We start from the raw sequence: 52,989 nt of genomic DNA, 5'->3' as shown, positions 1-52,989 counted from the left end.
TCACATCTGGTGGAAATACAGCCTTTTATTACAACGGGGGCTAATGCTAGTAGCCATATACATATCTATGGCCATATATCTGTGGTGTTAGCCTGTGCTGAGTGACGTAATTTCCTCACTGTGCATCACTTCCAGATCAACCAGTTTAAAAATGGCCCTGAAACAGCTGAGATAATCTACCAGCATGCTGACAGCTCTAGACAGGAAAGCTAATGCTAGTCATGCTAATGCTAATGTTGGGAGAAACAGTAACAGAAATGACTGGAGAAGACAGTTTGGGATGCTGCTAATGCTAAAGACACTGCTAACGAGGCTCAGACGGAGCTTTGCAGCACCACAGCTGACAATCACGCTTCCTGTTTGAGGATTGAGAGACTCGACCCCGTGCTCCTCTGATGTGACGTCCACTTCCCCACCGGGCCACTCCGACCCCCCAGAGTCACAACCAGCTCCTCTCATGTTCATCTGCACAAATATCCAGGCCCCTGAACGCACCACAGGGTTTTGCTCAACAAGAATCCGTTTGACAGGTGGAGGTGTTGGGTTACTTTTTCCCATGGTGCCCCCTCCACACGAACCACCATCACCCCCAAACACCACCCCTCTCCACCCCTCACCCCCTCCCTCTGAGTAATCCCGCCGATCAGTCCGTTATCGTTGGAGATGCATTTGTTTTGTCTGCGTCGTCCTTGAAGGCACCACCTCACCAAGATTACTGCTTCTTCCCCAACTGTCACCACACACACACACACACACACACACACACACACACACACACACTGCTCTCCTTCTGTTATCTGTAGACCATCTGTGAAACCTTTCACCTTGTTTCCATCCAGAAACAGCTCGGTTAAACATCGAATCCTCTTCAAACAAACTGATTCACATCACGAAATTTAGAATTCTTGGTTCTTCTATAAGGACCCAGACCCCTCAGCTGGTCTGGGAATGATCTACAGAGTGTTCCTAGAACTAGAACCAAACTTTTAGTTCACATGCTCCTCTACTGGAACTGACCTCCACAACATCGAAGTCCTGCTCAAACTTCTATCTTGCACTGAGCTTTTTCATGATTTATATACTTTATTCCCTTTAATCACTCTAATTTTTCACTCTTCTAAATTAATTTTTGTTTCTCTGATTTTAATGTAATTTTTGTTTTTCTTTGGCCTGTGTGAAGCATTTATACATTTTTTCCTTGAACTGGATCATTATAACGGAAACTGTCAAGGTTTTTTTTTTTAAACTTGAATTCTTACACACATTTTGTTGTGTGTAAACCTGTTGCATTTGATAAAGTCAAACACTTTCCCTGCATCATGTATTTGTGAGGCATCAGGGAGCCTGTTTCCAGCTGGTGGTCAGGTCACATGTGGTGACGCCTTGGTGCCCATTTTTACTTTAATTCAATAATGTTTTGGAAAATGACAAGGCTATGTCATGTCAAAAAAATAAATAAATAATGACATAGTTTAAGAAAAGAAGAGAAAACACTGAAAACGATCCTTTACATAACTTCAACATGACAAACAAGAGGTTATTAGGACTTATCCAAAAAGTAAAGCAATTGGCAATCTAAAAAGATCAGAAGGACTGAATAAATTTCCATTAAAGTACATTTATCTCATCTAATTAAAACTTTGACCTCAGCCTTAGAGAGTGCATAAAAAAACTTAACAGCTTCCTCCCACTCTCCAGTAAGACACATGGAAACTGTTTTCTCTGTCTTCAGCTGTTCCAAAGTCACAGTCACAGTCTCACAATGATTGGTCAAAATTGGGGTAGAGTTTCAGGAAGTGGTTAAAGATGCAGGCCGCCACACTCTGCCCATCAGTACAGCAGGCCCTCATTACTTTAAGTTTAGAAAAGGATAAAGATCCTCTCCAGTGTAGTAACTATCGCCCCATTTCTCTGCTGTGTGCAGATGTAAAGCTTTTAGCCAAGGTATTAGCTAAGTGTTTAGAGATGGTCTTAACCAAAATAATTTCCACGGATCAAACAGGGTTTATTAAGAATAGACATTGTTTTTATAATGTCAGAAGGCTATTTAATATGTTATACTCACACTCATCTCTTGATATGATTGAGACGGTTATCTCAATGGATGCCGAAAAGTTGTTTGATCAAGATGAATGGTCCTAATTATTCTATACATTAGAGAAGTTTGGGTTTGGTGACTACATTATTTCCTGAATTAAGCTTTTATATTAATCTAGTTTGTGTACGTACAAATAATTACAAATAATGATTTTTCCAGTTACTTCCCCCTTAACCGTGGCACTCGGCAGGGTTGCCCCCTTTCCTGCTTTTATTCGCAATTGCAATTGAACCCCTAGCGATAGTCCTTCGAGCCAATCAAATATTTTCGATGTCAGGAGAGGGTAGTGAACACAGGCTGGCCTTATATGCTGATGACATATTATTATTCATCTCTGACCCTGACCATTCTATCTGTTAGCTTTACTGAAGAGATTTGGAAAGATTTCAGGATATAAGCTTAATTTTCATAAAAGCAAACTTTTACCTGTTGATATTTTGGCTTTATCCTAACCCATTTCAAAACTACAATTTAAGATGTCTCCAGAAAAAAATTAAATACCTTGGCATTTGTGTAACAAAGAATTTTTCAGATATCTTTAAATGCAATTTTCTTCCACTGTTACCTTCTTTAAATATGTGCAAGCTTGAACCTTTGTCTGTACCAATTTCCCTGGTTTTCCTGCTGCCCCTACAAATAATCTGATTGACATTCTTTAATCCTGTTCACAAGGGTCCAATATCTAAGTTGTATACTACCCTCTTTGAATACAAACCTTCAGCTGATGATAAACTACATTCTAGTGTCAGCTCTGAAACGTGTTCATACTTCCTTCATTTGTGCTGCCATTGAGTCCTACGATGTGTTTCCACCGGACGCGACGCAAATTTTTCGTGCGATGAGATTACATACAAAGTCAATGTAATGACGCAATTGCTGCTCAATCTTGAGCAGCAGGCGACGGGCGGCAACCGATGACGTGGCGGGCGGCCGCGCAAGCGTTTCCAGCGAAAAATTGGCGCGCCCGTCAACTTGCACTGCTACTCTCCACCGCTCGATGATCGCCGATCGCCGGCTGCCGTTTCATGGCTCGACGCTTGTCGCTCGAGTTGAAATAATTGAACTTTTCAAGTGAATTGGCGCCAGGACAGCCTATCAGCGTGGAGGTCGTCACGGAGGTGCTGACGTGGGCCATGTAGGGCTCCGACCACGCAGAACAGTTAGCGTGACGCCAAGGCAAGCGGCAAGTGGCGAGTGGCGAGCGGCAAGCAGCGTGCCCAATTTCATTTGTTCACCGCTTCAGGTGGAAACCGTGCGTCAGCCTGAAGTAGCACTGGAACCGGCCGTCGTCCAGGCGCAGCTCCTGCAGAAGATGGTGGAAGCCGGGTGCACACACACACACGTACACACTCCCATGTTCGACAGTGAAATGATTAGCGTACTCGTCACGGCGTCAGGTCTTCAGTGTAGCTTGATGACATGAGTGGAGTCAGGTGTGTTCCTGCTTGGTTGGAACGAAAACCTGCAGCCACTCGGCCCTTTCTGGCACGAGTTTGACACCTGTGACATAATGTATTGACTTCTCCCAGGGGGCAAGGAGCATTTCACTCAGTATGACAAAAAGTGCTTTTGGACAACATCGCCTACCCTTTAACAAATCTGGTTACCATTTACAGCCCATATTAGATCCCTCCAACGAGATGGTAACTCCAACTAGCACGTGGAACATATAGAATAGTAATTGTTGTTTTCTTTCTTTTTCTTTTTTTTCTTCCTCTTCCTTGGTGTAATTTATTGTACTTTATTATTATCATTATTATTTTTGTAATTTTTATGTACTTTTCTTTTTTTAAAGGTCTGGTTGCATATTTTGGCTCAGTTGTCACTTTTTGCCTCGCCTCTGTTTGGAAGAGGTTTGAGGCACAACAATTTGTTCTCAAATCAGGTGTTGTGCAATTGATACTTATAATGTGACCATTGTGTTCATTTGTGTTTATATGTGTTGAAATATTTACATGAAAATTTATTTTAAAAAAATCAAACAAAAAAAGATGCCAGCCTTGTTGGAATCGTTTGGATTTGTTGAAGTTGCGTCGATAGTTGCTATCGCAACATCGCAAAATCCCAGAGGGTCTGCAAAGGGAAATGAAGATCCGTCAATAAAAGAAGTCTGTCTCCACCTACTGTCTGAGCCGTGGAAGTGCAACTTGGAAATAAAAATGAACTTTTTTCAAGCACAGAACTTTAAATCTTACTTTCAGAGTGTCATGATCTGTGTGACGTTATGCAAATGTATGGCAGCCAGCCATCAGTCTGGCAGTGAGCGGATCGCTCGCTCGCTCGCCCCCCCCCCACACACACACACACACACACACAAACAACAAAAATTTTTCAAGGTACTTAAACTGACTTGATATTGTAGCTTTTTATGAATATTGGTGGATATATTTGTGTCACCAAATTGTTTAAAGTTTTAATGAGGAATTTTGATATTTTATAGTTTTCAGTTTATTAGAATGATTTAAATCCTAATAGAGGCTGGTAGATACGTACTGCCTGATGGCTGGAGCTTGGTGGATGGTGCTCAGTAGATGGTGCTTGGAGCCCAGTCAGTGGTAGCTGGATGCTATGAATGGTGGTTTGCAGATGGAGCTAAATGGAGGCTGTGTATGATGGTAGAGCTTGATGGGTGGAGTCTGGTGGCTGCAGGCTGGAGATGGAGGTTGATGGATGGAGACTGGTTTGTGGTGAACACACGATGATGGATGGTGGTTTGTAGATGCTGGGTGGTGGGTGGTAATCAGAGCTTGATCTACGAAGGATTGTGGATGGTGGCTAATTGGTTGTCGATGGAAACGTATGGTTGGAGCATGGTTGATGGAGGGTGGCTGTGGAAGTTGACAGATGGTGGATGGAGGCTGATGGAGTGAAGCTGATGGGTGAAGGATGATGGATGGAGGCTGATGGGTGGAGGCTGATGGATGGCAACTGGTAGATGGAGGTTGATGGATGGAAGTTGGTGGGTGGATGCTAGTGGTTGGAGGCTGGAGGCTGATGAATGGAGGCTGATGGGTGGGGGCTGATGGGTGTAGGATGATGGATGGAAACTGGTAGATGGAGGCTGATGGGTGGAGGCTGATGGGTGGAGGTTGGAGGGTGGTGCTGCTGCTGCGGCAGCAGACTGGCTGACTGTGACTGTGTTTGTGGAGGTGAGCGGAACAAAGGGGAGCGAGCGACGCCTCAAACAGCAGCTGTCACTCTGTTTGTGTTCACACTCACCAACAATCACAGGACATTAAAGGCCCTCAGCCCATAACGAGGCGTTTACAGACCCTCAACTCTGCAGGCCGCCATCGTCATCATTCTCAGTGGACCTCATTTAAACAGTTTCCACTTAAACACACTCATGAATTCATCCCCTGAAGCTCTGAGAAAACAAGGCTGTTTGATCCTGTCACCACGTTACCTTTGTTCTTCTCAAGAAGTGATGTGACGTTGAGGATTCGTTTCAAAACAATAAAAATCCAAAGAATCACACAAAGTATATGAATGAATGAATGAATGAATGAATGAATTTATTAGTCCCACAAGGGGAAAATTACAAGAGGCTACCAGTCATCCAGTTTAAAAACATGATAATACAGTGCAGACACAGTCAGAGCGATAAGCTTTGCAATTGCCCATGCATCAACATTTATTTGACTCAGACAATTGGACATCAGACAATAGGGATCTTTATCGATGAGGGCAGGAAAAACCTTCCCTCCGACTGTCGTGACCCCGACTCCTCAAAGAGCCTCCATCACAACAGATCAAGGTTTATTCAGGTTTAGTTTTTTTAATGAAAATGTTGTCTTGAGTTTCTCAACCAAGCAGCAGAGCAGGAAGATGAAGAGATTGATAGACCTGATGAGAAAACCTGATCTGGCGAATCTGCTTCAGCTGCTTCCACCTCCACAGCTCAGCCTGACACTGGTTCTTCTGAGAGTCCAGAATGAGAAGATTCTCTGTAGAACTGCATGAAAGCCAGGTGGGGTGCGACATGCTTCAGATAAAAGCTGTTGGAAGACCTCGGACTCGTGTTTTGGGCAGAAGGAGCAGCTGTGATTGGAGACTTGCAGACAGTTAGAGTTTGTTTGAATTTCTCTGTGAATCAGCGACTTGCAGCGACTCCCGTAACGTCTGAAACTGTAAAAAGAGGCTCAATCAGCCATTTGTCAGGAGACGTGTTGACATACGTCTGCATCGGCCCCCAGACGCCTCGGGCCGTCCACCCAACCTGTTCTTATTCAAATCCCAGCACAGCGGCGGCAGCCAATCAGAGGGGCCGGGGGGCGGGGTGGCAGGGCGGCGGGGGCTTTAAGTGTGTCTCAGGTGAGGAGCACAGCACACAGTCATGGAGCAGCAGACCCTGCACCCCCTCCTGCCGCCCCCCTTCCTCACCCATCAGGATGCTCCGTCTCTGGGCCTCGATCCATCAGACTTCAGCCTCTACGGCCCCCCGGAGCCTCCAGAGACCCTTTGGGCCCCAACAGCCAACCAAAGCCACTCCCTCTTCTGGACCAACAGTGCTGACCAGGGGCCCACATCTGGGGCCACAGGAGGACTCAGAGGGTTCCCTCCAGGAAACCCTCAAGAACCATCCTCAGAACTCCTTCCAGGTTTCTCTTCAGGCGTCCCTCAAGGATCCCTCTCAGGACTTCCTGAAGTTTTCCAATCAGGATTCCAACCAGGATTTCATCAAGAACTCCCTTCTGGTGTTCCTCAAGGACTCCCTCCAGGAAACCTTCAAGAACCCTCTTCAAGACTCTCTTCAGGTTCTGCTTCAGGACTCCTTCCTGGACTCCTGCCGATGTTTGGAGGTCTCTTCCCCCACCTCTACAACATCTCCAGTGGCTCCTGGTCCCCGCCCGATGAGGTCCTGAGCTTGATGCGCCCGCCCTACTCGTACTCGGCGCTCATCGCCATGGCGATCCAGAGCGCGCCCCAACAGCGGCTGACGCTCAATCAGATCTACCGCTACGTCTCCGACAACTTCCCCTTCTACAGCCGCAGCAAAGCCAGCTGGCAGAACTCCATCCGACACAACCTGTCGCTCAACACGTGCTTCAGGAAAGTTCCCCGGGACGAGGGCGACCCAGGTGAGGCCGTCGTACCCGAGCTCCACTCCTGGTCCTGACAGTCGTTGGAGGTCACAGTGGATTGGATGAGCAGCGGCGAGGTTCTCAGCAGATGATTTAATGTGTGTTTTCCCTCCTGCAGGTAAAGGGTGTTACTGGACTCTGGACCCAAACTGCGACAAAGAGTTTGACAACGGAAACTTCCGCCGTAAGAGGAAGAGGAAGTCTGACGCCTTGACTCCAGACAGGGAGTCCTCCTCCTCCGCCTCCTCCCCTTCATCCACCCCATCATCAGAGCCTAGCCCCAAACTTCCCAGCATGCACTGCAGCAGCAGCAATGATGGCGAGCTGCCTGCGATCGCCTCTGACCTGTGCAGCATCCTGAGCCACCTTCAGGACTCGTTCTTCCTCCCCGATGCTGCTCTTCAGGGCGGCTGCTCCTCGCCGGGTCTGCAGGTACCAGACAGCACCTCCCCCCCCGCCCCTCCCCAGGACTGCAGCGCGTCATTCTCGCCCAGCGCCGTGGTGCCACAGTGGGAACCCAGCAGGTCCTCTCCTCCTCCACATGTCCACCCCCCCAGTCAGCTGACCTCCCTTCACCCCGCCTCCCCCCCGGCCCTGGCCCCGGCTGGCCGTCCGCCCGGCTCGCCCTCCCTGTACGCCGAGCCTCAGCTGGAGTTCCAGGAGAAGCAGCGTCTGCAGGAACTCGACCAGACTCTGCTGTGGGGGGGCGTCAGTGAGGCTCTGTGTTCACACTGAGATGTCTGTGTGTGTGTGTGTGTGTGTGTGTGTGTGTCTGTGTGTGTGTGTGTGTGTGTGTGTGTGAGAGAGAAAGAGAGAGAGAGAGAGAGAGAGAGAGAGAGAGATTCTTATTTATCATTTCACATATTCTGAAATAAGCTGGTGATTTTATTTTGTAAATATGAGCTGAAAGTGTGGAACAATAAAAACTGTTGAAAACGAACTGATCAGGTTCCTACTTTTTTTTTCTCAATCAATTTTATCAAAGCTCTCGTTTGTCCCATTGTGCTTCAGAAATGCAATAACTCACTGTAATAAATGAGTAAAGTGGCTCCTTGAAGATTTCACAGAACTGATTCAATGAACAAAGAGCAAGATGGACAAAATGAACATGAACTAAAATGCAACAGATTATTTCAAGAGGGAGAAAAAACAGAAATAATGGCTGAAACAGCCAAAAGCATGACAAAAGGTGAAAACGCAAACAAGGCGAAAATGTTGAAACGCATCAAAATGGCCTTAACAGCAAAAATAAAAACACTACAGTTTGTCAATAGGATTAAAAGAGAAAACTTTGATAGGAAAAATGAAACAGCTGAAGTGTCTAAAACAGCTAAAATAGCTTCAACCAGGAATAGCAAGAACAGAATAGTTAATGTAGCAGGCCTAAGATGAGTAGGTTGGCTAAAGTGGTTAAAAAAAAATCAACAAAACAAACGAGAATCAGATAAAAATGTAATCAAATGTCTCAATTTAACAATCAAACATGTTTGGTGGCTTCATATGAAGGATTTCAGTTAAAAAGGCTCGTTTCATCATGAAGGCTGCAGAGCTGCTGTCTCTCTGTTTTCAGCTCACTATAAGCATGCACAAGACAGTTTCCATTTTTCCAAACTCCTGTTTACTGCAGAGAGGAGAACTAAAGCAACGTGTAGCCATCAGGATTAAAATGCTGCAGGTTACAGAAACTTTACATTAACATCAAAAACTCTGTTCACTTTTGAAACTTCTCCTCCAGGACTCTGGGAGGCGCGACACGCTGGAGGAGAACTCTGCTCTGATTGTCCATCATGAGCAGAACAGCTGTTTATTATGATCGTGGTGCTTTTCTGAAAAGATGCATTTTACTCTATTTTTACATCAACCTTAACTTCATAAAGTTCCACCTTCCTTTTCTGTAGCTCTCTGCAAAACATCAAAACGAGAAGTTAAATGCGGGGTTCAAAAAGTGTCTGACTTCTGGAAACATCCACCCAAAACGCCTCACTGTCCCATCGAACAGCAAGAACTGTGAAACAGCCGAAGGTTCATTATGAAATAATTCAACACAGAGAGGAGCTGTGGGTTGTGCGTCTGCCGAGTGAGTGTGTGTGTGTGTGTTTAGCTAAGTGTGCCGTGTGTTTACACCACACACACACATCACAGGCCGACTCTCAAAGCCTTCAGGATCTGATAGTTTTCATCAGACTGTTATTGACACAACAGGAGGAGGAGGAGGAGTGTGCCCTCTGTTTACCGCCACACGCCGCCTGATTGCAGCGTGTGGAGGCAGAGACTCCGCCCAACCCACCCCCACCCCCAACCCCACCCCTCTCTACCTAACCCACCCCCACCACCTACCACCCCACCACCCCCCGACCAACCGTGTCATTTGCATCTCAGACTGCTGCAAAGTGAGAGCTGACTGATCTCACACACACACACACACACACACGCTCAGTCTTGTATTTCTATCCTTGTGGGGACCGTCCATTGACTCCCATTCATGTCTAGCCCCTAACCCTGACCCTTACCCTAACCCTAACCCACACCACAACAAAGCCTAACCCTAAAGAAATGTTTTTGCACTTTTACTTTTTTCAGTAACAACAACATGGTCAAGAAAACACTGTTTCTCCTACTTAGGACCGGAAAAAGGTCCCCACAAGGCACGTCGTTCCACGTTTTGCTATCCTTGTGGGGACATTTGGCCCCGACAAGGATAGAAATACAAGAACGCACACACACACACGCGCACACACACACACACGCACGACGTGGTCCTATGTAAACTGCCACTGATGCACTGAGAATAAGGAGACTGGAGATCTGCTGTGTTGTTGGAACACGGTCTGAAACCATCGCAGAGATTTCGGGTTAGCCTAGCTCGCTTAGTAAAAGGCTCCTAACAGAGCGTCCGGGGAGTCCTGAGGCTCTGTGGTGGTGTATCTTGTCTTTTGAATGGTCGTCTGATGTTCTGTGAGTCTTCAGACGTTCTCTCGCGGGTTCTGAAGGCTCCTCCGGCAGACAGGTGGGGCGTGCCGATCGTTGGGGGTTAAACTGGATCCGATGTGGTGTCGCCGTAACGGCCGCGCCGGAGGCATAGGGGTCTGCCAGGATACCAGCATGACGATCCGACCGCCAGCTCACCTCCACCCGTCCGTTCAAATCAAGTTGTGACTCGACTCGTTGCAGGTGACAAACGTGAGACTGGAGCCCGGAGCGCACGCCACGCCGCCAGCTCCACAGTCTCACTCCAGAGGTTTCCTAATGGGGAAATGGAGCCACAAGCTGTGAAGGTACGGCTGCAGATATCTCAGGTGAATCACCAAACATCAACCGAACCACAGCTGCAAAGCACCAAACCCTCCTCCTCGACGGGACGTCTTCAAATCCACCTGAACCTCATCAGAAATCCAACAAGCCTTTCAAGAATCTGTCCTTCAAACCAAAAAGCCAAAAGAAATAAGACATAAAACTCCAGATCTAAACACTTTTTCCTTCATCTACACCACTTTATATCATAACTAAACAAATAATACCTCATGTAAACTAATTTCTAACAAATCCAAACCAGTTAAAAGTAATCTAGACCAGCTATGACTCAACTAACTAGCTCCAGTTAAAAGTACAGTTAACTAACATATCAGATTTAAACCAGTTTCTAGCTCCAGTAAACCACTTATAACACATGCAAGCTAGTTTATGACACATTGAAACATATGTTGAACTCAGTGGAAATAATTTGTAACTCATCCAAAGAAGTTATAATTAATCTAAATGAGTTATCATTTAGCCAAGCCAGTTACAACAGATGTAAACTATTTCATAATGGATATAAACCAGCTAGAATGCATCCAAACCAGTTTATAATTCCACTAACTCAATTATAACAAATGAAATCTAGTTTATGGCAGATCTAAACCCAAGTTTCCAACCCAACTAAACCAATTTAATCCAATATAAACCACTAAATAATGGATCCAAACCAGTTATTGGACAGGGTCTGTCCTGGACAGGTCTCCAGTCCATCAGAGACAGACGAACTCTCACATTCACACCCAGGCTTGATTTAGAGACACCCATTCGCCTCACATGCATGTTTATGGACTGCTGGACGAAACTCACCCTTGGGGAGAACATGCAAACTCCACACTGAGAGGTCCCGGACAGGACTTGAACCTAAGACCGTCTCATTGTGAGGCTTTATCATCCAGCCCCACTTTATTCATCCTAGAAGAAAAAGCTTTGCTGTCGCTCCACACAGAATAGAACAAGATCTTAAAGTAACAGAATATTGAATAAATCAAGTAAGTAATTATAAAAATCAATGAACGCACAAGGAAATATTGATATTTAGACCATGTGATGCATGACTCGCCCAAAAACCTTCATTAAGGTCTTACCTTTACTTATAAATAGAGACCATATCCGGATCCCTCTGGACAAAAAATCTCTTGAATTATTTCCTCCTGCTTCAAGACAAAGTTCAGGTTAGAAAATAGTTTAATCCTGGATTTATAATCTAAAAGTGGAGATTTAAACAGAATTCATCTAGGGGCTTCTTTCTCTGTAGCTGGAGTGTTAAGACTCTGGACTCTGGACCCCCCCCCAAGAGGAACTAGACCCTGGATGAGACTCTGGACACGTAATTAGTGCATCAGCCATGTTTTAATCATGTGCAGCGTTGGTGTGAGAGTCCAAGGACTCTACAGTAGTACAGCGAGGCACTGGTGAGCGACACACTGCCGGTCCGGGGTCCGGGGTCCGGGGTCCGGGGTCCAGGGTCCAGGGTCCAGGGTCCAGGGTCCAGGGTCCAGGGCCCCTGAGGCCTGATGGAGGCCAGCCGAGTCTCTCCGCCGTCTGGCTCTCAGCAGTGGAAAGTTTCTGTTGCCTGGGGCTCGGAGATGACAGGAGTTTATCAACACGGCGGCGTGGACGAGTCCCGGCACGCCGGCACAACGGGCCAGGAGGAGGAGGAGGAGGAGGAGGAAGAGGAGGAGGAGGATTTACAGTCAGAGGACTTTCACTGCAGCTGCTCCGACAGCCACGTCTTCCAGGACCACGGGCCAAGCAGGACACGACTACTCTTTATAAGAAAGACACAAAAAAAATACAATACAGCAAAATCCAGTCGACAACCTGCTAAGGCGAGTGACCGGATCAGCATGGACAGCTCACTCCTCAGCAGCAGCTTCTCATGTCATGAAGGTGAAAAGTCCTGAAAGCCTCGTTCATCAACCAGACAGTCAAAAGCCTTCATGTTTTCCTGATGACAGATCACTCTGGAAGTGTTTTCAACGCAAATAAAGCCACATCTTGGTGACTCGAACGGGAAAAATCCTCCAGGCAGAAACCAGATTCACACAGTCATTAGAAACTACAGGAAAGTTACATATTGTTGGATTTAGTGGAGGAAATGAGCACGAGACATGTTTCTTGTTTTTATTGCATGTGCTCTTTGCAATTCAAATTTATTCACAGAAGCAGAAGAAAAACATACAGCCTTATTTACAAGAAACAGGAAAACTCCCTTTGGGAAGAGCGGTGCACAGCTGGAAACAACCGCAGTAACCACTGGAACTGATCATAGTATGCACTGACTGGACTCAGGGCCATTAGATTTACAGAGGATGAAAATCCAGCTTTCACAAGAAGTTATTCTGACTGACAGGAGGAGCAGTCACGCCCCCTGCTGGGCGGTCACGGCACTTCATCTGTCGCTCTCAAGCTGACTGTAGCTTCCGGGTAAACTGTGACCTTTCACCTGGACAGACAACAGGTCGTCTGCAAACAAACCGGGTGTTTTTAAAACCTCACATATGGTATTCACTGTAAAGAGTGAACGGAGCGGGTCCCAGTACCGATCCCTGCAGGACACCGGCAGCAAAGTTCAGACATAACTGGAAACACGACGCCTTTCCCAAACATTAGAACTAACCCCAGACTGAACCGAGCTGAAGCAAGTTAGTGACGCCCGGGGAAACCTGTGCAGGAGCTTTGAGTTCAAACTCAGTTTAAAACATTCATGTCCTGCAAACCTTGGCCTGGTTTCTCCACAGTATTCTGATTTTTTTTTAAATCCTGTTTTCATGGGTTTTAGAAGCTGGAAGCCCAAATTATGTAAAAATACACAAATCAACACTTGAAATATTTTAAATTCTGAGCCTTAATTGTGTAACCTATGGAAGTTGAACTTTTTGAAGGGAATTATGGAAATAACCTTTTCCACGATAATCTAATTTCTTGGAAAGGATCTGTAATTCAGAGCCATGCATTTTTCTCATTCTACATTTTCTAAGATTATTTATAGTTATGGCAGAACTGAAACGTGTCTCCAGTTACTGACTTGATCCAGGAATGCAGAAAGACTTCTTTCATTTTTATTTTGAAAAACGTACCAATATACACCAATAAACAAAGAGCCAAATTACCTTCAGGTTTTTCCAAACAACTCGTCTATGTACTCAAGATTACTTTGCATGTTCAACTAATTTCCCGTCTGGTCTTGAGCATCCATCACTTGTTTTCGATACGTTTTGCCAGGATGTGCCTGAATGCTGACTACTGTCCAGGTCATCCAAATAAAGTCAGATGCAGCCGGAGTGAAATAATCTTCAGACTTTAAACAGGAAAAACGTCCGACACACTGACTTGTTTCACATCTTTTATTTAAAAAACAAACATCAGCTTTTATACAAAATCAAAAACTCAAAAACCTCCGCGGCCCCGCCGTCAGGCCGCCGGGCTACAGCGGTTTGGGCAGGCTGCTCATCTCGTCCGCACACTCGTCGTACGCCTCCTGGTAGTCCTGGTGAGGCTTGATGAGGATGACGCAGGTCGGCCTCTTGGAGCCCGCTGACGAACCCAAATCCTCCAGGAACACAGCAAGTCCTCAGTTTAGTTTAAACGCCACGATAAAAACACTCTAAATTGATTTTTTTTTTCAAATCTGAACTGAGTGTTTTAATTACTAAACATAAAGGCTTACAGCAAACTTAGTCTTCTATATGTGATCATTAATATTTTATAATATGATGGGTCGTGTTAGCAAAGAAGAAACTTTATTAGAATAAAATTTTTAGTATCGTCATCAGTGTTAAAAGTTGTCTTTTTAAAGCAGACTCACCACTTTGGACGGGATGTAGGCGTACGGCAGGTTGCGGTCCTCACACAGGACGGGCAGGTGGCAGTAGACGTCGATGGGCAGCGTGTCGCCCGCCAACACCACCAGGCTGCAGAGGAAGAACACAACTCCACATGTAACACTCATCACTCAGTTAACACTGCAGGAGGACAGTCAGCTTCAGGACTTCAGACACGGCCGCCCTCTCACCCCTTCTCTCCCTTGTTGATAAACTTCTGGACCTCCTTCACTCCTCGCCGGATGTTCTTCAGTTTGGCCGCTGAAAACGGAGAAGAGCAGAGGCTGAGACGGCGTCGCAAAACGTGTTTGTTCGCATGTCGGCGCACATTCAGGCAGGAAAACCAGATTACATGGAATCGGGAACGGAAAGGGGAAGAGGGAAGAGGAGGTATTAAAAATAAATAAATAGAAAGATGAAGGAAGAGAAGAAGAAAAAAGTGCATGTATGTAAATTTGGCTATGTACATATACATATGTGTGTACAAGCCCAGCTTTTTTGTGTATGGATCAGTATCTGCAAGTATGTATGTGTATAGGTGTAAATACATCACTCTAAAGATTAACTGATGGGCCAGGAAGAATTTTTCAGGAATTCTTTTGTATTTGCTCCTTTTTTTTTATATATTTTGTGCAGTTCTATTTCTTTTTAGTTATTTGTTGGAATATTAACTACTCATTGGTTGTTGAGATTGTTTTGTTTTGCTCTGTTATAAATGTTGAACAATAAGAAGGTTGGGCATGTATAAGCTCAGTAGCTTCAGCCTAAACCTTTTTGGTCAACCTGGTTTTCAGTGGTGTTTCTTTGGTTGGTATACTTTTAAATATGATCGGAATAAACTAATAAAATGAAAACAATGAAATGAAATAAAGAACACACGGAGGTGAAGAAGGTGCTGCTTCTCATCAGGATATGTTTGATTAGATCAGTTAAAAATCAGGAGGTGGTCTGATGTGAGTCCTGCAGCCTGGATCGAAAGTCACGTTTCATATTCCCACCTTTTCATAATAACAGTAGGTGAATGGATTCATTCTGAATGAATTGAATTTCAGCACTGATAATATGAACAGTTCTCAGTTTCTCATTAAAACAGTCTCCAGAACCCAAAACTGAACACTTCAATGAAACCTAACGGTTATTTAAAAGACTCTTATGACAGCGTCTCATTTAATGTCCAACAACAAGGTTATTGTCAGGATCTCAAGAGTAGATCTTTAAATCAGTTTCTGAATGGAGTCTGGTGGTTGACAATGTGGACTATGTGATACTTATATATAAGATACGAAAAAGACCAAAAAACATTACAAACTCAACCCTTAAGACTGAATGAAAAGATTTATATCATACGTTTGAAGTGTTCATTTCGAACAGGGAAAGTAATTTAAGGTCTATATTGTTAGTAAAGATAGTTTTTGAAAGAACAATTTTAAAGTTGATAAACTAGATCAACTCTACACGATGCAGTTTAATGAAGACAAGTCAAGCTAATCATTGCGGTTATGTCGGCATATAAAGATTAATTTTAAAACATTACTCCTGTAAATTGATTCACACACTCCAAAATAATTACAAAGGACGATTCATTTCAACGTCCTTATTGTTTACATCCGGAAAACTGATTCAATGGCTTGTTGAAAGGGATCTGGTAGTTTTACTCAGAAGAACTGATGAACAGATACTTCAGCAGCGTGTCTTCCTCCATTGTGGCGCTCCTGATGTTTATTTACTGCGTTCTGGAACCGTTTCCTGTCAGAACGGTGGAGTTTATCGCCGCCACGTCGTGTTTTTGCGCCGTTCCGTGCGGATCTCACCCTTCTTGACGCACTTGTAGAGCTTCTTGCTGAGCTTCTTGGAGGCCAGCGGCTGAGCGATGGCGTTGAGGTTGGCGATCAGCTCCTGGTAGGACTTCTCGGGGGCTCCAGCAGCCTCCTCCGCCTCCACCTTCTCCTTCTTCACCTTCGTCATCCCGCAACAGCAAAGCGGATGTAAAAAAGACAGAACAGAAAACAAACACAACCAGACTCCGCTGCTTTTTCAGATATAAACTTCTCCAGCTGATCCTCGTTGCGACAAACACGTGTTCCGGTTTCTTCTTCTGCTGCTCGAGCGGGTAAAACAGGAGCAGAGGAGGAAGACGAGCGCCCCTAGCGGCCCGGAGGGTAACTGTAGCAGAACACAGAGAGCACACTGGACCCTCAGCGGCCTGGAGATGAAAATGCAGCAGAACACACAGAGCATACCGGACCCCCAGCGGCCCGGAGAGGAACTGCAGCGATTTGCAGTTCACCAGCTTATTTATTTCCTTTTCATCCACACACACACACACACACACACAGACAGACGTTTTGAAGCAAATAATTTCAACAACCTCAGTGAAAAAAAAGGAAGATAGAAGTTAATCTGAGACTTCAAAAAAAAAAGAAGTCAGAATTATACGAGGAAAATGGAATTCCATTCCCAGAAATTCAAAATTATTTTTCTTAAAAAAAACATCTGACTTTTGTTTTAAATTCCAAGGGGGAAACAAGCGTCAATCAATGACAACGAGGATTATGATTCTAAACATAAAAATGAGAAAAATAAAAGGATAAAAAAGGATAAAAGGAAAAATAAAAAGATAAGAGGAAAAACTCTATGATTTACATCTCACAAAAAAAAAAACAAAAAAAAACTACAAGAACAGCAAAGAATAAAAAGTAACGATTCTGGCTTTAATTTCAGAATTTCAAAGGAAAAAAAATTCAGTGGACAAAAAGTAATGATTCTAAGAAAAGGAAACTTTTTTTTTAGAGAAAATCTAAATATTTTAACTGAAATACCAACTGAATAAATACCAAGGTATAAGTGGATTTTAAACATTTTTTTAGAAACATGTCATAATTCTGCATGAAAGGGAGAAAAAAAGCTCTTAATAAATAAAATTACAAGGATATATATATATATATATATATATATATATATATATATATATATATATATATATATATATATATATATATATATATATATATATGTGTTAATCTGGCCAGAATCCTCTTCAGCACTGTTTCAAAGTAAATTTTCTTCATTCACCCATTATAACACATGAACTCAAATCATCATACATTTCAAATTAGAATTACAGGTCTGTGAATTACAGATTCACACTTTCCTTTTTGTTCTCCTGATGCATAAAATGATGGATAAAACAAAAATTAATTATGCTACTTTAATAATCATAAATCTGATATCGTGTTTTATCTGTTTGGAGAAAAATCGGGAGATTTGCTTGTGAATAATGTGGATTAATGTACAAGTTGTTGTTTTTTTTGTGAATAGAAAGTGCATAAAGAGAACCAACAGTGAAAAAAAACTTTATTAAACACTCTGATGATTTTAACAGAATATAATGTTGAAATAGAATGCAGACATAAACAGAGATAAATAAACATCACATTGATGAAGAGAAAACTTTGTGACTAATATTTGACCAATAAATAGAGAATATAAACAGAAGTGATGGTCGAGAGACAATGTTTTCAGCGGCTGATGATGTCTCCCAGCACGGTGGGAAGTTCCCTCATCTTCATCTCTCTGGACATCTGACACCAGACGCAGGCCGTGCAGCAGGTGGAGAACAGGCAGTCTCTGCACAGAGAGCCCTGAACGCAGCACGGGGGGAGGGGGGGGTTAAAGAAACTACATACTGAGGGTCCTGAGCGGCACAGATGAAAATCAATTAATTGATGAAGATCTAGTATATATATATATATATATATATATATATATATATATATATATATATATATATATATATTATATATATATATATATATATATATATATATATATATATATATATATATATATATATATATATATATATATATATATATTATGTATATGTAAATAGTGAAAGCATAAAGGGTAAAGTTAGCATTAAAAATACATCATACTAGAAGACTTGAAGTCATCCACGCTAACTGAATATTAGCTTTGAATTTTATAGGAAAACATCAGGGTTTTTCCGAGGACGTGTGGTTTCTTGTGCTTACTCTGATACCGTAGCGGCGTCGCACCGACAGTCTCATGGACATGGTGATGGGACGGTTGCAGCCGCAGATGTCCAGCAGGGGGAGACAGAGACACTGACCAAACTCTTTAGTGGTCCGACAGGCGAAGCAAGGGCAACACCAGAAGGCAAAACAGCCTGCAGGGAAGACAACGGCAACGTCAACAATAGTTATGTCAACAATGGCAACGACAACAACAGCAAGGTCAACAACTGCAAAAACATCAAAAAAGGTCATAACAACAACAACAACAACAAGTCTTCCTATTAATTTCAAAATAAAAGACATGGAATTTACAAAAACACTTTGATTGGACTAAATATATTAAAAGAATGGATCTGCTGAAAGCAAGGAAATATATATATATATATATATATATATATATATATATATATATATATATATATATATATATATATATATATATATATATATATATATGGCAGCAATTGAGTGTTTTTTTCAGTTAACCATATATATTGTAGAATAGAAATTATTGATCATTGGTAAATATTGCACAGGAAGTATTTTGACAGTGAGGAGAGATCATCCATCCTGTGGTTCTTTTTCTGTATGGCAATCCATGAGGATCCAGCTTCCTCAGACTGACTTCACTGTTCACACATAACGTACCAGCTTTGGGAGAGAACTTTTCTATCTTTCTAATGTTTCAAGCTACCAAGTTACACACATTACATCCATGGAAAATTAATCAAATGTGAAATTGTATAAATTTAAACCTATGCAATCCAATGGAATGCGATCTTTTCATGCTAATTTGTTTTGGCATAATGCAAAATTAAAGGCATTCCTCAGTGAAAGATGGCGGCTGCAGTCCTCTCTGTTCTGAAGCATTCAGACATTCCACAGTGTGAAAACTGTCTGTTCATGTGGAAATGCTTCAAACACTGCAGTCTGGATGACAGGCCTCTAGTGAGCGCTGCGTTTCTGCAACGCACACGATGTAAACATCCAAGCTCCTCTGAAATGTCTTTTTTCAAAGTAATGTTCCACTCAGCATCTGAATGTGAGGAATGTGTCTCCACGTATGCAGACGATGGAGCTGTTACATTGTAGAGTGAGCAGCACAAACACTCTGACTCCTCCATTGTTCCTGCTCATCTTCTCTCATATGTGCAGAAAACCTATTGACTGTGACCACGGAGCTCACGAGCAGGACAAATGATTTCACAAACTCTGGAAGCCGTTTTCAAAAAGTTTCTTTAGCGGCAACTCCGAACGCAAAACATCAGAAAATGATGGTGTGTACTGTACACTGTCTCTTGTCCTGGCAGCAGTCGCAGATCCCAGACATCCATTCGGCGTCCTCGTAGGGAACACTCTCGCCCTGTGGCTGCGTCGACACCGTCCAGCTCATCCTGCACCCGACCAATCAGAATCCAGAATCTTAATGACAGTAGAAATGATCAAATACTTGAAGAGTGATGTGGCGTCTAATCAGCAGCTTCACAATTCAAGGAAATCCATAAAGTTTATGAATTCAAGAATGTAAGATGATCAGAAATTGGGGCGACAGTAGCTCAGTTGGTAGAGCGGGTCGTCTTATAACCGGAAGGTTGGCGGTTCGATCCCTGCTCCTGCAGGTTGTTGTGTCCTTGGGCAAGACACTTCACCCACCTTGCCTAGCATGAAAGTTGTGAGAGTGAATGGTTGGTGGTGGTTGGATCAATGGCGCAGATTGGCAGCCTCGCTTCTCAGTCTGCTCCAGGGCAGCTGTGGCTACAATAGTAGCTTACCATCACCCAGTATGGAGAGAATGAATAATGCAATGTAAAGTGTCTTTGAGTGTCCCGAAAAGCACTATATAAAACCAATGCATTATTATTAAAATAGAGACTGGTGTGGAGTAACAGCTGCAGGGTTTCCTCCAAAATTACTCCACTGATACATTAAAGGGGCTGTATCATGCTAAATTCACTTTTTGTATGTTTTAACCTTGTGATATAGTTATGTATTCACCAGAAACACCCCCAAAGCGTTTTTTTCCTTTGTGCCTGCGTGTTTGAGCTTTCCTTGTGTTTGTGCAGCTCAGAGAGGCAGCCCCTCCCGCACCCGTGAAAACGCTGTTTCCCACGTTCACGTCACACTGTGAAGATGGCTCCCCTGAGCCCCCCTCCCGCTCCCCTGAGCCCCCCTCCCGCAGGCCCTCGGCAATCAGCGTTGCTGCTTTTTGTAACTCTGATTACGGAGATCAACTTTAATCAGCGTCTGAAAGCAACAATCAAGCAAGAGCAAGAGTCTGAAGGGTCTGAAGGGTCTGAAGGGTATGCGCTTGGTGAGTTTCTAACAGGAAAAGACGTTTTTGCGTATCTTTACGTGTGGAGAAGCTAGAGCTAAAGAGCTAAAGCTAGCCAGCGTATTTGTTTTGAAGCGCTGACTGGTTGAAGTAGCTGTCAGTCAAAGTCCACAGGGGGAGAGGCGGGATTTTCAGTGAAATGGAGGTTTTCTCTTCCGGGTTTCAGAATTAGCCCCAGAAAAACTTTTATTTCACACAAAATGACTTTTACTAAGCACCAAAAATAAAGGATTACCATGTTAATGCCATTTCTAGGGGTTGGACTAGCTAAAAAAGCATGATACAGCCCCTTTAAAGTTAAATACAGAATTTATTAGAACACAGTACAGGCTTAGCTTATGAAAATATGACAAAATGAAAGAAAATACTTAAATAATAAATAACAAACCTATAAATTATTATCTGAAAGTTGAATGGAGTTCAGCTTGGGCTCGTCTCAGTTTAGGAGCAATTTGGAGCCTGTTTCAATAAATGTTAAAATGGCAGATATATGAATGGAGTTTTAAAAATTCCTTAAAAATATCAAAAAATGATTAAAAAAAATTGGAAGCAGTCTGGGTTGGAATATTAACAATCCAAGATTAGTCTAAAAATACACAAACTTTTCTTTTACTACACAGACAACATAATCCGTCCATCCATCCATCAATCCATCCATCCGTCCACCTAATAGTAATACCAATGAAGACTGATGTACATGTACATTTATATCTGACAGTAGGCACATAAACATATAATGAGGACATTATCAAAAAAATAAAAAGAAAGAAAAAGACATCAGCATTATCATTAAAAAACCTTGAATGAGGTGAAAACTGAATGGAGTCTGGTACTTCTACTTTTCAGATAATCAGAGGTTTCAGTCAACACAGTGCGAAAGTGTCAGATAACTGAGTGGAGTCTGGTGTTGGAATCATTTTTCACAAACAAAACATGAATGTAAGATTAACAGAAGATGGCTCATAATCAGTGTTTAGGAATTACACAAAATGAAACAAAGCCATTCTAAATTGGCAGATATTTGAATGCAGTCTGGTGAGGAAAAGATGCCACATATCGACCATCCATGCACCAATCCACCAATCCACCAATCCACCAACCAACCAACCCACCAATCCACCAACCCACCAACCAACCCACCAACCAATCAACCAACCAACCGGCCCAAGAAACCAACCAGCCAACCAACCAACCAAATGTCAGTCTAGTAGAAGTGAATTAAATGACATTTTGAACCTAAGACTGATTGTATTCCCTGTAAAGACGTAAAAAGTGACTTTTGTGTGAAGAAGAGAGAAACAGGTGGTGTCTTACCTGTGTGAGCCTCAGACTGATCTGATTGGTCGTTTCCCCCAGAAGTTTCTGATGAACCGGATGAACTAGTTTGGTTGGATGGTTTATCTTCACCGTCAAGGATTCAGCAGACAGTTACCACTGGATTTGTTTCTATTCCTGGACTCTCTTTCTAAAATATACCCAAACAGGGACTTGTTTACTTCCAGGTTAACGGTGGAGCTGACTTACATCTACAGAAGCAGAATAAGGTTTGTAATCCATTTATGCATCAATTCCTGCATTTAAATAAATGTAGAGGAAATTTTCCTTTCTGAATTTTACTGTTAGCTTTCATAAATTCTTCAAAACAATAATTCTGTTGAAAGATCACTTTTAAAATGTTGATTAATACACATTTTATGAGTATTAGCCCAGGTTTATGTTCAATTTTTCTGCTTCTGTAATAAATGTTTCAGTGAGATTCATTTCATTGTTGGTGGACTCCAGAGAGCTTTATGGCTTCTCAATGGGCCGCGGTTTCCTTGAGTTCCACCAAGGTTGGAAAAACATAAGAAATGTGAAAAGAAAACGAGTTTAATTCATTTATTTACAGGAAAAAAAGGACGTGAAATTAGCAGAGGATTCAGGTGCAGACTGAAATAACATGAACATAAATTACATTAATGCTCTAATAAAACCAGATAATATTCACTCCATTTCAAATGAAGCTTTGTGGGAGCCTAAACTAAAAAAACAACACAACAAAATAAAGTTCTGAAGTTATTCCACATGTAGTTTTTGGTTAAATGAGCAGGTCTGAATTCACACCGCAACACAGAATCTTAGAAATCCGACAAAAACCCAACAATTCACAAAACTCCAATAAATTACCAGAACGGAGTACGAATGTAGATTGATCTCACATTGTTAGAAACCACATAATTATTATCCTTAACATTGATATTAAACTTTACAGCCATTTCATTGGAGTATAAAAGTGAGTCAAGTCACAAATGACATAGAAACATATAATTTTAGATTTTTTTTAAATAGTCAAACATACAGTTGCAATCAAGGTTAATCTCTATCTGAAGGGAGTCTGTTGTTAAATTAAACAAAATAGTACTGATATATTCTTAACAGGGATTTTAAACACACAAAACTTCATAAACACAGAAGGCTGCTCCGTGGCAGGTTCATCTCAAATATTAAGACATGCTTCATATCACAATTAAAATAAGCTGATATTTTCTGACAAACTTGAATTTTGAATTTAAAATTAATAATTGAACTGAGCGGATATTGCAAAAAGATATTGGTTCAGACTGACACGAACAATCAATATAATATTAAATGGTGATATTGAACTCCTCAGATAATCTGATGCAACTTAAACTGGAATTAAAGATCTCAAAAAACATCTTTTGTTTGGATAAATCTGCAGATATTTGAATCTAGCCTGGTGTGACAATAACAACATGCTGCTGTTACATATATAAATAAGTATCAGTAACAAAAAAAAAGAAGACAGAAAAATTTCATCATGTAAATCTTTAATTTATATATATTAAATGAACTCTGGTATTTGTTTTTTTAAGATTGAGCAAAGTTGCACACTGCTGATTCCCGTATCTCCCACATGTCCTGAATGCAGCACGTGCCCAAATCAACAGTGATGCGTGACGCCGACCACCGGGGGGCTCCACTGCGGCTCCTCCGGACCACTGACAGGCCGGCTGAGCGGCTGAGTGGGCGGAGCCTCCTGGCTCAGGGGCAGTAGTCGTACTCGCCCTCGTCCATCTGGTAGATGTTGTCCACGGCGGAGCTCCGGCTGTGCAGCTGCAGCGACGACGAGGTGGAGCTGAAGCCCACCGAGCCCGCGCCCCGCGGCTGAGGTCTGCACCACAGAAGAAGAACTCAGAGGAGGCCACCAGAACAAAGTCCTGTCCTGTTTTGGGTCTCCATTTCCACAAGTCTGATATGAGGCCTGAGACCTTCTCTCTGAATTTTGATAATTTAGTCGTTTCTTTCTTTTATCCCACTGTCTGACTTTATTTAAAGGTTATTTTTTTGATTTATGTGGTTTTAGTAAAACATGACATTTTGAGGGGTTATTTATTGAAGTTATTATTATCATGAATATTATTCTTATTTGTTCTCATGTTGGTGGTTGTCTTCTGGCATTTCGTGAAGGGAAACCTGAATCATGAAGGCGGGTCTCCGAGGCGGTTTTGTAACCTCTGACATTTTCAGTAGCGAGCGTGAGCGAAACCTTTGAGGTTTCTGCTGCCGTTAAGAAACCGAGAGGTAATAGAAACCAGGTTGTTTCCTGGAAGTCAGCGCTCGCCTGACTCGAAGTCACCGCAAAGGGTTCACATCATATTTCTGACCCAGTGCCGTTCTTCAGACCGATTAACGTCAAGCTCGTCTTTGAGTTTCATTCTGAAACGTGAGAAATAAACTGTCGATGTGTCGACTGAAAACATTGAGTCATGGAGATTTTTCAGAATGCATCACTCGATGGGAGGAAATGACTGAAGTTTCAGTCTGCAGAGTAATGATATTTTGACTCATTTTGCAAATTTAGTGGCAGAAAGTCTCCATGTGATCAAAAATTAAGTCACAAAGTACAAAACAATCATCATTTGCTTCATTTTAATATCTTCAATATAAAACCTTTAAATCCTCAGTCCAGTTTTAATCTATGGGCTACATGCACAGCTCCATTACTTCCTCAAGTAATGAAACACAGGAAATAAAGGTGCTGTCTGAACGTCAGGAAGTAATGGAGCTGTGCATATAGCCCATTGAAATACTCAGCTTTTCCCATTTACTGTTAAAGGTGCATTAAGGAGTTTTACAACCTTAAAAATACTTATTTTCCACCATAAATATGTTACACATTTTTAATGATGTGTACAATGTGCCCTGACATATTCATTACAAGTACCTCTAACAGTGCTAAATTGTCACTTGAAAGTTGCAGTGCCGGTCCGGCTCCAGAGTTTTTTTGGGGAAAATTTGAAAGGAATGACGTAATGCTCGCTCCGGCTGGTTAGGTTTAATTTTGTCCGCCATTACTCCGCCAGATGCTTAGTAAGCAACAACTGAGCAGGAGCTTCCAGAAAGTAAGAAAAGACTGGCTTCTAGCACTGCCACAGCTCCAGCACAGACTCCACCAGGTAAAAGAAACTTGAAGGTTACTTGAGCGCTACTAAACGAGCGAAGACGGAGTTCCCCTCTTCCGTGCACGGGAGCCACAGGGATGAGTTTTTTACTAAGCTGCGTTACGCCCCAGGCCTGCAGGGGGCGCTGTTTCGCATAAAACGTGCAAACTCCTTAAGGCACCTTTAAAGTTTGTTTTCATGAATGGAATATTTTCAGATTTTTTTAAAGATTGATTTGTCCAAGTTTAATAGTTTATATTCAAATGGAAAAAAATCACAAGATTTTTTTGGGAGACATTTTTTTTTAACTGAAAAAAATTCAATCTCTTTTTAGAATGTATTTATTTATTTATTTATTTATTTATTTATTTATTTAGTTAATTAGTTGTTGTAAATCACTGATTTTTTTATGTTTTAAAGTGAAACTGTCCGCATATTTGTCCTGAAAAAAATATGGTTTTGTTTAAATTCTTATTTAATTCTTTTGAATCTCATAAATCTGCAACTGGCCCTTCAAATCACAGCTGCTTCGATTTGCTGAAATAATGTGACAGAGATGAAACAAAAAGCCACTCACAGTTTGAGTCGTCGCCATCGTCTCCCTGCAGAAACACAAACAGAATAAAAATCCTGAAAATTCATTCTCTATGTGAATCTGAAACTTCACACAGTCTTTATCGTCCTACAAATAATAAATAAGAATTAATTTTGTCCTTAATGTTAGAAGTTTAAGCCACTCTGGATGTATCTCATCAACTCCTCTTGGCGCAGGGCGGTTTCAGATTGCCTTATTGACCTCCACCAAGAAAAAAAAAAACAAAAAAAAAAACAGGAAATTCCAGAAGCTTCAAGCCCTGCATGCGTTCTGTAAAGGAGAACCTGCTGATCCTGTGGATTTCAAATCTGGAACATCTCATGGGCTGTGAACACCAGCTGTGACTCTGGTTGAACTCACCGATGATGAAGAGTCCTCCTGCAGTGACGAGGAACACCAACCCGAAGAGGACACTCACCAGGATCACCGTCAGCTTCTCATCGCCCTGCTGACACCACAAACACACCAGACAGACACAGACTGTCAAAACAGAGCAAAACAGACTGTTGATGTTAAAAAGAAAGAATACAAGCTGGTTTGGGAAATCCTGATGTCGAATTCCACTTTATTAATGCTGATTTTATTGAAAACCCTTGACCCGTCCAGCACAAGGTCATCGTCAACTACACCAAAGCTTTCAAATGCTTGGGCTCACAGCTTTTCCAGAGATATAAAGACGAAAACGTGGAGTTGTAACATGTCACATGGAGCTAAATAAACCCAACATAAAGATTCCAGGAGGAAAGTTGGAACATGTACAAAATCTTGCAAAATACATAATAAAATTTATTTAATTATCACAGAATAACAAATCCAGGTTAGTAGAGTCATGTAAAATTATTTACTGAATTCCAGAAAAGAAAACAAAAATTGATGCTACAAAAACCACAAAATATGGAACTCTTGAAACTAGATTTTATAAAAATTCAGATCTGTAAAACATTAAAAAACAAAAACAAAAAGATCCAAGCACCAAACTAAATCTGAAGTCTGAAAAATAACAGAATACAAAAGTAACACGTAACAGGTACAAACTGAGACTCTTTCATTGAAAATAGTCTTTGGTATATTTTAGTTTGATTTGCAGAGCAGGATGATGAAACAGGATGTCTCACCTCAGCGCTGCCCACGTCGGCCAAGGACACAGTCAGAGGTGTGTCTGTGGAGGTCATGTGACCTGCAGGACGAGGAAATGAAAATGTTTTTAGCTGTGTTATTGGCGTGAGGTCAGCATGGAGGAAAAGAAGGAAGGGAAGCTGCTGAATTTAGATCTCTGCTGAAGTTGCTTGTGAACATAAACTGACAAGTAGGCCGTCAACATGTCTGTTCAGGTTACCCATTTAAACAATTAACTATAAAATTAGAACTTGCTGTAAGCAGATAAAACTAACATTTTTTTCAGTAACTTCAGTACAACTTTAACTAATGAATGACCCAGCTGAGGTGTTCACAGTTCTTCTACACAACTGGAATTTTGTTGCAAACTGAGGGTTAAACATGTTCTTAATATTTCAGATTTAATCACCAATTAAGATATTGATGTGTGTCAGTGTGAGAGGACAGTCGGAGCAGATCGGGTCCAGTTAAGAGTTCTCTCTCAGAATGTTCTGATTATTGAAGAAATCCCAATTTCTTTGCTGTTCCTACATCGTACCTGTCGTCCCAGTGGCTGCTGTAGCCCCTGATGATGAAGATGATGATGATGATGATGGTGGTGGTGATGATGGTGATATATTTATTTGTGGAACTGAAACAAAGTATTATCAAAATGTTACAGTCACACAAACTCTACAGGTGAAATATTCCAGTGTCTCATTGGACAAACGTCTTCACCATGAAATAAAGAATGGAAGCTTAGATAACTGGCAGACGACATGTCGAGCTAGCTGAGTGTCTGTTAGCTTGTTGACCGTGAAATCCTTGTAAGTTAGAGAGTAATGTCAGGCAGAGCAGTTTCTTATTCCAGAACAAAACTGAGCATTTTCTTAGCCAAACAGCTAACAGGCTTGGTTTGTGTGAGCTAGTGTGGTTTAGTATCCGTTAGCTTGTTAGCTATTCTATATTAATTATCATCGACTTTTATGTAGTCTTCATCCTTGCAGTGACGATTCTTATTTCTGACCAAATTAAAGTTTTTTTTTTTTTGCAACCAAGCTAACGATCACTGTGCTAGCTTAGCATCAGCTAGCTTGTTGACTGTCTTATACAAATAATTAAGCCAAATTTCTTGTTGGCAGTCTTCATACTGTCCATTAGCAGATGTTTGAGCATGTGTTCTTACAAAATGCTACATTGTATTTCAGTTATCTAGGATTATAATCTTCCTGAAAATGAGATTCAGCCATGTGTCACATCTTCACAAGATGAGCTTCTCAGTATAACAAAACTCAAATATTGAAGAACTGAAGACATGTTTAAAAAAAGGCACAGAAACTGTGACCATTTTTAAAAATAATTTAGATAAAAAGAAATCCAAATATAAACTCATTTTTGATAAACAGTCTCTGTTTGAATGGTAAATGTATACTGATAGAACCAATGTCACTGTAGTGGTGTGGTGGTGGTCCTGGCGTGTTTTACTCTGGGTGAGTAATTAAACCACTAAACAGACTGCCCTCACAGCTTTGGACTCGGTGACTTGTTGAATTTTAATGTGATTTCTTACCAACAGACAGATCAAAGTGATGTTTTTCATCATTGAACCAGCCCCATATATCAACTCGGCATCCATATCGTCCAGCGTCGGCCTCGGTGATGTTCAGTATCGTCAGAGAAACGTCTCCTTTTTCCAGTTTTCCCAGCAGCTGATACCTGCTGGAGATCCGGGTCTCTTCATTCACTCTGACTCCATCGATGGAGATGAGTTTGTTGTTGCAGCCTTGGGATGGGATCACTCCTCGATTCCAGCAGACTGGCCGAGCACCGTTAGATTCAATATCATATTCACAGGGCAGAGTGATGGTCTGACCTGTTTCACCTACAACAGCCATACAGCTGCATCCAGAGGCTGAAAACAGAGAGAAACAAGATGAGGAAGTCAGATCTTCATAAAGCAGAAAATAAATTCAAATAAAAGTCAAATAGTGAGTTTAATCAGCCCTGATATCCACCTACAATACCTCTCACAACTATGAGAGAGTCAGCATCAAACCAAAAGAAAGGAGAGTTAAAACAAAAGACAAACTGCAACATATCCAAAACAAAAGTTAAATGTTTATTTAAAAGGCTCTGACATCCAGTGAGATCTCAAGTCAAGACAAACTGTGAGTCAGAAAGGAAGTGATGAGTCAGGACAGCTCTGAAATAAAGAAGGACCATGAGTCAAATGAAAGAGAGTTGACCGTCTGGCCAGGAGGGATCCGAAAGAAAGTCCAACATCAGAATAGAGCAGTGGAGGGTTCAGGTCTCCAGCTGAAGACACGAAAAGACAAATCATGAAAGAAAACACCAGATGGAGATTAAAACTGCCAAAACATTTTTTTTTTTACTTCAGTTCAACCACTGAGTGAAAATAGAGTGAGACCAAGTCAGTTCTCAAGTCTAAAGATATTCACAACAAAGTTGCAATCAAAAAACAGTCAAAAGGAATCAGATATGAGTCTCATGAAGTAACGGCACAGGATAAAATCCAATAAGACAAGTCAGTTTGAGTCAGAGCAGCAGTTCTTTTTGCTTTGAAAACAACATGGAAAGCAGTCAATGAAAGAGTTAAAACATGTCCAAGTGTCTGGAAAAGGTTCAAGATGAAGTCATCGTCCATCTTCTCCACTGGCTCCATCCTGCTGACGGCAGCAGAGAGTTGGAGCCAAAACCAAGACAAGCCTTCAGTCAAGACTCACGGTTCAGAGCAATAAAAGAAATAAAAAAGGTCATTAATGAGGCCTGAGAGTCTGTCAAGAAACAAGACTACACCGATGTGAGATCAAGTTAAAGCTTCAATGGAAATGATCAGTAAAAAGGAGACGACTCGAAAGTGGAAATGAGCCCAGAGGACGGTCAGAGACATAATCGAATCTAGTAAAGAGGCTAAAGAGAGACTCATGTCTCAACATATAAACCCACAAGACTGAGACAAGTCCCAAGTCCTCTTGACCATGAAACAGAGTGAAGTCTTAAAGTGTTAAATCTTGATGAATCAAACTTCAAATCAAAGCAACTTCAAACCGGGTCAAACTGTGAGCGAAAGCAGCTGTGAAGGAAAATGAAAAGTCACCATTATAAAGAAAACGGGTCAAATCTGAGTCCAGAAAAACAAAGAGTGAAGTCTGAAGGTAAAAGTGTCCTGAGATCGAGTCAAATCTGAAGATCAAAGCCAAACATTTACTTGAGGTTTTAAAATCCAGGTTTCATCAGCAAACATTTAAAAAACAGCTTCTGGTTGTGTTTCATTAAAGAACTGGAAGATAAGATGAAACAGCAGAAAGCTGCATTAGCGGCAGCTGTTCCTCTTTCTGCATTAAAAAAAAACCCTCAAATGAAAACAGAAAACTTGAAGAGGAGTGAAAGGAGGATAAAACAAGTTTGTACCTGTAACGAGAAGAAGCAGCAGAGAAACCTTCATGATGGAGAGTCAACCACAGAATGACTCTGAGCAACCTCCGAAAGAGGACGAGCCACCACAGCTGTGAGAAATGAGACGAGAGCGGCGATTAAAAGAGAAGAGACCCCTGAAGATTTAAAAAAAACCTGCAGCATGAATACACATTACAGACAGAGTGAGAAATAAAGAAGAAGAGAAACTCACCAGATTCTAGTTTGTTTCATTAATGTTGAGGATGTCACTGCAACATTAAATCAAAGTTTTAATCTTAGAAAGTAAGAAGATGGTGTATGTGAACAGTTCCTTCCAGATCTCAAGTTATTGTTCAGCATGGCGTTAAAAATAAAGAGGAAGAACACGAGTGTTTCTGGTGTTGTTGACAAATTTTTACTTTCAGTGGTTTTCTTCAGGCGTGAATGACAGTTTTTATTTGAAGGGAAGTCACAGCTCGTCATTGTGTCGGGCAGATGACTTTTAATGTGCCGTCAACTGACTTCCTGTTTGCAGCATCGGCTCACAGCTGTTTCCTGAACCTCGGACGCAGAGTTTCACTTCCCCGATTGGTCTGCGACCAGGCGCCAATGAAGCCAATATGCAAGCGCAGAAAAAGCTGTAATTGCAGGGAAATTCCAGCAGGGGGTGAGAATATTGTTTTCAAAAAGAACCTGAGTCCTACAGGGCTCAAGACTGTCAGCCCACAGTGCATTGTGGGCCGCGGCAGACATTTATGCAGCTTGCAATGTTTACATCAGTCGCTTGTGCCATGCCACGAGAAACGCTACATTAGAAATTACAAGAAAAAGTCAATGGACCGTACTCAGAAAAGTTGGATCCTGCTTCTAAGTCTCAGAGCCTGGAAACAGTTGATGCTATCAGCAGAATGGATCCATATGAACACCTCCATCTGATCATGGCTTTAAATGACTTACCTCCACTCTCCAAAGCAGAGTTCATCCTGGATCTTACTGTTAGTTATTATACTGGTGACGAATTAAGGAATGCAGAATCTTTAAAGGCTTGTTTTCAATATCATCAAGAGGGGTCTGGCTGCAGACAGCACCTCTCAGGCCCCTGAGGCGTCACTCCAGCCCGGAAATGACGTATTTTACTGTACATTTGGACCAGAAATAGTGACATTATTTCACAGCCGATGGAAAACACGGTAAGTGACTAGTCTGTGAGAAACTTTGAACAATCAGGTGAATGTAGTATTTTTAATAGCTGGAAAACTTTGTCCTGCTATTTAATAATAATAATAATAATAATAATAATAATAATAATAATAATAATAATAACAATAATAATAATAATAGGTGTTCTGCCCTCACTATGCGTAAGCCACTTTGCAAAGCTAGGCAGACAGTTAACATCAGAAGGTTGGGAAAAAAGGACCAGGAGAAGACTGAATTTCGTTTGAAGGCAAAGTCTTGTGTTTTTGATTCTCTTTTCATTTCCTTCTTTTAATTTCTTTTTTGTAGAACTGCAATGACATGAAATATACACAGAATATACTTACACAGCGTACTGAATAACATTTTCTACTGTAAATAGTTGACCCTTTTAACAATGCTTTTTAAACATATGAATTGATACAAACATGAATTTAGCTACTGAACATTCACAAAATTATAATGAGATGGGATGAGAAGTGCTAAAAATAAACTATATTATTTGCTTAGAAGAGCAACTTTCAGTGTCTTTACGAATCACATGAAATGACATGGATAAGAAGTGACAATACTTTCAACATGACAATACAGAAGCCACACTCGAAGTGCACATGTACATTATGTAAGAGAACAGAACTAACTCTGTATTAGCTCACAGCAATAAGCTCGCTTTACAATCAGAGTACTGCACATCATGCTGAAGGCTAACAGAATAAGCTACATAGCTAGAGCTAACTAGCAAAGAATTCGGCATTTCTACCACAGAAAGAAACATACATCTGCAACAGGCACCATCAACACGCAGCAACAAAACAATGAATTGCTACTTACAGACGTATAATCGCTCAGACTTGTCATAGAAAGGGAAAACTGCACATAGCTCTGATGCACACGGCTGCACTGAAGGGGAGCACTGCTGGAGACAACAATATTAAAAGAAACCAGTAGGGGGCACAGTTGCAGCAAAAACAAAAGGCAGAACAATAGGTTTTATTTATAACGCACTTTACATTTAAAACCAAATCTAAAAATGCTGCAATGGGCACAGGGTTTAAAACAAGGTGTTAGGGCGTTCGGACTAATGGTGCATTCACACCGGACGCGTCGCAAGCGGCGCTTTTCTATGCAAAGTCTATGGTGGACGAGCGTCGTGGAGCGGCGGGCGGCGGGGCAGCGCATCAGGAGCATCAGGAGCGTCAGTAGCGTCGCTTTTCGAGCGTTTCGAGCGTCGACGCCCACGACACGCGTCCCCGGCGTCAGGACCATCGCTTTTTGAGAGTTGGGAAAACTGAACTTTCGACGCGCTGCCACTGGGCGTCAACCAATCAGAGACGATCCCTCCGGTGCTACGTCACTACGAGTGATCCGAGCACCGATGCGGGCCAGCCAGTGTTGCCAACTTGACGGCTTTCTTGCTAAATCTGGCGACTTTCCAAAGCCTCTTGGCAACTTTTTTTTTGTCAAAAGCGACTAACGACAAATCTAGCGACCTTCTCCGGTGCTCTGGAGACGTGACAGGACGTCTCCTTGCTGTCGTCAATGAGCAGCGGGTGCTGCGTGAGCCCCTCCCCCGTCCCAAAGCGCTCACAAGCGGTCAGTCTCAGCAGCGCTCCCCGCTGCAGTCAGAGCAGAGAGGAGCAGAGCAGCCAATAGCGACTTTTCCGACGACGACGCGGTCTAGCTTTATTTAACAAATAAAGCCAAGCCGCTCTCCTGATGCGATCCGCCATAGCTGGAAACAGAAATCAGCCTCCCGTGCGCCAATAAACTGACGCGCGTCAAGAGCGCCGCAAGCGTTGTGAGCTTTGTGACCACCTGGTGTCAAGCGTCGTGCTTGAAGCGTCACAAGCGTCACCTTCGAGGCGTCCCAAGCGCCAACGACACCCGCGACACGTCCGGTATGAACGCACCATAAGAGCTCACTAGAAAGAGCTGTTTTAGCATTAAATCAGCCTAAATTTCAGAGTAACGTGTTTCAATTATGTTCAGTCTTCAGTTGGTCTCTCATTTGAACATTGCCTTACAATTTTTTTTTTCTTTTCTAACATAGATGCATCATTCTATCGTATTGATTGGCACACAAATAGCAGCTAACAGCTGCACGTCATGCTGTAAACTGTATCACTGTCCCCTGTGCCCTGGATTTAAACCAGCAGAATTGAACAGGATCCAAAGTCACCTTAAAGTACACATTAACAATGCCATTTCATTTGAAGGTAAGTATGTATGAACGGTGAAGCCTATTGGTGTGTATGTAGCACCACACCGACATGCTGCACTATTGGTTTAAAGACAACATTTTTCTTTGTTTTTTTTTTTTTCTTTAGATAAAAACATATGCAAGTGTAGTCTTAAGTGTAGGACCGCAGCACATTTTCATTGCCCTTGTGTGCCACAAAACAGTGCTCAAAAAAAGTGATATGGAAGGACACTCGATGGCTTGCCGAGGGAAAGTTGTGCAAACGCCTTCTCTCTGCACCTGGGACTACCTCAGATCCCAATGTACCACCATCTACCCCTGCCCCACTGGACTTATCAACTGAACAGGCCTCTTTTTCAATCCAACAGAGTCCAACGACTTCACCACCCCCCACGTTTCCAAAGACTGAAGTCTCCGTCACCAGAGGTCAGCCCTCCACATCAACACACCAATCCCCTATCATCGGTTGACACTGCTTCTCAGGTGGATAATAGTCTGCTGCTTCAGAAAAAAAAAAAAAACAAAGTGTCCCCACTGTAATCTTCTACTTCATAAAAAAAATAAAAATAAAAAAAATCTCCAAACACATACAAAGAAAACATTTAAAAAATGTAAAGATGGTACAATCGAGGATCATTTAAAAAGTATTTCTGTGGACTCAAAAATGGCATTTCCGCTGTTCAGAAGTCGAGGCATGGCTTTTCTGTCCCAGTGCATGTTCAAAATAAAACTTGGGGCCATCTACACAAAGAACAGTGTAAGCTAGTGGAGTGCAGACAATGTCACTTTTTGGCTGTTAGAAGTGGTCTGTCATTCAGTGAGCACATCCGCTCACTACAATACTGTACTGAGACTGTTAAAGAAGAAAGACTTCAAGAAAATGTTTTGGAGGAAATGGTGCATCTTCAGTTTTCTGGGGAGGCAAAAAAGGCAACATGTCTCAAAAGGCAAAAAACTGCACGTGCTACATGTACCTCTCTGTGTCCCAGTAGCCTTCTTCCTCTCCCCAACAGCAGCAGGACACTGTCTATCCACCACTGAATGAAAGCTTGAGAGTTTGTCCAATTCATTTATCGACATAAGAAGCTCCCAGCTATCCTATCTGATGACCTTTTGAAGACAAAGGCCGTGATAGACTTTCTGCCTGAGTTGCATCCAGCAGACAAGATTTGCACTGCCTGTCCAGGCTCTGTACATCTAGAGAAGTCTTCAAGAATAACTGGAAAAGCTAAGACAGTCACCATGAATGGCGTGATCAGAAGTAAGTTATTATTTATTACGTCTTATGAATATCTGCAGTTTCAATAGATGTCACTGTGTTAATTTACTTTTCTTCATTTTTTACCAGATGTTTCGACCTATTTCCGAAGATGCCTGCAGTGCCATATGGAATGGAAGGATGGTCTCCACAACTTTGACGATCATCTGTTGCTGAGTCTGGAACTGTTTGCATCTAGGACAACCGGCAGGTAGGCACAGTGTACTTTTAGTGTTAATGAAAAAAGTTTTTCTTCTGTTATTACTTGTTAATAAATGGATTTTTTTTCTTGAACCACTTCCTTCAGAACAATGTCTCCATGTCGAAGGTGGTCAGTTCACTGGAAAGCCTTAGGAAAGAAAAACTTCCTGCCCCAGACACCATCTGTCACGCATACTACCACTTTGAGGCATTGTCAAGCCACGATTATTCGTTTTCGTGCATTTGCTGGGGCTACCATCCACCAGTCGTTGTGATGGACCTTCACAAAAAAGGATTCTTTGATTTACCCAGGAAGATACAATGTCTAGTGGTTTGTGTAAGGATGCATGTGAAAATATGTCATACACAGAGTCAACCGTTTTTTCTCTTGCCCATCATTGAGTGACATCAAGGAGGCTTCTGAGGACTTCACTGAGGAAGGGAACATTGAAGAGTTCTGGGATTCTGTTCAAATGGAGATGATTGCTCGTGGATTTTTCCCAAGTACTTGAATTTTTCAAACTTAAACAAATTTTCCATAATCACTTTTATTATATTGTTTTAGTCATTCAAATTACCACTTAATGAATGTTATTTTTATTTTTTCCAGATAATGCAAAAAACACATTTGCTGTTTTGAGTTCTGGGCCCCATGGATTGGAAAAAACACACAGAAATCTGATTCTGTTTTCAACACAGAGTGCCAGAAAATGTTGTCTCCAAAGTCCTCCGCTGAAGCTGAAGTCATTGTGGTGGCTGAGGACCGACTTGTTGGCGAGCTGATGAAGCAGAAGGTACATTTGTATGCCTGATTGGCGAGTCTCGGTTTTTGCTGGAAAACTGTGGACACAGTGGCTGTGTTTACCCAGGGAGACTGGCTGCATCTTCTCCTGACAACATCACAGCAGCACAGCCGAAAAAACACAAAATGTGACTGAGATGCCCGAAACCCCTGAAAAACAAAAACCCGCTCACTGGTTCCTCAGAACACTATGTTTTATATGACAGATTCCACGAGGCTAACACCAAGGATCCACAGGAAGTTCTGAGGAGGATCAACCTGGTTGCTGAACTTCAGGGTTCATTAAACAGCCGGGTGGCTGAGCAGCTTTTTGCTCCATCAACACACATGTTTTTGATGAGAAACATTGTTCATCACAGAAACAAAAACAAAACTTTTGGAACAACAGGTACAGAGAGGACACCAGTCCCATCGTTTGGATGAAGTTACACTGAACAACATTGGGCAAGCAGTGCTTGGTGTGTGTGTGTGTGTATATATATATATATATATATATATATATATATATATATATATATATATATATATATATATATATATATATATATTCAGGCTTTTTTTCAAGGCCAAAGACAACCTCATATGGAAGAGCCTGAGCAGCAACAACCCCCACCAGTTGGTGCCCCACTGCAGCCACAAAAGCATCACACTGACCCAAACAGAGATGAGAAGTAGATTTTCAAAATTGATACAATACTGAACTATGTATTTGGTCACTCTTGTTTTATTTTTAAAACATTGACCCATGTGGATTACAGTGTGAATCTATCACAAACTGTGACAATGTCTGGTCATGCCGCGCATCATGGACACTAGGAGCTCATCCCGCCAAAAGCAGCTGGTCTGTGTTATGTCTGAAGCAAATATTAGTGGTCAGCCAAACATAGAGTCACAGGAAAATGCAGTTAATGGATGTTGTTTTTTTTTTTTTTTTTTGTATTTGTTAATTATGTTATGTTCTTTTTCAATTTCTTTTTCTTTTACTAACCAATCAACATCATCAGCTTGACTATGTCGTGGACACTGAGAGGCCAGCAACAGAGTTGATTTTCCAAACACAGAAGGCATGCCTCACACGTGTCGACTTTTGGACCCTTGGATTGAATACTGAAATGGAATCAACTGTAAGCCAACATGGTTTTTCATAAAGGAGATTGTATCAGCCGTAAAGTCAGTCAAGTCCGACTTTTTTTTCTTTGCAGATTGGAAACGCATGTTTGGAGCTCATCCAAAAAATTGCTCTTTCAAAGGTAATAATAAAAAAAAAACAGTAACATGTATTTTTTTAAAGATGCTTGTTTTTTGTACATATATATGTATATACAATGGGGGAAATAAGTATTGAACGCATTAACTGTTTTGTCATTACATTTATTTCCAAAGATGCAATTCATGTGACATTTCTTCCAGACACTGGTATTAACTCAAATAATCCACACATGAAAAGAAATCACAACATTCAAATCCATAAATAGTGATTATGTGGAATTAAGTGCAATAACACAGGAAAAAAGTATTGAACACACTATCTGAGACTCATTTAATACTTTGTGGAGAAGCCTTTGTTTGCAATGACTGCTTCCAGACGCTTGTTGTATGTATGAACTAATCGCCCACACTGCTCAGGTGTGATTTTTGCCCATTCCTCCGCACAGATTGTCTTCAAATCCTGAATATTCTTTGGTGCCCTCTGGTGAACCCTTATCTTTAGTTCTTTCCACAAATGTTCGATTGGATTTAATCAGGTGATTGACTGGGCCATTCTAACACATTGATTTTCTTTTTTTTAAACCATTCGAGAGTCAACTTTGCCGTGTGCTTCGGATCGTTGTCCTGTTGAACGGTCCAGCCCCGTCTCATCTTCATCATCCTGGTGGATGGCAGGAGGTTCATCTCAAGAATTTGCCGATAGATGTTTCCATTCATTGCTCCTTCAATTATATGAAGTCTGCCAGTACCACGAGATGAGAAACAACCCCATGCCATGATGTTTCCACCACCAAACTTCACTGTTGGTATAGTGTTATTTGGGTGATGTGCAGTGCCATTTCTCCTCCAAACATGGTGTGTAGTATGACAGCCAAAAAGTTCAATTTTGGTCTCATCTGACCAGACAACATTCTCCCAGTATTCCACAGGCTTATCCAGATGCTGTTTAGCAAACTTTAGACGAGCTTCAACATGCCTTTTTTTGAGGAACGGAGTCTTGCGGGCTGAGCGTCCATAGAGGCCATGGCGGTGGAGTGCATTGCCTATCGTTTTCTCTGTAACACTTGTACCTGCTGCCTCCATGTCTTGCTGGAGTGCTTTCCGGGTGGTCCTTGGCTCTTTGAGAACTCTTCTGACCATCTTTCTGACTCCCTGGTCAGAAATCTTGCGAGGAGCTCCTGTGCGCGGCCTGTTGATGATATGGTGATGCTTCTTCCACTTGCGGATAATGGCCCCAACGGTGCTTACTGGAATACTCAGATTCTTTGAGGTAAGTCTGTAACCAGTTCCATTCTGATGCTGAGCAACAATCAGGCTGCGAAGGTCTTGAGAGAGCTCCTTGCTTTTACCCATCATGAGATGTGTCTTGTTTGACTACTTGGTGAAAAAACAACCTGTTTATAGGGCCATCAATTAGCACTAACCCAGCTGATGTTGGTTTGCACTTATAGGAAGTACAAAGACTAATTACTTTCAGGTGTGAGATGGTATGGTGCCTTTCCTTGACAAACTATACAGCTTTCCCATGGTGTGTTCAATACTTTTTTCCTGTGTTATTGCACTTAATTCCACATAATCACTATTTATGGATTTGAATGTTGTGATTTCTTTTCATGTGTGGATTATTTGAGTTAATACCAGTGTCTGGAAGAGATGTCACATGAATTGCATGAACACTCACATACGTTTATTCGCAGTGACGACATGTACTGTGGCTGACCTCTATGCAGTGGCAACATGGCGACAGCCCACAGCGTGTGACCCACTCTTAAGTATGCCTGTAAGTCTTGATTTAAGGTCCAACACTAAAAGATGTCATCAGATTATACAAGTACTTTTTGTTTGTTTTTGCAAGTGTTTCATGAAATTTATCGTGTTGCGTTTTGACAGTTTTCTTTTTAACTTTTCCTTGAAATAGGATGATGTTTCCATGAGAGACCACATTGTTATTCCTATTTGGAAACCTGGACACTTCCTCTTGTCTGTAAGTGACGATAGCCTACAAAAGTGCACAAGGCTGTTCTCCTAAAGAAGAGCTACCACTGCCTTGCTGCATTTCTCCCACTTGAACTAATTTTTTGGTTACCAACATGCTTAAAGTTTGCATCGTGTCTGCCACAGATTGCTCTTTGAAAAGGACTGTTTATGATTTGTAAAATGCTTCAAGCATTGTCGTTTGTGTTGTTTTTTAGTTTCTGCTGAATTTTGACTTGATAATGTACTGTAGATGTGTTTTGTGGTGCCTTGTCTTTTCACATCAACATGAACAATATAGGTTTTGAAGCCATCACAGAGAGAGTCTTTCTGGATTCCAAGTTTTTAAGTGCAATACTTGGATTTGGTGATCAGGAGATGAGAGGAGTACTGAGGTCACGAACAAAATTCAGTTTCAGTTATTGCTGGTATTCGTGTTACCTTGATGTTCTGAAAAGGCTTGGTTTGGATTTTTTTTTTTTTTTTTGTCAGATTATGTTCTGGTCTGTGGTGCAGTCTTTTTATTATGATTAAATTCAATCAATCAGAATTGCATCACAATTATTTGGGACAGAATTCACAAAACAGCACTGTAAAAATGCTACAACTGCATGTGTGTGTTTGCATGAAGATTTTGTTCTTCCAGGATGATCCAGGAACTCATCATAAAAGACTTTGCTGGTTCATGATGTTCACTGGATGAGACTAGAGGGTGGAGCTCAGGTAATCAGGCTCTTTTCAATTCTCTGACTGAGTTTCTGTGGGAAGATAGGATTGAGACTGATTTTTTTTTGACGACTTCTTGTGTAGTATTTTGTTATTGATGTGTCAGTCTTATGTTTTTTGGAAAGAAGTCTGAAGTAGTCTCAATACATTTTTGAACATTTGTGCATTTTCATTTGAACTTTATTTGATGCTATTTATCCTGCAGTTCTAAATAATTAATCTAAGCTGAAATGGTGGAACTTTAGTGAGAGAAACAGAATACGTCCTGTGGGGGAATGTAACCAGGGTACAAGGCAGGGAGATCACTCGGTCGTAGCAGCAAAACATTATGCAGCAGACGAGTCTGTCTGTCTGAAAAACGGCAACAACTAAAATCCTTCAAAGGATCTGAGCAGAGTCTGTTAAATAGTTAAAGAAAAATAAATAATTGTTTCCGCCCGGTCTCGAACCGGGGACCTTTCGCGTGTTAGGCGAACGTGATAACCACTACACTACGGAAACAGCCATACGTCACTATGTAGCGAATGAGAGTGACGTCACTTTCAAAGGCTATCCGTTAACTGGGAGGACTGTAGCACAGTGGTCAGTCGAAGGTCGTCCGTTATTTTTACAGGCAGCAGCGTTTCCGTAGTGTAGTGGTTATCACGTTCGCCTCACACGCGAAAGGTCCCCGGTTCGAAACCGGGCGGAAACACTCCTGTTATTTTTGTTACATAAATGTTGTCATTTATGTAACAGTTGTCCCTTAAATTCGTATACCGTAGAATAGTGATCGGTAAATTTCAAAAAGTGTCTCTTATTGAGTGTCTTTTTTACAGAGGCTTCATTTTCAATGTACAAACAACAAAGTCGACATTTTCTGCCCCTCCAGCTGTTCATGTGGAGACATTTCTTTCATGGAGCAGATACAGAGTGGAGCTATACTTTAAAGACAGTGAAAGGAGTTTCAGAGTTCCATGGTTCCATGTTCTCTGTGTTCAGCTGTGGTTGTTTCACAAACACACAGCACCCTCTAGTGGCCTGACATGTAAACTGCAGCTTTGCTGCTTCTCTCCTAATTCACTTTAATCTGCCGTAGATTAAATCCACATGTGGCTAGGTTAGTAGAATGGTCCTTTCACATTCAGAAGCTTGTTGATTCGATTCTCCACATGCTGAAGTGTCCTCGACCAAATAGCTGACCCCCTACCTGCTCCCAGTGGATGTACAGAGTGCCTTGCATATGGTTGGGTGAGCGTGAACTGCAGTGTGAAAAACTTTAGGCAGTGAAAAAGTGACTAAACAACTGTTGCCCAGTTAAAAGTCTGCAGACTTGAACATATTGATCAGAATCAAAAACAGGTTTATTGCGAAATGCAGTTTTTACAACACTGGGACTCTGTTGTGGTGGTTGGTGCAACAATAAAATAGAAAACATAAAAAGGCACACACATTTCAAAAAAACAATAAAAAAGCAAACAACAACAACAGAACAATCATTGGTTTAAATAAAGAAAATTAATACAAAATTTAAATGTGCTCATTTGAACTGAAAACCAGGTTCAGCAGGACTGTAGCCACCATCAGCTCCATGGAACCATCTCCAGTGAGAGAAATGTGTCGCTGCTCTGTGATGGGTCCTGAGAAACAACAACAAAGTACAGTTTATTGTGACTGTGTGAAGAAGGAGCTGACTGGCGGCAGAGTGAGCGCCGAGTGTCACCTGACCACTCTTCACCTGCTGGGCTCTGCTGCCTTCAGGAAGTGGACGTGCTCCTGTGGCGCTTCCTGTAGATGACGGTGGTCTGGCAGCTGAACTGTGAGCAGCACACCTCCACCCCTCGCTGCTCCACCGCCTCAGAGCCACACGGCAGCATCACCGCCACCGCCGTCTCCGTGGCAACGGCTCCCTCACAGTCTGGCACTACACAAACACAAAGCATGTTGAAGAACATCTCAGAGAACTGACTTGGCTCCACAGGGCAGGTGTGTTGAACCTGCAGTTCCTCAAACAGCCACCAGGTGCTGCTGGTGCATCAGACTGTGACTACAGAGGCTGATGAGGGACATGTGGGATCCAGAAACAGACCAGAGACACCAGCTCACCTTTAATACCTGGAAACTAATGCTGACTTTTAGAGGAACTTTAAATTTATTAATAATCAATTTCAGCTGCTAATATTCGACTGATAGTCTCTAGACAGACATTCTTAGTTACATGAAATAAGAGTGAACCAGTTTCATCCATATAACTTTCTCTTTATATTTCCTTCACAAAAAAAAAAAAGAAAAAAAAAGATTGTTTTACTGGAGAACACAAGATTAAAGAAGATGCTGCAACTAAGCAATTACCTGTAAACATTAGCTTTGATGGACAAGACAAAGGTTAATTGATCGCCCTCAAATGAAGTAAATTGCTAAGAAGCAACTTAAGAACTCAGGAGTGCTACTTCAAGCACAAACAAAAGTGAGGGTTTTCCTCCCTGTCACCTTCAGCCACGGGGAAGTCTCCCTCTCTTCCAACATGATAAAGACCAACTTGTGGACCAGCAGCTGGGGACTTGAGACTGTCCCCATGTCTGCCCAGATCCTCTCACCCTGTACAACAGCAAAGTAGGACAGACACCAATTCCTTATCAGGGAGAATGGTTCAAGCTCCAATGCGATGAATGGAGGTGAGCTCAGCTATATCCCAGTCGGTACCTCTCAACCTCCAGCACCAGCTCTGGCGCCTTCCTCTCAATGAGGCGACGTTCCGAGTCCCAGGAGCCAGTTTCAGTTGCAGCGGCCCACAGTGCCATGTGGCTCCCGCCCTCTCAAAACATATGAACAAAGCAGCGCATCCCTCTGTTGAGTTTGTGGGTACTGGGCCAAAGAAGTGCTCCTGCATGACTTATCAGGCTGTGCCCCACCGAGACATATGGACTACCTGGTCAGCAGGTGTTTGCTGCTGGATACCGACCCACGGCTTGGCTCCAGGAGTGAGTTCCTGTGTCTGGGAAGAGTACCAGATTCTGGGATGATTGATCAGACTTGAACATGTTTTTCTTGGTATTCATGGCAGACCTTGGGTGGCCCGACGAGGACCATGAACCTGGCAGAGCTCTCATTACTCGGCCACACAAGCCCTTCCCCTGTGACCACTTCAAGAATCTTGAACATCTCAAGGCCCGTGAAGACCTGCTGGGACCTGGTTGAACTCACTCGAGACTGCAAAGACCAGGAACACCAACCCCAAGACGATGCTCATCAGGACCACCATGAGCCTCCTGCTCTCCTGCTGACACCACAAACACATCAGACAGACGCAGGCTGTGAAAACAGAGTACAATAGACTGTTGAAAGAAAGAACACCAACTCGTGGGAGAAATCCTGAAGTCCATTCCCACAGGTACTCTTCTGATTTTATTTTGAAATAATTAAATAAATAAATGAAGATTCAAGACAAAATGTCAGAATGCTCTGTTATCAATTCAGTGTAATGTGAGGAAATAGTTTCTTTGTTTTGTAATTTGCAAGCCAAAAGTCTGATGTAAAGGACATTGATGAAACAGGACGTCTCACCTGAACGCTGCTCATGTTCTCCAAGGACACAGTCAGAGGTGTGTCTGTGGAGGTCATGTGACCTGCGGGACGAGGAAATGAAAAGGCTTTTAGCTCTGCTGTTAGCGGCGTGAGATCAGCATGGACGACAAGAAGGAAGGGAAGATGTTGAATTTAGATTTCTGCTGAAGTTGCTTGTGAACATAAAGTGTCCGACTTAGAGCGGCACTGCCATCGGTGAGGACTCTTCTGATCAATCCATCAGTTCAACAACCAGGTTGTCAACAAGCCAGTTCACATTACCCATTCAATAAAATTGACTATAAAGTAAGAATTTGTTGTAAACACATAAGACTAACATTTTTTCAGTAACTTCAGTACAACATTAACTAATGAATGACCCAGCTGAGGTGTTCACCGCTCTCCTACAAAACTGGAATTTTGTTGGAAACTGAGGGTTACACATGTTTGTAAAAATTAAATTTTAATCAACAATTAAGATATTGATGTGTTTCAGTGTGAGAGGACAGTCGGAGCAGATCAGGTCCAGTGAGAGTTCTTTGTCAGAATGTTGTGATTATTGAAGAAATCCTGATTTCTTTGCCTGTTTCTACATCGTACCCGTCGTCTCAGTGGCTGCTGCAGTCCCTGATGATGATGATGTTGATGATGGTGGTGGTGAAATGGTTGTTCGTGGAACTGAAACACAGCATTACCAAAATGTTAAAGTCACACAAACTCTGCAGGTCAAACACTTCAGTGTCTCACTTCACAGACGTTTTCCTGATGACTTGAACTAAAGCCTAACAAAAATCTGAAACCCAAGTTGACTGACGGATAGCATTTCTCTGCTAACATAGTGTCTGTCTGGCAACTGACTAACTGTCTAATCCTCAGATAATTATAGGAGGAGCATTTTCTTCACTGTTGAACAAGTTTGGGTTGTGAGAATTAGCATAGCTTAGTGTCAGTTAGCTCGTTAGCTGTTTGATCCTGAAGAATCACAGCAGACTTTTGATTTAGTGTTCATCCTCACAGTATTCTTTCTTATTCCAGAGCAAAGTGAAGAATTTTGTTCACAATCAAGCTAACACAGAGGTTGTTGACTGGCTCACTCTAATAGTTAGGCCGAAATACTTTCCAGCAGTTGTCATACAGTCAGTCACCAGATTGTTAGCATGTTTTCTTACAAAATACTAAACTGTATTGTCTTGTGGTGTTATAATCTGCCCAAAGACGATAATCAGCCATGTGCCACACCTTGATAAGATGAGCTTCTCAGTAATTAAAAGCACAAAGTAATACTGAAGAACGGAAGAAAAATAGGGCCAGAACCTCTGACCATTTATAGATTTTTTAAAAACAATTTTACTCTCTTAACATCAAAGCAAATTGAGATAGAAACTAAGTTCTTCCAAATAGTTTCTGTTTAAATGTCAAATACTTCCCTAATTATAAATCGCATTTCACTTCAACATTGACCAAACAGACTGCGCTCACAGCTTTGGACTCACTGACTTGTTGACTTTTAATGTGATTTCTTACCAACAGACAGGTCAGAGTGATGTTTTTCATCGTTGAACCAGCCCCATATATCGACTCTGCATCCGTATCGTCCAGCGTCGGCCTCGGTGATGTTCAGTATCGTCAGAGAAACGTCTCCTTGCTCCAGTTTTCCCAGCAGCTGATACCTGCTGGAGATCTGGGTCTCTTCATTCACTCTGACTCCATCAGTGGAGACGAGTTTATTGTCGCAGCCTCGGGATGGGATCGCTCCTCGATTCCAGCAGACTGGCCGAGCACCTTTAGATTCAATATCATATTCACAGGGCAGAGTGATGGTCTGACCTGTTTCACCTACAATAGCCATACAGCTGCATCCAGAGGCTGAAAACAGAAAGAAAGAAGCCAAAGAATTCAGATTTTCACAAATCATTAAAAAGGCTCAAATAAAAGTCAGATAGAGAGGTGGATCAGCCCTCATATCTACCTACACCAGGGCTCCATTCTGGTCCTCCAGGGAACGAGTTGAGCATATTTTAGGTCTCTCCCTGCCTCATGCTGTTATTGCCAAGCTTGTTTAAAAAGTCCAGTAATCAGCCCTCATTGCAATCAGGTGTGTTACACACGGGAGAGACCAAACACATGCAGAACGGCGGCCCTCAGGCCCTCAATACAACCACAGAGTCATGAAACACGGGATGTGGTGGTAAAGTGTCCTTTGTGCCAATAGATTGTATTCAAATGCAGTTTGCCTTGTTATTGTTGTGCTTGTTTTTTTTTTTAATTTAGAGAGATTGAGGCAGCAGGCAGCTTTGTCACAGAGGAGGTCATTCAGGAGGAGATGACAGTCACCAAAAACAAGCAATCAAGTGGCGTCACAGGCATTCACTCCAATCAGGGACATTTATTTGAAGATCTTCCAGGTGATGAGAAACATCCCATGAGGCCCTGTGAATACTGCAAACAGGGTGTTCCAGATGAGCTCTTCCATTTGATGACCCATGGCACAAATACTTCTTCCATGCAAAGCGGGACATAACATTTCAAACCTAAACGTTGAGGAGAGGTAAGAACTCTAGTTGGTCTCCACCTCGCTATGGGAATGATGAAGATGAAAAGAATCTCCACGTACTGGCAACATCCTGCCTCGGGACAGATTCTTCCCGCTCCGGTCAGAGGGAGACTGCAGCGTATTGAGATCGAGACAAAACCAAGACGTTGAGGGGTCGAGACGAAGTCAAGACTGGCCCGCCGAACTCTCCAATCCGGCCTGTGAAATGGTTTCCAAGGCATGCAGGCATCCCCCGGGCTCACGACGGCACACACCCCCTGAACGGACACACTCAAACAACCCCCCCCCCCCCCCCCCCCCCCCCCCCCCCCCCCCTCCGTCGGCCCCTGTGCCCAAAAAAAGTGGCCCTCGATGCCAAATCTAATTGCCGACCAATTATATAAATTTAACTTCAATTCCATTTTCAATTGAGCTTTATTCATATAGCACCAATTACAATATAGTCATTTCTAGACACTTTTACAGAGAAACCCAGCGAAAACCTCGTGATAGTGACGCCCTGTCTGTCAACATTAACACTTGCTTCTCACAAAAGCTGAGTGCGTCTCGTGCTCCATCGTTCCGCGCATGGCAGCAGCCAAAGTTAAAGTTTTGGATGACCATATGGGCAGATTCACTAGCATATAATGAGTTTCACTTGCAAAATGCGACCTGAAACCGCCTGTTTTGATTGTTGCAGTTGACAGGCAGCTCTGTCCTTGCTTGGTTGATGCTGGTCTCGCAGTAAATTCCGAAGTCCTCTGTGCCCAAGAAAATAAAAAATGTGGACCCAAAAAAAGTGGCCTTGAGACCGAGACCGGTCTCGAGTACTACAATGCTAGTGACAACGGCAACAGTCACCTGTGCTTTGTGCCGCACCGAAACTGCTTCAAGTCATCAAAATGAGACTGCATGAAAACATCCACAAACCGACGTCTTCTCAAGTTCAAGTTCCATTCCAAGTAGACAGTGCCCAAGTTATCAAGTCATTCGACGACTGCAGAAATAAATGGTTGAGCTGGAAGTTCTATGATCATTTACAGAAAGCAAAATCTAATTTTTTTTTTAGGTAATCTTATTCACAGTCATACATACTGCGGCGGCAGAGGAGGAGGCAATGATTGACGAGGACTGCTGCTCTTTAGCTCAACCAAAGCTTTTCTTGTTACAATAAGTAAACATTTTGGGAGCTTGCCACAAACACATATTAATCTTGGCAGACAGGCCAAGTCACTCTCGCACCGACCTTTCTCACTCGTGGTCCGACATATCGTAAATGAAACAACATAAAAAGACCGGAAAAACGGCATCAACACATAGAAAAACAATCATGTTAGGGATATACTTTAATTGGCACTACTACTATGGAATAATTGTATGAACTGTATATTAGGCCTTTCCTGAGAGAAGTACACCAAGGTTATAAGATGCTCTGCTAAGGTGTAAACATACCCACACGTTCCGGAGAAACCAACACACACTCACTAGTGTTCCAAAACATACCGGATAAGGATGTCAGCTCTTGGTTGGCAGCTGACATCAATACCAAATTGTCCAATTGCGAACAAAGTCCAGCCTATCTGTCGGGGCAGGCCCAGCCCAGAAGAACATGGAATAAAAACTCTGATTCATCAACAATCAGGATCCTTTCGGGGCGAAATACTTTGTATCTTTCCCTGTAAGGTCCAGCGCTGAACATTACATTTGGCTATACTTAAATAAATGGTAATAATCTGAAGTCAGTTGTTTTGGCATTCTTTATACCAAGCATAGAATAAAAGAACCGGGTGGAGTCAGCGGGACGGAAGTCCTGGCTCCAACAATCACTTAACACATCTAGAACAAAACGAAGTTCATTTTAACACAATTAAACACAAATACGGCATGAAACGGCTCGAACAATCCCCTCCCATGATGCCTTGTGGCACCAAACAGTATGGCGGCCCCCAGCGGCGCCTGCCGCCGCTACAATACATTGCGCTCATGTGCATGTGTAGATTGCATCATGGCATTTCCCTCTCATCTTGCAGGCTGGGATTTCCTCTTATGCTGTTCCCTTCCCTCAAGTCAAGCCGAGTAGGTTCCAGCGGAAACGGCCCTTAATTGTCTCATGCAGAGCCTGTCCTCGGCAGCCAGGTAGTATAAGAAGCCTCAAAGTCTCTGCAGGCCATTTTAAGCAGACTTTTTCACTCCATCATCTTTGCTGAGCATCTGCTGCCAGTTCTGTTCCGAGCAGTTTCTTGGCCTCATTTACCGTCACGTTTGAATTCCGTCATTCATGTCTTTTTGCATTTCACCCGCTGAAAACCGGTCCTAACATCTTTCTTTTTAGTCTTCGGGGATTGTAGACTCCTGCTTGAGTTACATTTAAAAGTTTCCTCTTGATTGTAAGACGTGAAGGTGGAACTTATTCCTCCATTGTCTGTCTTCTGCTGTCAGTCGCTCGGTTCTCTATAGTTTGTTAATTGAGCAACCATTGATTTTTATTTGCCCTTGAAGTCATTTCAACTGCTCATTTGTCAAACTGGAAATGATCCAATATTTTCTGCAAATGCATATTTTTGTATTATTCTTGAGGAATTTGAATATATATGAGGAATCTGGGGATATATCTTTGCACAATTGGTATATCTGCATGTGCACGATTGATCCGACACTTCATGAATGTTAACCTAAATCAGAAACTGCAAATACTGAAATACATTGTGCTTTTGAATTAAATTCAGTTTCCCTCTTTATGGCAAAGTATTTATCTCCATGTTTGGAGAGAGTTGAGAGCATTTCTCTGTTATCTGTTGATCAGCCTTTGAACTGAACAGCCTAAACAAGTTTATTCACAACGACATCCGAGACTTGCTCCAGCACATGGTATTCATTTTAGAGAGTTTAAGGGAAATGTTCTACTGTGTTGATCAGGTAACCTTTGTTATAACGTTTATTTCTCCCTGCTTTAAAAAATTGTCAGAAGCTGCCACTGGACAGCAGAAAACTACATTATCGACGAGCAGCTGTTTCTTCTCCTTTGATTAAAAAAAACAAACCTAAAAACAACCTTTAAATAAATGCAGAAAACTTGAAGAAAAGTGAATGAAACAATTCATCTGTGTTTTTACCTGAGATGAGAAGAAGCCACAGAGAAACCTTCATGATGGAGAGTCAACCACAGAGTGACACTGAACAGCCTCTGAAAGAGGGCAAGCCACCACAGCTGTGAGAAATGAGACAGAGCGGCTATTCAGGGAAAGAGACCCCTGAAGTTTAAAAAAAACCTGAAGAATGAACACACATCACAGACAATGAGACAAAGACAGAGAGCCAGAAATATAGGACAGACACTTTGATTCTAGAGCAGTGCTACTCAACTCAGGTCTTGAAGGCCGATGTCCTGCTACGCTTTGGTGACTTTTCAGCTGATTTTTGATTGCTAGCTAGTTGGCATATTTTTCCTCGTAAACCCATCTCGATGTTAAACCCATGGCTCCTTCTCTTGGCAGTTTGAGTGAGGACAATATCCTGAGGCTGGTGTCCACCCAGGCGTTTTCCCTCCAGTGTCTCTTCTAATGCCAGACTTTTAAAGTTGTGCTCCAATAAATTGTCCACCTCATTCATTTTTAGCTTTAATTGCTATTTTCAGCAGCACCGAACTGTCACGGCTCGCAATGACACACGAATTATGGTGATTAGGAGGGACCTTTATGCACAGAAAACAAAATAATGCACATAATCTTCAAAAAAAGAGAGCACAGTTTGCCTGCAGTCCTTTCTGGTGGCACCAGTCACCCCTGAAGACGTGAAGACTGAAGACTGGAAGATCAGAATTGAGTAGTTCTGTTCCAGAATTTGTTTTTAAAATGGTGCAAATGTCACTGTAACATTAAATCAAAGTTTTATTCTTCATAAGTAACAACATGTTCCTTCCAGAGCTTAATTTGCAGTTCAGCAATATTTACTTGACGGTAAAGAGGACTAACACCACTTATTTTGATGAACTTTCAATGGTTTTATTCGGGTGTTCCATGACACTGTGTTTTAGCTTGAAAGGAAGTCACAGCTTCTTCGGGTCCTTGCGTCGGGCAGATGACTTTTAATGTGCGGTCAACTGACTTCCTGTTTGCATCATCGGCTCACAGCTGTTTGATGAACCTCGGATGCAGAGTTTCACTTCCCTGATTGGTCTGAGGCTGAGTGAGGGCGAGCTGAGCTCTGCAGCCTGGAGTCCGGTCTGCTGCAGGAAGTCAGCTCAGCCTGAGTCAAACTCCCAGGACGGTCCAGGAACAGAAACATGCTCATAAAGGACTTTACTGCTTCTTGATGTTCACTGGATCAGACTCGGGGGTGGAGCTCAAGTATTCAGGAACTCTTGACATGACAATGTTTTCAAGTAAAAACAGGAGACTGTGTTTGGGTGTCCTTTCACATGGAAGTGGTGCTGGAGGCCACTGAAAACGTTTTTGAAAATGGCTCCCAAAGTGGAACTTTACAAAGAGTCTGTGCCTCATTTTCTCTGGAAGAATGGAATTGAAAGTTTAGATTGAACTGACAATGTCTCAGTGTAGTATTTTCTTATTGGTGTAAAAGTCTTGTGTGTTTTTTTCTCACAGATGTCTGAAGCTGTCTGAATAGACATTTTCTAACACTTATTAATTTTTCTTCAAACTTTATTTGTTGCTATTTCTCCGGCACTGATTAATAATTAATTAAAAGGTAAATGGTGAAACTTTAATGATAGTTAGAGAAACCAAAGATGTCCTGTTGGGGAATCCAGGCAGAGTACGAGGCTATCTCTAAGGCTTCGTTCACACTGCAGGCTGAAGTGACCCAAATCCGATTTTTTCGCCCCTATGCGACCTGTATCGGATCTTTTCATGACAGTCACAGATCCGATTTTTTCAAATGCGACCCAGGCCACTGGGATATGTGGTCCTAAATCTGATACATATCTGATCTTTTGTCATGCGACTTCAGTCTGAACGGCCAGGTCGCATTTATCCGACCTACACGTCACGATATGGGCGCCAAAGACGTGTGTCTTACCGTGAGTGTTAAAAAAAAGGCACTTGCAGACGTACATAAAGGGAGTTCTTGTCATCCGAAAATTATGATTGAACTCCATATCATTAAAGCCTCTCATCACTGTCCCACCACTCCTGGCTGCGTTTCTCTGGACGGATGTTGCTGCCACTGCCCCACAAAACGCCATTGCCAAACTTGGCTCTCTTCCTTCTCATTTGCTAAATTCTGCAGCGCCAGGACAATGGAGAGAAAAAATAATCATAATATCCACATGTGCGCACTCCCCCCCCCCTCTCTCTCTCTCTCTCTCTCTCTCTCTCTCTCTCTCTCTCTCTCTCACACACACACACACACACACACACACAGAAGGAGCTTGGCGCGGCTTATTAGAAGCGCTGCGCTCAAATGATTGCTCAATGTTCAATTGTAAGAATGCTGTTTGATCAGTTCTTAAATAACTCATCGACGCTTGAAAAGCTACAGATTCTGTATGTTGTTTGTGGGTTCCGCAAACACTGAAGCGCGCTGCTGCGTGATGTCGTTCTGTCCTCTTCTGTGCATGCGGGACACTTTTGGGTGGGATTCCGTTCAGACGGGAGATCACATACAAGTCGCATTTTATTGTGAATGTGAACGAACTCGCAAAAAAAATCGGATTTCACAAAAAAAAATCCGAATTGAGCATTAAGCCCTGCGGTGTGAACGTAGCCTAAGGGAGCGGCCAGCCATCATACGAAGGAAGCTCCTTACAGCCGCTTGTGTCCTGATCTTGTTCTTTTGGTCCTGGTCCAAAGCTCATGACCATAGGTGAGGGTGGGGGTGAAGATTGAGAAGGTAAATTGGGAGCTTTGCCTTTCAGCTCAGCTCCTTTTTCACCACAATGGACCGATATAACGGCTGAATCACTGCAGACACTGCACCAATCTGCCTGCCAATCTCACCCCCATCCTTCCTCCCCTCATGAGCAAAATCTCAAGGTCAGGGGCGGAGCAGGGGTCCCAGAACAGGGGGGCGAAGCAATTCTCCATGGGCCCTTGTGGCCTTAAAGTGGACCTATTATGCTATTTTTCAGTCACGTCATATAGGTCACAGACATCTAAAAACATAGTATAGAAGCTTGTTTGCCCCAAATTCGTCCTATGTTCGGAGTTTGAGCGGTCTACAAAGTGTCTCTGAGGAGCCTTCTTCAGAACAGCCTGTTTTTGACAGCCTATTTTCCGTGATGAACTTGAACGCATCTGGCCACGCCCACCTCGTAAATTCATTGTTAACAGAAAGCACCTTACAGGAAGCTACACCGGAAGTTTCAAAATAAAACTGAATGCACGACCTCACGGACGTGAACTTTTTCCTATATGTTGTTATTCCGCCGCCTCGGGAGGCACGAAAATCAGCTGAACAGGGTCCCAGACAGTAGCGAACGCGGAAATTACCGTTTTTATATAGAATAAACCATACAAAAGTAACTATTGGATAAAGAAAAGCACTCATTTGAGATCAAAACATAAACCATGTACTTATCCTTGCTGGAAGTCTATAAATTACAGATCAGTGTGACTGGATGAGCAGAGCGACCTTGCAGAAGCGAAATGAGGTGTGTTTTTTTTTTTAATTTTATTTTCTGTTTATATCATGTGTTGTTTGTGTGATATCGAGAGCACGACAGCCTCTTAGAGGAGCAGCCCTCTTCATGCGGACGGTGCTGCTGGTGTGTGTTGACTTTGCGCCCCGCGTGCAGTGCGCCTCCACTGGGCACCGGAGCTTGGCAGCGTCCCAGCGGCCGCGCGTGAGCCGTGCGTCTCAGCCGGCTTCGGGACCAGCTTCCGTGGAGCAGCTCCGGGTCGTTTACCCAATCGGCCCCTACTCGGCTCCTGGAAGTCAGACGCCCGGGCCGACTCAAAGTGCCTCTCTGCTGGGGAGAGGAGCTCCGCTACGTTCCCATCCGAGCTAATTGTGGCTAATAAGTTAGCAAAAACTGTCAGCTTGTCAGCTGACCCACCTGAAGACGGTGGAGGAACTGACTTTATGATAACACTGGTGATGGATGAGAAAATACAGCCGAGATGAGCGACCTATCCGGGGGCCGGCCAAAGGCTGGATCCTATTCAGGGG

At 42.4% G+C, this 52,989-nt stretch overlaps 3 protein-coding genes and 2 non-coding genes across 8 annotated transcripts; 1 reads left to right on the top strand and 4 right to left on the bottom strand.

Moving 5' to 3' along the window:
• Nucleotides 1–13,818: 13,818 nt before the first annotated feature.
• nhp2 (NHP2 ribonucleoprotein homolog (yeast)) lies at nt 13,819–16,404 on the bottom strand. Its single transcript, XM_030101493.1, has 4 exons — nt 16,115–16,404; nt 14,495–14,564; nt 14,288–14,393; nt 13,819–14,032 (listed from the first exon to the last, which is right to left on the bottom strand). The coding sequence occupies exons 1-4, from the start codon at nt 16,266–16,268 to the stop codon at nt 13,907–13,909; spliced, it is 456 nt and encodes a 151-aa protein (XP_029957353.1). The 5' UTR covers nt 16,269–16,404; the 3' UTR covers nt 13,819–13,906.
• A 1,236-nt stretch (nt 16,405–17,640) lies between these two features.
• LOC115395829 (cornifelin-like) lies at nt 17,641–21,990 on the bottom strand. 2 transcript variants are annotated; one of them, XM_030101497.1, is made up of 4 exons: nt 21,987–21,990; nt 19,631–19,734; nt 18,338–18,492; nt 17,641–17,944 (listed from the first exon to the last, which is right to left on the bottom strand). In XM_030101497.1, exons 2-4 carry the CDS (start codon nt 19,731–19,733, stop codon nt 17,822–17,824), a joined length of 381 nt encoding a protein of 126 aa, XP_029957357.1. In that variant the 5' UTR covers nt 19,734; nt 21,987–21,990; the 3' UTR covers nt 17,641–17,821. The 2 variants fall into 2 exon arrangements, with proteins under 2 accessions (XP_029957357.1, XP_029957356.1); XM_030101496.1 differs by lacking the exon at nt 21,987–21,990 and having other exon boundaries at nt 19,631–19,948.
• A 545-nt stretch (nt 21,991–22,535) lies between these two features.
• On the bottom strand, nt 22,536–49,030 carry havcr1 (hepatitis A virus cellular receptor 1). 3 transcript variants are annotated; one of them, XM_030101472.1, is made up of 8 exons: nt 30,454–30,579; nt 30,237–30,331; nt 28,375–28,716; nt 27,364–27,456; nt 26,825–26,886; nt 26,070–26,157; nt 25,692–25,716; nt 22,536–23,844 (listed from the first exon to the last, which is right to left on the bottom strand). In XM_030101472.1, exons 2-8 carry the CDS (start codon nt 30,268–30,270, stop codon nt 23,715–23,717), a joined length of 774 nt encoding a protein of 257 aa, XP_029957332.1. In that variant the 5' UTR covers nt 30,271–30,331; nt 30,454–30,579; the 3' UTR covers nt 22,536–23,714. The 3 variants fall into 3 exon arrangements, with proteins under 3 accessions (XP_029957332.1, XP_029957335.1, XP_029957333.1); XM_030101475.1 differs by having other exon boundaries at nt 26,070–26,154; XM_030101473.1 differs by lacking the exons at nt 30,237–30,331; nt 30,454–30,579 and adding an exon at nt 48,978–49,030.
• On the bottom strand, nt 40,217–40,289 carry trnav-aac (transfer RNA valine (anticodon AAC)). Its single transcript has one exon. It is a non-coding gene; the product is annotated as a tRNA-Val (tRNA).
• On the top strand, nt 40,410–40,482 carry trnav-cac (transfer RNA valine (anticodon CAC)). Its single transcript has one exon. It is a non-coding gene; the product is annotated as a tRNA-Val (tRNA).
• Nucleotides 49,031–52,989: the final 3,959 nt, after the last annotated feature.

The sequence above is a fragment of the Salarias fasciatus genome, chromosome 10 (genome assembly GCF_902148845.1).
Source record: "Salarias fasciatus chromosome 10, fSalaFa1.1, whole genome shotgun sequence".
Lineage (NCBI taxonomy): Eukaryota > Metazoa > Chordata > Actinopteri > Blenniiformes > Blenniidae > Salarias > Salarias fasciatus.
Note: the sequence above shows the minus strand (reverse complement) of the source record. Positions and strands in the feature narration are given on the sequence as shown.

Excerpts from the sequence above, each read along its gene's own strand:
- nhp2 (XM_030101493.1), bottom strand. The coding sequence starts at position 16,268 with ATGACGAAGGTGAAGAAGGAGAAGGTGGAGGCGGAGGAGGCTGCTGGA. Across the intron at positions 14,565-16,114 it reads CTACAAGTGCGTCAAGAAGG|CGGCCAAACTGAAGAACATC; the intron begins GTGAGATCCGCA and ends CTCCGTTTTCAG. Across the intron at positions 14,033-14,287 it reads CCTACATCCCGTCCAAAGTG|GATTTGGGTTCGTCAGCGGG; the intron begins GTGAGTCTGCTT and ends GTGTTCCTGGAG.
- havcr1 (XM_030101473.1), bottom strand. The coding sequence starts at position 49,011 with ATGAAGGTTTCTCTGTGGCTTCTTCTCATCTCAG. Across the intron at positions 28,717-48,977 it reads GTGGCTTCTTCTCATCTCAG|CCTCTGGATGCAGCTGTATG; the intron begins GTAAAAACACAG and ends CTCTGTTTTCAG. Across the intron at positions 25,717-26,069 it reads AGGAGGACTCTTCATCATCG|GGAGACGATGGCGACGACTC; the intron begins GTGAGTTCAACC and ends GTGTTTCTGCAG.
- LOC115395829 (XM_030101497.1), bottom strand. The coding sequence starts at position 19,733 with ATGAGCTGGACGGTGTCGACGCAGCCACAGGGCGAGAGTGTTCCCTAC. Across the intron at positions 18,493-19,630 it reads CTGCCAGGACAAGAGACAGT|GCTGTTTTGCCTTCTGGTGT; the intron begins GTACAGTACACA and ends TCTTCCCTGCAG. Across the intron at positions 17,945-18,337 it reads GACGCCGCTACGGTATCAGA|GGCTCTCTGTGCAGAGACTG; the intron begins GTAAGCACAAGA and ends TGCTGCGTTCAG.